Source organism: Oreochromis aureus, linkage group 3 (assembly GCF_013358895.1).
Source record: "Oreochromis aureus strain Israel breed Guangdong linkage group 3, ZZ_aureus, whole genome shotgun sequence".
Lineage (NCBI taxonomy): Eukaryota > Metazoa > Chordata > Actinopteri > Cichliformes > Cichlidae > Oreochromis > Oreochromis aureus.
The window spans coordinates 18,873,859-18,945,947 of NC_052944.1; the positions used below are offsets into that span (position 1 = coordinate 18,873,859).

The window sequence follows — 72,089 nt, forward strand, 5'->3', positions numbered from 1 at the left end:
ACAGACTGTAAAGGCAGCGAGATGTGCCCCAGGGACCAATGAACAGCTAAACAGATGACATGAATCTGAGCAAGAGTTCCAATGAACTTTCCTTGAACTAGAGAGGACCGGTGATCCATGGCCATGCATGTATCTCTCTTTTCACACTCTTCCCTCTTTCTTTTTTTTCCGCCCCCTTGACTATAACTACCCTATCTGCTACCCCACCCTATATCTCTTTCTATTCATTTTCTCGAGCACTCACCATTCTCGGAAGGAGCCAATGCAGTAGTACTTCTTAAGCTAAAGTCACTAACAAGGCGCTGTCACAGTGCAGTGCCACTTCACTGCTTCCCCATCATGTGGGATTTTGGTCTGAAAGACGGCAGTTCATTTTCCAATGTGTGGGCTTTCACTCCTAACATCCCCTCCTCGATCTCCCATTGTGACTGACCAGGAGCGTTTCAAGGCTATCGGTTTGATTTATCCACTCTTCTTGGACAGTAAGCAAATGTTTTGCAGTTTGCCAGTATTGCAAAATTCATGTGAAATTAAGTACTTTCGGTGATCCTGCAATCATATCAAAACAGCTAAATTAAAATCTGATCTTGATGATTTTAAGTGACGTTCTAGTAGCCTCTCACTCAATCGCTGACCTAAAACTGAGATGCAATGAATGCAGACATTAAAAACTCCTGGATGATGGTATATATGCGTTGTAGTGGTGGAGCAATGTGGCTTCAATACCTCACTTTTTCTTCTTACTTGACATAATCCTAATTCTATTTTTCCACAGGGGCTTTGGTAGATCAAGGTCATTGCGACATTCTGTTGTGAAGACATGTCATATGAAATTGCTGGCTTTCATTTATTCACAATCTTACTGTACACATCTGTGCACCACCAACAGGGGGCAGTGTAGCAGTTCATAATGATGCCTGCTCTTACTTTGTAGCCACACAGCCTGTCCTTTCAGTTATACAAAGGAGCAGGGGAGCATTGATCTACATACATTAGAGGTGCCTTTAAAATACTTTTCAAAAACGTATAATCTCTCCCGTCGGCTCTAAATTTCATTTTCTGCCTTTATGAGAGAAAAAAAGACCAAATTTTATTTTTCCGCCTTTCAAATATTAGATGTACCTGTTGTTGTGATTCAGCAAGTGCAGACTAATGTCTGGAATGAACCAAACACCCTTTAAAACAAGTCACTCATTTACTTTACATTTCTAAAACATTACTATTAAAATTTTTATCATGAAGAAATGGTTGTAAAAAGGTTTCTTAAATGTGTTTTTCATTCTCAAACAGTGGATCCGTTGTTCAGTGGACTTTGAAGTTCACAGATGTGTGTTTTCCCCGAGGCAGCTGGGAACTTCTGCTGGGAACTTGCATACAAGTTGATGCTTCAACCTCCAAAATTCATACTGAACGCCCAACAGATTATAGCAATTTCTTTAGATTACATTACTTTTAGAAGACAGCATGAATTTACTTGTTTATGTTATTCTTCGTCTTGAAATGACTGCAGTAAAAAGGCTAAACAACATCGTACTGTGAAACAATATTATCACTTACCTTACCTGCCATGCTTATTTTAACTTGCCCTATTTTTTGAGTTTTGCAAAAGACCTTCAATTCCCTCCATCTGTTCCACCCGTTTTCTTCCCAGCAGTATAAAATTTTGACCAGCGTGTTAAATAATCCATATTTTTTTTTCAACAACAGGTAGCAGGCAATGAATTAGCAGCAATATCGACATGCCTCTGGCACAGCTCTGTACGTTAAAGATAGGCAGTAATAAAAAGCGACAGATTAACAGTAGAGCAGCAAAGCAAACTAATTAGAGCAGAGATCCAAAACAAATATGTTGTGGCCGAAATAGTAAAGCTTTGTTATTATGAATAAATAATGATGACATTTTGTTACACTGTTAAGAAAAAACGGAAAATGTCCTGCTAATGTTTTGTCAGTTTGTTTTCTTATTTGTTATAGAAGCTTTTGGACTTTCCCTTAAATGGTAAATAGTAAAATTCAATGTGTGGTTAGAAAATATGGTTACATAGTTACATAGAAATTTCAAAATGGGACATTTTACTGTCTTTTTTCCAGTGCTGTACTTTAATTGTTAAAGAATTCGTACATCCCTGCTGACCTGTACAAACTAAACATTACTTTTGCATTTGGAAAGTTCACTGGCACCTTCTTCAATGCCTGTTGACTAATATTCCAGATACCATGATCATTTTGGTTACAATTTCAAAGTAATGTCGGTGCTTTCTGCCTTGTCTAGTGACTTGCACACATCTACAACTGAAGCAGACATCTTGGCTACAACCTTTACTCCTAAGAATGTAGGAGAACACTTCCCCTGATGATTTGTTGGCATGAGAAATCTACACCTGTCAGTGCTAATATTTAATGTAAGCAGTCCCTCAGGGTGAAAATGTCATACTTGTTTGCAAGTCCTCAAGTGTTTCACAGTTTGCTGAATCCAAGGAGCAAAGGCCTGGAGAAATGTTGAACTGGTACAATATTTTCTCATAATACTGCCTGTCAGCCACAAACAGTGTATTAATTATGCTGTAATGCTAAATGAATAGATAATGAAGTATCACCTTAGCGTCTAGCTACGCATTCAGTCTTCCATGCACCGCAAGCTTACTGCAATTATTAATCTGACGTAAATCGTAATTACGGACTGAGCACTGAGTGGAGTTTTCAGGGTACCACAGCAGGCAGATTATTCACTACCTGCCCATTAGCGTCTTAATTGTTCCTAATTGTTGTCAAGTAACTTTAATTATCTACAAATAAGCCATTGCACACAATAGGCTACAGCCATACGTTAATCTTTTTTTTTTCTTCTAGCAGATTAAAGGTTGTTTAAAAGTTGCACTCTCCAGAGATTCATAGTTTCAATGTTTTCATGCTAAAAACCTTCATTGGTGCACAATGACAGCTGCATTGTGGGCTCCTGTGTATCTTTTGAATGAGCTTAATTGTTTAAGATAGTTAGGATATTAAAATAAGTGAGTTTGCAATAATCCCACTAACAGCTGATTGTGGAATATCTAGGAGGGGAAAAAAACTGCAGTGGAAGAGTTTAGGAAGTGGACTGCCATAAAGTTGCAGAGCGCTGAGTTCCAAACCTCCTCTGGTATTAACATCAGCACAAACTCTGTGTGCCAGGAGCTTCGTGACATGGCTTTCCATGACCAAGCAGCTCCTAAAAAGAGGTGCAATGTGCAGGCGGCCCAGTCATTTTGTCCATATAGTCCTTATATCTTGATTGGCAATCTGTATAGTTAGAAATGCAAGCAGTGCTTTTTGTTTGGAATTAATTCTTCTTCTTGGTATAACCAAGTAAAATGTACCAAATGTACCAATTCCATTACTGGTTGAATTATTCTGCACCAACAGTTCTTTGTTGTCTGGTCAGGATAAGACAGATCTGTTTGTCACATAATAGAAACTGTCTTGTATTAATACACTGACATGTTAAAAGGTTGGACAGTGGGAACCAGTGACTATAAACTGGGCTCACATAAAAACTGTCAGAACAGGATCAACACTTTAAATTGTTTGTATTTATGGTTTCTTGCAGGGATGTTTATATTCTGTATATTTATATTCACATTACCTACAAAAAAAATTACATTTTCTTTTCTGTTAAAAATTTCCATAAACTTAAAACGTACCTCAGCAATCATCCTTAAAAACAAAAAGAAATACACTTGACCATTGTGGAGGATATTTATGATATTTCTTGTCATTCTCTTGAAACTATTTGATCAGAAAACACTCTGGAAATGACACATTGCCAAAATAGTCATTTACAGCTAAAGCCAATTAAAGCACTGCATTGACTTAGGCTTAACCTGGGGGGTCATTCTCACTGCAACACAATTAGCGGTGTGTATAGGTGGAATCCAGTTAAGCTCCTTGTCGCAACACTAGTGTGCCCTAGAAGATGATGTATCAGCACTATCTTCTATCTAGACTTCATAGTCCAGCAGGCCGAGTTAGCAAGATAAACAAGCATTATAGAATTTAACATTAGACGCTTTAGCAAAAACATATGTATGTTTTTTGTTAGAGGAATTCTTCTAAACCTGTTCTTTCAGCAAAATCAAGCCACTCTGATATTAAGCTGCTGGAAGGTATTTAACTGTAGTTCTTGAAAACGTGGCGTATCTATTGAAGATACTGAGAAAGTATAATTTGACTTATTCACAGTGATGTCATCTGACATCTGGTTTCTGAAGTCTAGTTTTAAGGCCTAGATTTAAGCATTTCAGCAGCTGCCATGTTAGTTTTTGAGCTAGAAGTGGCAATATTTGGATGACAAGGTGGAGTGCCAAGTTATCAGCTAATGCTCACTCCAGACGCAGACGACATCACTGCATTGCATAGACACGGGTGCATTCTGTATGCAAAATTAAAAAAACAGGAGCAGAGACTTGTTGCTTGCACAATTAAATGCACAAAAAACTGTGGCTAATTCTACTAAACTGTACTAAACTGCTTCAAAAGGTAAAAACATGGCTTCCAATCACTGAAGCCTCGCAGACGCTATTGGCTACATCTACGAGTATCAGCATCCACTCGTCAGTTAAAGCAGCCACACCCATAACTCTAATAACATTTAGCCGTAATACGATTATACTGGTGATTTATAAAAAATGATTTCTCCTTGTTCAGTTGTCATGAAGGGGCGAAAAATTGAGCTCTAGAGACCAAAACTATTTTTCTGCCAGGGTTTTTTAGTATGACTGTCTTTTGCAGTTTTTAGCACTTCCAAATTGGCTTTAGCTTTCAGCTCCAGAGGCAGCCACTTAAATGTGACAAAGTATTAAATGCTATTTGAAAGAGAAGTGTGTTTTTTTCATGGAGGAGTGTTCACTTTTGCCAGTGAAAGAATCATAAAGGTGTTTTATTTTTTCAAAGGATTCCCCTCCTCACTGATGCCCATCTTCACTTGTGTTGCTGTTGAAAAGTTAAGCTTTTAGACCTGCTGGATATCATTTCTTAACCTGAAAGTTACATCCCTAACTATTATCTCTAATTGCGATTAGATTGGGAGCAATTGTGAAATACTTTTTCTTTTCTTTTTAATCAACTCACAGGATGCCTAATGAAACAACTGAGGATCAGTGGGATGATATTGTTGTGAGACTACCGTAGTGGGTGTGGGGAAACTGGCTAACACACTCCCTTTCCTGCCATGAGAAGCTCCATTTAAGGGATTAAGGTCACACTTTTCCTTATCTGTAGTCCAGAGTTCTCGCTTTAGCCAGCTGGTCCTCACAGATGAGATCTGGACCTCACTATTTTCAACAGGTAGACTGGCTGTTGATATCCCCGAGCTTCATATCCCTCTTATCCTGAGCCTCAAAATAGGATAACAAACCGGACATAAAGAAGGACCTTGTCTAACCCAAAAATCCCACTTTATCACTGAGACACAGCTAAATTTGCTTTAGGGCGCATTGCAGTCTGCACATAGAAAACATTCTGTCTTTAGGCTATTGAGGTGAATAATGAAAAAGTCCCCAGAAGAACTTTTAATGGGGAAAATGTGGACCAAATCCCAGGGAGGGCAACAGAGGAGAGATTGCAAATTTTGTGTGCGGAATAGAGCGACATAGTAAATTCGCAGTATGAACAAGTAGAGCAACAAAATAAATGAAGAATGTGAGGATCTAATAAACAAGTTACTGCATAAAAACAGGAAAAACCTGATTGGATACATCATGGTCACTTCTATCAGGATTCAACAAACATAAGTGTATTTCTGTTTTTTACATCTGTGTAATGGATGGACGGACATCTGTGTATGTGCTAGATGTCTGAAGCAACTTTTAGTGCAATTAAAGCATTTAATTGATTTTTCAAGCCATTAATGCAAATCAGTGCATTAGGAACAACATCAAAAACAACAAAAACAGGCAAAACAAAAGTCCTGAGAGGAAAAAACAGGTTTAGTGTCTTTCCACACCTTCCCCTTTAACAATGAGGCAGTAATAATAGGGTTGCTTTCGTGAAAGAGGCTAATGGCTCGTATGAGAGTAAATGTTACATAGATTAATAGAGTTCACAAAATTCAGGATTTCTGAGGCCTTTATTGATGTATGAGAGCAGCAAATTTGTTGTTATTCAGAAAAGTAAATGAGATGTGCTGTTGTGGTTACACATCGTTTTCTAATACTAAAATTTCTCAGGGATTCAGCGTTGAGCTAAACTTTTTTACCCTGATAGAAAGGAGACTTCAGCTCGTCCGGCTCACTCAAGATCAAAGTGGCCCACAATGTAAAATGAGTTTGACATTCCTGGTTTAATGTCTGCTACAATTTGGAAAGATGCAATAGGGTTGCAGTCTGCATTTGCATCCACAGTGTTCCAGTTTCAACCAGTTCTCGTGCTTGGCCATCAAATGCTGCACCAAGTACTGTGACAAGCAGCCGCTCTTAACCCCTAAGCATAAGCAGTAGCCACAGCTGAGCCATTTCAACAATGCTGGAGTTAATCTGTCACTTTAATGACGTTGGTTATTGACTTTGTCATTTCATGAAACTGCCATTTGGCCTATAGATGCTTCAATCATGCTTACAGGATTGGTTTGGATATAAAACAATAGATGCAAAATACAGACTGGGAGAAAGGAAATATATATAACTATAGCTGCAGCTATTCTTGAATACAATGTATTAATTAACAACTTTAAACAATAAACTTTAAACTGCTGTGAATCTTCCCATTTTCCTGGGATTGCGTGAACACATAGTTACTGTAGACGCTGCATTTTCCTGGCAACATCTCCCATGAAGCATGCTTCTGTCTGGAATTTCGAGTGCAGATTTAACGATGAATAATGTCCATTCTCAGCATCTGTTCGTTCAGACTTTTCATGCGTGGACATTTCTCTTGTGGTTCACTAGTAATCACTTCCTGACTTGTTACCCTTTATGTTTAAAACCAGTCTAATTTCACAAGGTCTTCAGATAATTACGAATTTGCCTTTGTTTACATCAAAACTGTAGCTGCAGGACATTTTTCATCTTTTCATTTGCAACCTTGTTGACATTGGTGAAAGCCAAATTAACCTTCTGACGGGACATTCATGCAGAATAATATGTCCAATAGCTCCAGCATGAATATGTTTCCCTTCCTATTCATGTTTAAAACATGCTTATTTCTTCAGCATTGTGCATGTGATTGAATTCAAATTGCTCTATAGTTCATAAATGGAAAGTACCAAGGCTATTGCAGAGCTCTCATCGCTTTGCCAAAATATTTCTTAAAGAAGGCTGCACTTCAGGTACAAATTAATGTGTTTAATGCTCAGCGATATTGTATTTAGATAGGCTTTTTTTTTGCTGTTATTCTGGAGATGGGGTTTTGCACGTAATTTAACTAATGCTCATTATCTAGCGTGTCATTGCTTTGAAAAGTACATGGGCACCCACTTAAGAGTTCTACTAAGTGACATAATGGAGATTATCCAACCTCCTCTTTGTAGTTTCTGTGTTTAAAGCTTTGTGGACAAGTTCATAAATCACCCAGTTAGCTAATGTGGATATCCTTTTTGGAGAAAATGACTATGGATTTGGAGGTGATGTGATTGCTGAATGAAAATAAGCACATTTGTCATTGTTATCATTCAGACTGGTGCTGCCCCCTGAGAATGCTATTCAGAAAATGATGAGACCACGGGGACCTAAATAGGCTGGGCGAGCTGAGGTAAATGGGAAATGCACTTAAATTCAGCCATTACATCTGTTAGCTCTTCTTTTTAGGCAACTTCAGTGCGGCTGGATAAATGGTTATATAATGGAACATGCGAAGAAAAGGTCAGTAAATAATTTTAAGCGCCGAGTATCCATAGGTGACGGCAGGAGAGATATCAACAAACCACCCCGAGATTACACATTTCAAAGAGCGTTTGCTTCAGTCAGAACTGTATCACCGTGCACATTGCCGACTGCATCCAAGAAGCTTTCAAGTTTCCTACTTGAAAGAGGCTGGTTGGAACCAAAGTATTTGACAGTTGTATAATTTGGAAACTAGAAGGCGTAGGCTGCTTTAAACACCTCCAGTGTCAGCATTTTTTAAACATGTGCTCCTCTTGCTTGTGGCAGAAAAGGCAAAGTTTACCAGGCGCTCTTATGTGTGATCATAAATTGAAGCAGTTGCATTTAATATAAGGATGATGCAGAAATAGCTACAAATCTGGATGTTTAATGGCTCAAATCAGTAGCACAACTAACAGGTCAGCACTTCTATGGCAGTCCATCAATTAGTTACAGTAGGAGAACGTGGTTTTGTAGTCACACTGGTGAAAACAGTGGTTAGAGTCTGCTGCAAGACTTTGACTGTCCTTTCAAAGATATGGACCAGGTCTGGGACCAGTCGTCAGCTGCTGTCTTCAGACACAACAAGGTGGTAAAACGCCAATAAGAGTCAGTGTGCTATTAGTCTATCAGCTTGCAATTAAATAGGATCAAGCTGGCAATTAGATGAAATATGATGATAATACAGCAACTGATTTTGGTAATTTGCCAAAAAATTGTAAATCTATTGCTGTCTGAAACCTAGAAATTTACATTAGCTACTTACTTTTAAATTCTACCCAGAACCTCATTGACATGTGACAGAAATTCGGAAATTCCTCCATGAATTGTGATGTAGTTGCTCCGAGGTGGTGATTTAACTACTAAATAATACAGGTGCTCCATAACCTTGCTTTTTACAGGAATTTAACCACAACACAAGCTGGCAAACAGCTGAATCAAGTCCCCCATTGCAAAGAGTCATGTAATAGACAAGTTTCACTCATCAGCACTGACTGACTCAGACTGACTGCAGTATTTTGGCACTTTGTCCTGATTTATGAAATTTCATACACCAAAATAGAAATGATGCCCTTTAATGTCAACGAAGCCATCAAGAACCAAGAAAGCTTTGTCTGTGTAAATAGAATAAAGATCATTAGAAGCTACTAATACCAAGGTTACACCATCACAAACTTCAGCAGTGACATGCAGACCCTGGGCTCAAGCATCAAGCATTTGAGAAATGGAACAAGCTTAAACCTGTCCTTGCAGATCAGCGTACACACCTTTCTACCAGAGTACAGTTCTTCACTGCAAGTGTGAGATCCCGACTGTTGGACAGTGGACAGACTTGGCATCTGACTGTGAAAGAAACCGCAAAAATCATGGTTGTATATTGCAATTGGTCTCTTACAGCAAAATAATTCAATGCAATTACTGGCCAACCACCGATTGAGATATTAAGGTACTATCAGAGGTCTTCAGATAGCTTTAAAAAATAAACTAAACACATCTCAGTTGCAGACAGTCTGTCACCAGCTGGCAGGAAGCAAGGTGTGTCCAGCTGCTTCAAATATCTTACTTTTTGTTGACCTGTCCATCCACCCTGACCTCCACTCTGTGCATACGCTGGTATTCTTACCTTAGTCACCTGCTTAGAAAATCATTTTAAATGAATCAATATTCCATGACAAAGTGATCTAATTTTCCGTTGCGCACAGCGGTAATGAAACTGTGCAAGTCATCTGACGAGCAAGGTAAATATGTCTTTATTGGAAAGAATTCAATTCATTAGGTACACTTCAGTATGAACACAGGTGATAGTTTTAACTTGCAGTTTTCATCTAAATAAAAATGCTTACTTGTCTCGCTGCGTGTCATCGCCAAGTTTTAAATCAGATCTAACTGAGCACATTACTATGACAATGGCAGTGGAAGGGCACTTTCTATCATCCGGAATGAAAACAAACTGCAAGTTCACCCTTTAAAGCCATTCCCACGGGACATGATAGGAAGGAGGGAAAAAAAGTTTCTGACAAAATCAAATTTGATACAAATTGCATTTGCTCCCAAGGAGGAGACATCGAAACCTTTTCGCAAGAATAAGCTGACAGTGATTTCATTTGTCTAAGTAGATAAATCATACATATTGAACTTGTCTCTCACGGCGTGTCACTGTTCAGACCTGATTTAATTTACCACTTTCTGGTGGAGCAAGAAGCCATGCTTAGACATAGAAACTCTGAAGGTTACACAGTCTCAGCATTTTAATTAGTTGCATGGTTCCCCTCCCCCTTTTCTCAGCTTTTAACCAGATGAGTTAAAACCCAAAGAAATCTCTCTCCTTCCCCGCTTTCCTGGAGTTTTCTGTACAGTTATCAAAAGACCTTCAATTCCATATCCCAGAAAATGGAAATTGTGTTTCCAGTGCTTTTAAAACCCATTGTATTCTTGTCTTTGACCTTTTGAAAGTTTGGACATCTGCGGTGTCTTTGTACATTCGCTGCTTCCTATAAAGGCACTGCTAAAAATCAAATGAGAGAATTCAAAAAGAGCCCTTGAAAATGCTCTGTGAATTGGGTGGGGTTGGAGGGTTCAAGTGTACCTGATGGGAGATCAATTGTACTGGAGTGCAGCAGTAACATTTATGATGCTCTCTGCAACAGGGTGGGGGCGGCGGGTGCCATGTCTGACAAGAGGACAGAAGCAGTCACAGGAAAAAAGCAGTGATGAAAGACAAACCATTTGTGCCCACGACTGAATACTGAAAGCTATATTTTACGGCTGCTATTCTACCAAATTGCTTTTGTGCGTTGGGGTGGTTTTTTAAATAATGCAATCGGTTAAAAGCTCTCTGTAAATGCTACGCTTGTATAGCGTGGGAAGCTGGAATGGAATTGAGTGCATTTTTAGGAAAGAGGGTTATAATTTATGCACCATTGAAATATGGCCACTTTATGTTTTTCTTTTCCACTTTGATTCAATAGGGTTCAACATGTACACAATCTGTTTGAAGATGAGTTCACAGACCCTTTGGTCCAATGTCTTTAATAACAGTCATTCGGATGAGTCTGGACTGCTTTGATAGTGGGGTTTTTAAGAGTATTATGATATGATGATGGCTACATGTGGCCTTTGATTCATTTTGCCTTTTCAAATGATTGATTAAAATTCAGACCACTGCTGGAGCACCATTACTGACACAACAGCATTTTGTACAGCAGTAATACTGATGATAAGAGTGGCACGCACCTCCCTCACCTCTGCCTGCTGCTGTTTTGTAATTAAAAGCTTTAGCAGTCACTTGTTAGCATGGTTACACAATCACCGGGGAGGCGGCGCTCATTGACCCTCCCCACCAGTGCTCTCGCTGCTCCTCATTGGAAAAACACACAATGCACCCTCAGGACAATGGCTGACAAAATGATGGATCAGTTCTTCCATATTGGCTTGTTGATCCATAGTCACCCCTCCCTTTGCCCCAACCAGCAGTGTGGATATTGGCATTTGCCACTCAAGTGACTGCATCCTTCGGTCCCATAACTGCTGATTAGTCAAATTAGTCCTGGTCTGTGGAATAATTAATGTTTAACATTAGGGTCTTCACTGTGCATCATCAGATGGCAAAGAGGTGAGCTTTGTGATGGTGATTGGACAGCAGGGGCCTGGCACCTTGCAAACAGGGAGGCTGATCAGTGTTATCCTAGGTTAACCTTGGCATGCTTCTGGCTACATGGCAATGCTAAGGGAAGGATTAGTGTCTGACACTGGACCCTACCTTTAATTGCCCATTAATTAATTTCTTTATTGCTTATTGCATTAAGGGGATCATTTTTTATCTGCAGGAAGGCTGGGGATATTAGTTGAGGAGAGCCTTCTCTTCTATAAATTCAGTGCTGTAATAGCGATACAAAATCAAGCTTAGAAGCACAAGAAAGTGAACACAGTTTAAAAACAGTTCCAGTCAATAAAGTCTCAACAAAAAGCCTGCTTAAACAAAAAAGTTTTTAAAAGTCCGCAGAGTCAGCTAAACATAGTTGTAGGGCAAGTCTGTTCCAAAGTCTTGATGCCACAGACTGAAAGGCTCTGTCCCCCCTCGGTCTTTAATCTTGTACGAAGAACAAGAGGCTAGAAAAAACTGTGCAGATCCTGGCCATTTAGTGCCCCGTATGTAGGTACAAGAATTTTTAAATGAGTCTTAAAATCTGCTGAGTATAATCTAATGACAGAAACGCTTGACTAATTTTCTACAGTTCAGGCAAGGATACCATACGTTACCGAATTAAAACATAAAATGCTGGTTGTAAAATAAAATACACAAAGATTTTAAACACCGGATTTGGCAGTTGAACAAAAAGATTTTAAAATGCAACTCAGAAGGAACTAGTAACTTCTAGAGAGCTAATTACTAACCTGGGTATAACAGTAGAGTAGGATGGACAACCTTAATAGACGTATATAGCTGAATGTTATCAGCATATAAATAAGAAATGTAAGAAAAGGACTGAACGATGCAGTCTAAAGGATAAAGAAAGAAAGAAAATTATTATAGTAGCAGAACTGAACCTTATGGAACCCCACAAAGTACGTTAGGCAATGTTAGAGGAGAATTTACAAAGTACAATTTTAAGTTAAAAAATATCAAAGGCTGTACTGTAGTCAAGGAGAAGCAATACAGAACAATTCCCTGACCAAAACCCATTAAAACATTATTATAAACCTTCAAAAGAGCAATCTCCGTTGAGTGCTGCTTTTTAAAACCAGTCAAAAATCTGTAATTTGCATAATAAAGAGCAAACCCTCTGAAAAAGTGGAAAAAGTGTAACACAATCCTCAAACAAGTAAAAGCTGTACCTTAACACTGTCACTAACACATTTCAAAATGCACAACCTTTACCGTGAAAGTTTTCCCACATTTCAGTGTTACTACTGCTTGCAGAGTAGCTTGCAAGTGCTGGTAGATAAGTTAGCATCTACCGTGCAAACACTGGTAACCATGACAATCTGCTGGTGACCAACAGAGCGGGAGGATTTCTGTGCAGCACCGTATGTCTTTGCTGGCTTGTGACTGCCAGCAAGATAAGATAACATAGCCTTTAGTAGTCCCACAGCTCACTCCCCCATATTTCAATAAAATGCATCTGTAGCTCCCAGATAACTGTATAGTCCTACTAATATTGTATCTGCATGGCTGTTTTTGCACATTACTGCAGTCCCAAACCTTTCTGGTTATTACCCAGTGACAGTACTGGTGAGATTACAAATGTGTGATACAGTCGTATTGTTTAATCATCTTTAACCGGCAGGCTCCTTAGTACAATGTCTGTGTCCTTCATGTCTACTATTTGATCTACTTAACAGCACATTTATATGCGGAACCCATTTAATTGTGCGCTATTGGTTATTTTTCAATCAATCAATCAAGTAACTTTTCAGCCAAAATGCCAGAAATGCCACTTCTAATATCAAATATTTGCTTATAATCACAGCGTTTAACACTGGCAATTTTTTTTTTTTTACATTTTACCTTGTGTCCTATTTTATGAATCAGAGTGGGCTGATTCAGTACACCTGCAATATGATTTCATCCATTTCTGATAGTGAGTCACATCTCTGTTTCTAAGAATTATAGAGAAACACGAATAAGACAATCTTAACATGACGGTTCGAAAAAAGGTAAATAAAAACAAAATTGCCCTGCTTATATTGTAAATTCTGCATCGGAAAGCCTTTCTGAATGACTTGCAGGTATGTTTGAATTGGGGGTACTATTTTTCATTTTGAACTAATGAAATATTTAAGGGGCAGAGAGAAGTCTGTGCAACAAGCTTGACCTTCATAGCAGAAAGTCAGCCCTGTTATTACAGTATTTATATGGCTGTCCCAACTCTCGCCAGCATGGATATAAAAATATTTAATTACTCAATTAACTGAGGTGGAATATGACCCTGTGGGAAACAGGTGAGGGAGTAGGGCATACGTGCCCAGATTCAACAATAGAAGAAGAGCACAAATGAACACTGCAAAGGAGAGCGTGTTAATTTATGTGGTGGCATTTGAGGAAAAATGCAGTTAAAGTTTCAGTCATCTTCCTGAGACACTTCTACATGTGAATGAAACTGACAGAAGAACAATGCAAGGCTCAGTGGATGGACGCCAATGGATCCCTAAATGGATGAAAGTGCTGTATTGTTTTCAGTTTGTAAAAAAAATAAATAAATTTTTTTTAAAAAGCCCAGTGCATTGAGAACATATTCTGTCTTTAGCTCTGTCACTGCATTTCACCCGTGATGTTATGGATTTTTTGGGGAAGAGAGCATTTATATCCCAGATGGGGGCTCTAATGTGGCCAGATTCAGTTCATTATCGATTGTTCCTCTTTTAACTGCACCGAAAGCGTTCAAAGGAGTGATGAGAAAGGGATTACCGTCAAAAGGGCTGGAATGAAACTTTCATAGGAGCGGTTTGCTATTCCTTAACGCTCAAAGCTACTTTGAAAGTAAAATTTGGAATTTACATTTCACGTCGCTTCCCTAACTGGTTTGAGACTGCCGAGTCCAGCGGGGTAAGAGCTTGTGTGAGATCTCACAGATATCGAGGATATTTTTGGATAAAAGAATAATACGCAGGGTTTTATTTTACAGTCATTCCAATGAATCCTACATCAGCTAGAATTATTAGATGTAAAACTACGTAAGTAGGCGTAGATTTACTAACAGATCATTTAACTGTACTGCAAAACCATGAAAAAAAATCAATCTCTTTCACCCATCTGGACCTTGCAAATGAAAACTATTCCAAACACCTTTAATACCTTTGACTATCTCAGTTAAGTAACCAAACAATACATTTTAAAGTCAGCTCCAGGCTTTCCTTCTGTGTTGTCTTTGAAATATGAGGTCTGACACTGGCTTACTAAGTACAGTTTATATTGTGTTTCATAATCGTATTTGACAATATGTGTCTCATGGGCTGATGAGGAGTACAAAGGCAGAAAAAAACAGAAAAAAAAACTAATTGTAATTTGCAATTCTACAGGGGAACTCATTAGAGTCAAAGCTGACAAAAGTCACACTTTTCTCTAAGAAAAAAAAAAAATCTGTCTCTAGCAGACATTGATTAATCATCTCTTGAGGAGTTTGAAGGTCCATTCATAAAAACGCTGCTCCGTTCCACAGATTTTATGGGAGAGATTAATCATGTTTTGATTTGTTAAAAGACTGCTGACTTGAAGCCGTCATAGAAACCCATTTGATCTTTTCCCCCCATTTTTCTATTAAGCACACTTATGCTGACTACAGACAAATTTTACTGTCAAAAACTTATTTTTTTATGCCTAGAGTCAAGATATTGCTACACAGAAAAGAAGTCATCAGTAACATGAATTGAAATTATAGCTTACCAAGCTCACTCATGGTCCATCTGTCCACCCACCCATCCATCCATCCACACACCCATCCATCCAGCCATCCAGCCATCCATCTTCTTCTGATTATCGAATTCAAGGTCATGCCGGGGTTGAGGCCTACCAGTTGTGATATGGCAGGGGTCTCCAACTCCAGGCCTCCAGGGCCGGTGTCCTGCATGTTTTAGATCTCACCCTGGGTCAACACACCTGAATCACATGATTAGTTCATTAGCAGGCCAATAGAAAACTTAAAGACATGTTGAGGTGGTAATTTAACCATTTAAATCAGCCGTATTGGATCAGGGACACATCTAAAACCTGCAGGACACCGATCTTCAAGGCCTGGAGTTGAAGTCATAGGGCAAGAGGCAGGGTACAGTCTCCAGTCTATCTCAGGGCTCAGTTGTGTCTAAAAAATGAAAATTGAAATTAAAAAATGTTAGTTTAATCAATGTTTTTCCCCTAGAGAAAGAAAGCAATTCATATTAGATTTCCATTTTAGGTATAGGACTGACTGTAGGCGAGCCCAAGAGACTCTCAGGTATTTGGTTCAAAACTGATGTTCTGGGTTTATCGTTTGAAGATTATGAAATAGTTTATGTAATTGCATGGGAGTCACCGTATTGCTTTATGATGTTTCTTGCCTAGATGTAGAAAGACTTCAATGTCTTCAAAAACGCGCCTAGTTACATACAATTCACAAATATGTTTGATTTTAGCTATAAAACTTTCATGTTTACACAGCCTGGAACAAAATGGGTTTGGAGCTCTATGGATAGTGTGCACAACTGTACAGTGGGTGATGTTTTATCATTGATTCTTAATCAGTCCCCCTCTGGTAAGTCTTAAATGTGGCTGTATTGAGCAACAAGTATGCCCGTATGGAAAGGTTTAGCCTTTCACCTATGCCAATTCCAGTTAATGAACTCAACATTTATTTAAATCATGTTTGATGTGTTGCTGCTTTTAGTATTCTAGCTAATTACCATTAGCTACCTTAGTACTTGATAACTTTCCACCCTTGTGTCCAAAAATGGTGAATTCTGAGCAAACAGAACCCGAACATAGTGGCATTCAAAACTGTTGAGGCTTTAGGTGATATAAAATGGTTTAACCCGTACGCCTGGGTTATGTATTTGAGCATATAATTGTCATTTTTCTCATCAGCTCTCTGGAGCAACAGCAATTTTATCTGCCTTGACTAATTTATTAACTTACGGAAGATAGATTTGGTGTATGCATCAGCTTTAAGGATAAAAAAATAAAAAGTAGGAATCAGAAGTTCTGTGTAAATATATTGGCAGTAACTCAGTACTACATAGAAAGCTGTTAACAGTTATCAAAGTTAAGATCAGACTCAATTACATGCAACATAACTTTTCTATGAAGCCCTTGGGTTTAACAGGCAGTCTGAGTCAAGGTTACGAATGTCAGATTTTATAGCGTTCAATAAAAATAATGACTTTATAGTACTGAATGTAAATACACTGAAAAGGGGATTGAGAGCATATAACGCATCTAAGTAATATCTGGCTCATTCTCTGGACCGCAGTATTTGATAGATTTTCAGATGTATCAGTGTTGCCACCATTACCTCGAGGACTGGGAAAAGGTATAAATTTATATGACAGTTGTTGCACTATCACAATGTAAGCAGCACATTCCAGTTGTCTTATGTAGCAGTTAAAGCCTCTTAACATCCTGATTAGCTTTCATTAGCTATGAAATAGGCCATTTATTTTCACACAGACACAGAGAGCACATGAGCTTTTGCAGATTTTACCTGGAGAAACTTCATGTGGCAGTAAAACGCTGTATGAATTTTACCCTGACACGTCCCTACTATAAAGTCTGTGGAGAGCAGGTAACTGTCCCGATAGCAAGCTAGTATGCTAACTAGTCACAACCCATCTCCTGCTCTCCTTACTAAATGTGTGAAGGGGCAAATGTAAGCAACGTCCAGACCACATTTTCTCTGTCTTGCCCGGAATTCATGATAGCAAAGGATTCCCAAAGGATACTACAGTAGGAGTATCACTTGCTGAGAACATGCTATCCCCCCTCGGTATCATGTAGCCCAGGGCTTTGTAAGGGGATAACTGAAATGGTATTTCATATGAATGTATTAAGCCACAAAGACACAAATCCCATGACAGAGGTATGATCAGAAATACATTACCCCGCAGCCTTCCACATTTCCGCATACATTAGCATAAACAGTGTAAGCGCTAACTTAGATGTAGCGCTAACATCTCTGCGCGTTCAACATAGTTCTTCAACTCGATGGTCGCCTTGACGAACAAGAGTCACAGGCAGTTCACGAACTCTGACCTTTGATATGTTAAACATTTCATAACTGCCACTTCACAATAGTATGACAAATGTTGGCAAGCTAGGGGAAAATAGTGATTGTCACGCGCTAGAAGCTAACCGAAAGGAGATCTTGTGTGCATTCACTGTGCATCATACAGCATTTGGAAGGCAGTCTTACCCAAACCAATTTGTTCGGGAGGACTAATGCCAGACAGCTGCGCAATTACACCTCAGCACAAAGCTAAGCCAATCTACTAAAGACAGTAATGGCTTGCATTGATATGCCTGTATCTGTCTGAACAGTACCCACACACTGAATTGTCAACATAATGTCACACTCGCATCTCAGGTTGAGCAGTGAAGCAGTTTTATTTATTTTTTTTCCTCTCCAGCGCTTGTTACTTGATAATGAAAGCGAGATGATGGCAGTGAAATGCACCCGTATTAATCTCTCAGCATTTTCTACCATGACAGCACAATTTTCAGTGCCTCCTCGAACGATCAGCCGCCTCAGTGTATATGTCCCTCGGAGCAGATGCAGAGTACGCTCGCATCTCCCAGATCCAATTTGGATATAATGTTTAACGTCTGTCACTGTGAAAAAGGCAGAGAGGTGGAATTTTGGTGACACGAGACAAACTTTGGAAGGCATTTAATATTTCTGGATTTTTCTTTAGAGTTATGTGGCACGACTAAGCTCACTGTTGCTAGACTCGAGTGAATAACTGGTTTTAGGGGGAGGCTATGGATACCCACACATTAATCTTGAAATGACTGGCATGCTTTGGTTTGTGCGTTGTTGTGGAGCTATCAGATGGATTTCAGAAATTTCTCTTTCTGTTGATTATTTTCAGCTTTCCTATTTGCTTCTGTAAATTGAATGCAGCCAAGAAATCTCCACTCATACTGGAACATTAATCTCTTTTCTTTTTAGACTGCACACTTTGTTCGCATTGAATTCTTGGAGCCTCAATGTGCAAGGTGGCATTTCTTTTTCTGGACTGTAGTAAACAAAATAATAAAACTCACACGCTTGGGATTCTACCCGCATAGCATTATGTGTTATGCAGATGCAATTCCAGAGCTCTGTGCAAGTTAAATGATAGTTTCATGTTAATGTTCTTTCTGTGCCAATGCTATCGAGTGCTTTGCAGACTCATGTCTACCTGTTGCAGTTTTTCACAGTTAGGATTTTCTTGTTTTTTTTCCTCTGCCTCTGTTATCGTAGTATATTCGCAGTCAAGTCACAAAGAAACTCTTTGTAGTGAAATGAAACCGAGAGTTAAAAATGGCCACCTTTCTACGGCAGAAAATCGGCCCAAATACAACTTGCTGCCTAATTTTATGGGAACAGCTCCCAACCAACCCTTCCTGTTGCTTTTTCACAGAAAGCACAATTATTTACTCACAAAGTGAATAATTTTGTAAAAGTTATGAAGTCAAACTCTAGCAAAATGAGGAAACTGCAGATTTTTGGGGGGTTATTTTTGCGAATAGGTTTGAGTTTGGACTATCCTGTGAGGTTGGTAGGTTGACATTTGATTACTTTAATATTCTGACAGTAAGGCTGATTCTTCTGGATTTTTTCCTGTCTTCACTACATCATAATCCAAGTTAAAAGATTCAGTTTTCCGATTTGATTTCAGTGTTACATTAGTATGTAGAGATGCACCGACTGCAATTGCCAAGAGCCGCCGATATCGACTTCAGCCAGTTTCAGTTTTCTTTCTATGAACTGACAGCATGTATGGGAAAAATAACAACTTCTTAAACTTTTATTCAGTCCATCGTCTTCCGCTTCTCCTTCCAGCCCCCCCATATCCAGTTTCACAGGAGCCTCTCCCAGCTGTCTTACACCCTGGACAAGACTTAGAGCTTTTTATTGTTATTGTGTGGTTTCTTGAAATTAGGTAGCTGGACCAGAAAGGTGCAAAAGTAAAGAAAACAATAATATTCAACGAGAGAAAAAAAATAATATATGTATACATATATGTGTCTTCGTTCTGTGGGAGGAAGCCGGAGTACCCAGAGAGAACCCACAGTTTCTCAAACAATTAAACAACTGAAGATAACGTGTTCTGCTCCTGGGAAGAAGTGCAAATAGTTCAGTGATAATGAGTCACTGTGCACCTTTACCTGACATATGTTACGGTGCTAAACAAAAGCAGGTGGAACAGAAATATATGGTAAAACAAATTTCAAATACTTGCACCATTTTCAGCATGTAAGGGCATCGACTCCTGTCTTTGTTATTAGTCTCCGTAATTTTCATGATAACTGCTTTGGTCCGTTGCTCATACTGAGGCTGCTGGCTTGTGGTTGGCTCTGAGCTCTGGATAGCATTAGCCACTTTAAGCGTCTTTAAAATGGCCAAGTTACACTGGGTGTGACTGAAGTGTGTGATTGGGTTTGTCTTTACAAATGTTTTCATGGTGGTCCCCCTGCAGTTTATCGAAAATGGTCTGATTCTGGCCTCTTACTGGTCAATAATTCAGCTCTAGTCTTATTGTATTATTTGAATTCTGTACCAAAGGTGTAAGACAGCAAAACACACACATTTACATTAGTTATTCAACTCATGTTATACATTTTCTGTTGTCAACAGAGTCAATGAAAAGATGGGCCCATGCTTCATTCTCAGACTCATCCCTATTCTGAAAACAATGATTGTCAGAAACATCTATTTTTAGTGACCCCAGTCAATCCTATTTTGCAGTCTGTAAATACTGACTAGCACAACGGGGATAGAGGTCCTCCACTGCAACAACAGCTGCACTCAACTGTGAAAGTAAAGTCCACTTAAAGTTCACAACTGTAGTTTTTAAAAGAAGATTACGTAATCTTCTTTTAAACGACATTTTTTATATTTCTTCAGTTTAACTGAAAGACACGGGAGAGGAGCTGCTGCTACAGACAATTGAAGGAAGTTGTAGTCACGGTGTTCAAATGCCTTTATGCTCGCCAAAAAACTTTGTTACGCCGTGCATTGTGCAGTTGTAGCGTTCAGCGATAGTCCTTGATTTCTTCTCTTCTGGGGATAATGGTGTTTCCAATTGGCAAGTTAGAGGAAAATATAAAAAATGTCATATATTTCTGCAGCTTTTTATCTTCCTATAGTGCAACACAAAGCAGCATTATAACTAGTGAGATGAATTAAGAGGCTAGCCGGCTCACAAAGTAATTCCAGGCCCTTTGCTGAGGTAGACTGGCATTATTAGGAATGTTACAGCTTTTTATTACGCTAGCCTCTTTACTGTGGACTCATTTCTCTTACAGTTGCTGCTTTTGTGACAAGTGTTGAATGCAGAATTTCCCGTGCAAGCAAAACTAATTACAGCTACAATTGTAACTGAAGGCTCCACAGAAATAAACACCTGACAGCCACAGAATCAATTACATGATGCTACACAGCAAACATACACACACTCGCCACTTTGTTAGGTACACCTGCTTAACTGCTCATTAAGGCAAATGTCTAATCAGCTGATCACATGGTAGCAGCTTAATGCATTTAGGCATGCGGACAAGACTGCCTCAAATTCAAACTAAGCATCAGGATGAGGAGGAAAGGTGATTTAAGTGACTTTGAGCATGGTATGTTTGATGGTGGCAGGTGGTCTGGTTTGAGTATTACAGAAATCTCTGACCTACTGGGATTTTTCCACAGAGTGACCTGAAAAAAGTGAGCAGCAGTTCTCGGAGTGAAAATGGCTGTTTGGCTACAGCAGCTGAAGACTGTGAAACTGAGGATACAATTTGCACAAACTCACTAAAATCTACGTTCCCCGATCTGAAGACTCAATTTCGGCTGTGACATTCAGATGGTAGAGTCAGAATTTGGTGTAAACGGCATGAAAGCATGGATCGATCCTGCCCTGTATCAATGGTTCAGATTGCTGCTGGTGTAATAGTGTGGGGGATATTTCTTTGGCACACTTTGTGTCCCTTAGTACCAAATGAGCATCACTGAAACACCACAGCCTACCTCAGTGTTGCTGCTGACCTTTTATTCCTTTATGACCACAGTGTACCCGTCTTCTAATTTCTGCTTCCAGCAGTATAACACACCATGTCACAAAGCTCAAATGATCTCACACTGGTTTCTAGAACATCTCAATAGGTTCACTGTATTCAAATGACCTCCACAATCACCAGATCTCAACCTAAGTGAATACTTTTTCGATTAAGGTGTGCTATGAAGAGTTAAAGTAGTTCTGAAGGCAAAACGGAGCTAACCCTGCAATGCTCTGTCCTTTGCTTTGGACCAGTCCTTTATTTATCGTGTCCAGTTGGTCCAAAATGCAGCTGCTCATCTGCTGACTGGTATTAAATGGAAGAAACATATAACCCCAGTGTTGATCTCTTTACACTGGCTTCCTATTACTTACAGGATCCCATTAAAATTGTACTTTTTGTTTTTAAATCAGCACCTTCTTACTTATCTGAGCTTCTATCTAATCATGCTCCAGAAAGAACCATGAGGTCTAGTTCAAAACTAATGTTATCCATTCACAGGAACTAAAAAAAGTCTTGCAGCATCAGAACCTGGCAGGTCCCAGACTCTGCTGCTAAATATTAGATCTGCACATTTTAAATCTCTAATGAGGACGAATGTTTATGGACTGAGTTTTAGCACGCTGACTTAGTCTTTGGTGTTTTCAGTTTTTTTATTGTCTTAATGTATTATTCTTTCTCCTTTATATTTTTATTGCATCATTGTTGTGCATTTTCCTTATTTTAGTTGTTGTTTTTTAGTTTGTAAAGCACTTTGTGCAGCACAATCTGCTGTCTTAATCTCCAAAGAGTCAAGTGAAGTGGACCAAAGTATAACTTTTAAAAACTGACATAGTCCTAATCCGGCATTACCAGTGGTCTTCGTGGCATATGTTTAGTACAGGACATTCAAACAGGATGAGCAAAGTGTGCGCTTCACTCGCGCTCATTTACTGACATCACCAGCTGGAGACGTAACATTAATATTAATAGGCTGTCACAAAATAACCGACTCTGTTGGAAGCCGGCAAAAGATTCTTTACCAGATGCGGCTTTGGATGTTATCCAGCTCGACATTCTTTGCGTTTTCATTCTCCTAAATTTTCATCCGCATGCTTTCCAAACTTTCACTTGTACTTGCCAATACTTGCCAGAAGTCTAGTGTAGGGAAGAAGTAGAAGACAAGTATGGAGAACAAAAAATGTGATAAACTTGCAGTGGAATCCTCACAAAATGCAGATGTGACAGATTCACGTTATTAAGATCAGAGATTATGCACAATTATTAGATTCCCAGGTAATAGTAATCCCGTGCAAAAAGGAGTTTTCATCTTTAAACTTCGAGTTTTTTACTAGCACTTTTTGTGTTCAGTCCAACTTGACACTGTGTTACTATAAACTGGAAACCACTAAGGTCGAATCCAGTGCCGGCTTTTCTCTGTGAGCGCAACAGGGCTAAGGAGGCACTTTCCAGCTTTGTCAGTCTGGAGTGACAGTGAAGCCATGTGTAGTGTAATTGCGGGCCGCCGTGTCACCTTGAAAGACAACACGTAGGACGGAGCGCTGGAATTATAATGCCTTTCTGTTTGCTTCTGCTGATTCTTTTCTCAAAGTTTTCAAAGAATCAATAGGAATAAAGCACTTAGGACTAACAGCTTCTCAAATAACGTTGTTTCGCTGCGTTGTGCACGTACACACCGAGGCTGGGATTGGATTTCTGTCTTACTCACAGGTTTAAAACATAGAAAGAGACTGCAGATGCAAGGGAGAGGCAACAATAAAAAGTGGCTCTGACTTTAGGTAAAGACTCGACTATGATATTTCTCCTAAAGGTTGTCTGCCTTTCTCCGTTATCTTCTCTTCCTCTTACTCACTCTCTTATTCTCACTGTAGCTTTCTCTCGCTCTCCCACACCCTTTTTCCCAGGACCATTTTGTGACAGAAAACATTACCGCCATTACAGATAGCTAGATACTGTTCGCTGGGTGTCAAAAGAATCAGATTGATCACATGGCACGACAGAAGTGTTGCACTGTGGCAGAGGGGACAGTCAAATGGCAGAAAATAATAGGGTGCTCGCCAGCCCTGACAGATAACTTGGAAGAAGCCATACAATAGGCGAGCAACATGGCTGAGCCCCACAATAGAACAAGCAGGAAATGGCTTTGCATTTCAGCCGTCCTCTCATTTCAGCTGACATCCCAGATAGCATATGTCACACTGTAGAAAAATATCTACGCGAGGGTACGGTGAGTCACAGCAGCAGGCAGCCAGTGAACTCCTATTACAGCCCAACCTGCAAAATGTGCAGATACGTGAAAAAAAAAAAAAACTCAGTGGTTACCTTTGGTCTTTTCCAATGTGAGACAATTCCCTGATTTATGCTCAATTAGCTTTTAATTAGAAATCTATCTCATTTGAATGGAAACATCAATCCTCGTCCAAAATAAGCAATTTATCTGCAATTATAAAACCCATTAAAGCATAATTAGAGTTTCACACTAAAAATCACATCAGGGTAAAACGGAGCATTTTTCAGTGTATTTTTTTTTTTAAATGCAGGGTGGAGTAGTGCCATCTTCTCTAGTGAAGGAGGTTTCATGGTGAGGCGTCATTACAGCTCAGTCTTGTATTGATTAGACCAACAGGAAAAAAAATAGTAATGCTGGTTATTCCTCATGTAGATTATTTAGGATGGAGGTGTTGGCTGGGATAGTCCATCACCCTGGTTTGGACTGGTGTAATAAATTAGGTGGATTGGTATCAAACGTTGACATTTTGGTCGTCTGCGGCGTATTCTGGCGATATTTTAACTTTTCGATCAAGAGGTTGACATTTCTAGGTTTGCATATGTTGTCATCAGGTCAAAATTTCAGTTTTGTCCAGTACTTTGGTTCATGAACAAACATCGGCGTCAATGTGAAAATATAAAAGGCCAAAATGTTTTACTTGTTGCTTTTTGTTGTGTGATGAACTTTTGAGTTTGACAGCTTGATCGGTGCATTTCTGATAATGGCAGCTTGGCCTTGCTGTCATGTAAAAAACAGCAATCGTTTGAAACGATCATTTTTTGTATTACTTGCATTCTGTCGCATTGTTGCCCATGAAGTTTGGCCCTGTCTTCTTTATAGCATTGCTTCAGTGCATGAGGTTTGCGGACATTTATCTATGCACAGCTCCAAGGTCCAATCATCCCAACATTTCGATTGGGTCAAGGTCTGGTCATTGATTGGGCCATTTTTGGGTTTTTTTGGTTCACCCAGTTTGGGCCAAGCTTTAGTTGTTGGACATGTAACTTCCCATTTGACTTTACAATCCTTTGGTAGAGTTCATGGTCTACTCAATGGCTGAACGGTGCCCAGGTCCTGCAGTGTGACTGCAAACAAGCCCAAATCATCACCCCTCCACCGCCGTGCTAACTGTTGGTATGATAGGTGTTTGTGCTAATTTGCTACATTTGGTTTTCACCAAAAGTGACCAAACTTACGACCAAACACCTCTGCTTAGGTGTGGTCAGACATTGTTTCAGAAGTCTTTTTACAGAAAGAAACTTTCACAATTCAAACAAGCCTAACTTTAATATTTAACATGCTGAATTGTGATGATTTGTGGGGTGAAATTATTTAGACATTAACTCCTGAGAAGGTTGTCACATTGTGTTAACATGCACCTGAATGCTTCAGGCCAGCAAAGTGTCAAATCCTCTACTTTTATAGAGGTGCTCACACTTTCTGATGATTTGCTAATCAAGTGTGTTTGATTAGCAGCATTAAACTCTTGCTCGCCCCTCTTATGCCCTATAAAAGCAGTGAAAGCAACCCAATCCATCGAAGGAGACGTTTGCTGGCTGTAGCCTTATATCTGACACATTTAAATCACCAACTGCGAGCTCAAAACTGTATAAACAGTTGTCAAACCAGGCTTCAAAATGTATAAATAAATAAAAGCAAATCTTTTAGGCAAAGTTTTATGACTATTGATTTCCATTGAAAGTCAGAAGGTGAAATTAATGGACTGATTGTGAAATATCTGGTGAGCGCAGTCAATCCTGCACAGGGCGTTAGATTGATCAAACCATATTTTCCATCTTCTAAACGTCTCAGCAGTCACAACCCATCTGTGAAGCGTCTGTAGCTTTGCTGTTCTAGCTGCAGGAGCAGGAGCAGCAGCATGTCCTGCAGTAAAACCAACAGGCTTCTCCCTCGCTGTGTGTGTGCGCGCTGCCGTTTCACCCCTCCTGTCATAAAAACACTCTCCTAGCACCATTTAACCTTGAGCTGTTGCTACTCAGGCACATATCACCTTTGCAGCCCCCTTGGCCGCGGACATCAATCAAAATGTCCATTGCGGTTTAGGCTGAATCAGCAATTTCAGGAGATTGATTGAATTTTATCTTGATTTCATAAAACATTTAGACAAACCAATTAAAGAGGTGGCTGACCACAGCCACCAGCACTTAATCCATCATGCTGTCAGGGGGATAAAATCATATTGACACTAATGTAGTCAATAGTTGGTGTATTTGCAATTTGGTACAATAAAGCGGAAGTTAATTAGACTAACCCAAAGAAAGAGTCATAATTAATACGAAAATGGCTGCACGCTTGACAACAAGCCTGGATTATTTTAGAACATGGGGTGTAAATTTTTAACCATGTTGATTTTTCGTGCATAACTTGCTTGTCCCCTTTGGCTCCGTTCACTCAATTTCCAATGCATTCTACCTCACAATGCAGCAGGCCAGTGGTGTTATACTGCAGTGCGGTCCAAATATTATAATAAGATGGATGTCTACTGCAAATTTTCCTAGAGGACCAGCTTTCTTGCTCTTGTCCACCAACTGCAGGTGAAATACAGCATGTCCATTAACATGCAGTGGTTCTCCCCGGAGTTAACGGCCTACTCCCGCAGAACTCTTTTCTTCTTTGTTTTAAGGCAGCTCCTTAATTACTAGCTGTCCCATTCAGGTTGTAAATGGTCCTTTATTGCCATTCTGTAATCAGAATAAATCCTCAAGCCTATTCACTGGCCCAGTGCCCCTCCATTGATTTACAAATGACCCATGTATTATTAATCCAATGTTTTCCCCTGTTTTTTACCTCATTATAAGCCCTATCTGCAAGTAAAGGGCACCTCGCCACAGCGTTATCACACATAGCAGTTTCTCCAGAATTTTCTCCGAGGTTTGTTTTCCGATATGATACTGTGTTGTGTTGATAAAAAAAAGAATAGGCAAAGCAGGGCGGCGATATCAATGTTTCCCCCTGCATTTAATATAGAGGATATCACTTTTATCAGCGTTGTTCTTTTGTGTAGTCTCTTCTTAGCTTTGACCTCTGCAGAAAGACAAAAGAACAGTGTGACATGCCTTTTAGAAAGGAAATTATGTCTGTGGTGGCGGTGGGCAGTTTATTGGAGGACTTTTTTTTTTAACTTTTTTAAGACTTCAGATGATTTGATAAATGATACAGGGCTATAAATTTGTTTCAGACACAGTAAAAAAGAAGTCAGTGTAACCTTAAAAGTCCACAAAAGTCTTAACAGCCTTAAGCTTGTGTTATTTCTAATGGCCAACATGGGTACACCATGCTAGTTGTAAAAAGGTGCAATTGTACATCTGAGGTAATTATCCTATTTGCACTCCTACTTTAACTATCTGTTGATTTTATTGTGTAATTTTCTCCCTTATTTTCCTCTTTTCTGTTGCTTTGTGACTGTATATGAAAGGCTCTTCATACTCTGTTTTTATTAGTTCATGCTCTTACTTTGTAACTTTGTAATCCTGACATTCTCTTATTTGTTTGAATTACTTTGAAGGAAAAATGTCTCCGTTATTGGTTGGTGTTTTTCAGCTTGCACAGTAGTTTCTTCAGCAGCTAGCAGGTGTTTGCACACGAGTCGCCATCTTTCATGTAAACAGTAGTGCGGCGAACTTCTTTGCAACCGAGCAACTGCCAGCAACCACCCTAAAACCAATCAAGAAAACAATAGCAGTGGTTGCCAGGGGGTTGCTGAATGGTCTCTTGGACTGTTTGGGGTTTGATTTAGTATATGTTTTATAGTACAACTTTTTCATAATAGCTTTTGGAATTAAAATTAGCCTGCTCATGAAATAGGCCTAGATTAAATTTTTATTCGATACTGATCCGATAGCAATGCTTTGTACGAAAGCCTAATATGTTATTGTATTTCAAATTATAGCTTCATAATGATTACAGGACATCAGACTACTTGTTCTTATTGTTTAATTATGAAGAATTATCATATAGAAATAAAAATCCTGAAGTTGTGAGTTAATTGACGCTATTTGAACACGTATATCTTGTCATTTAACATGTATATACTTGCCTGGACATTTCAACAAAAACCTTCAACATTCACACTTTCCCTCATTCAGAATACTGCTGTGCCACACTACAAATTTTGATATCGATCCAATAGCAAGTAAATACAGGGCCATTATTGCCAATATCAGTATCAATAATTTTAAGTTATTCAGGCAACTAATTGGGAAGAGTAGTGTGCCATGACTTATGAGATAAATTCTCAATTTGCAAATTCTGAGAACATTTTAATCACCACTATATCACTGTGACTGTGAGAGAACACACCTTTCAGCTTTTCATGTGTTTTCAAACTGGGTTTATGGAGACCTGGAATGTACATTTTTCTGTTTCTAAAGCACACAAAAAGGTTCGGACATTTTTCATAGTGCATGTTTGAGGTTTAATTGTTTTCCAAAGAAATAATTAACACAGTTCAGCGGGCTACATAATGAACTTGAAGGATAAAAGCAAAGCATCAATCCAAGCGTACTAGTATCAATCCGATATCGATACTATCGATATTTGGATCGATCCGCCCACCTCTACTACCAGTAAGAATGTTATATGACACAAACTGACACAAAGCAGACCCAAACTTGGACAAAATGTAATATAGCGTAAAACATCAAGGGTGCAGCCCAAAGGGGCTTGTCATTTTAAACTAAGTAAACGTCTCACGGCAACACAGCCTGTGGTTGCAGCTACAGTATTACTGGCCCTTAAATGAAACTGAAGATGGTTATCAAAGAGATCAGTTCCACAAACCACTGGACCAAATATAGGAATTAAATAAGATGTCTTTATTGACCCTGTAGTTTCACATTACAGCCTGAAATGAGATCATAGGAAAGATGGAAGCTCTGATCAATGCCTCAGTGGAGCAGTGAAATTAATAAAAGTCATGGCTGTATTGACAAAGCCTTCGGCAGATAAACGCCGTGTGGGAGACGGTCAAAATTTGTGTTGCACAAAGATTCCTATCGGCCCGTGTAAACTCGTAACATTAAGCGACTCTGCCTGCACATTGTTTTCTTGCATTCGGACTGAGCAGATTGCAGATGAGTAAAACTCAGACTGCAAGTTGATATAATTGATTTAATTCAAGGTTGAAAACCTTATTAGCTATCTTAGGTGAAAAGTCTCCACCCGAGTCTTCTGAGTGTCTATTAAAAATTGTAAGGCTTGCTTCAGAAGGATAAAAGTGCCAATAAAGGTGGATAAAAAGGTATGGATTCAAAACTTTTTCACACTTTTTTAACGTTTCCATTGTTGGTCTGCAGCCGTTCCATTGCACAAGAAATGTACAGACACTGAACGCAGTCATCAATTCTAATCAACACATCGCCTCGAGTCCATTGTGCTCCCCGCTTCCTCCTTCAATTACAGGAGAGCAAATTGAAGCCTGAGAGGCAGCCGAAGCAGTTAATTCTGAAAGTGGGAGTGGCATGCATTGGCCACGTTAACTCATTGATTATCTTGCGTGATATCATATTAGACAGGCACATGCATTTAATATTACCTGTAGCTTCTTCTTCTTGTCTTTTCCTCTTTTTGGGGCACTCAGCATTTAAGTAGGCAAAATGTTCATGAATATTACAGACCACGTCTTCCCGCTGCTCAAACAATGAATAAAAGGGCTCACTGATTCTTTTTGTACGAAGAGCAAACAGAGCCGAGGCGCTTTACATATCCAGTGATGTGTCAGAGAAATAAATAAATTAGCCCGGTGCTTCTTCAAAAACAAACAGCTGTCAAAAAGTCATTCAGGGGCACTCCACACGCACCTTTTTCCCCCCAGAAATCAAATCTCCGCAAAGAGGATTCTTTTTATTGTATCCTGTTTTTTTATTGCTCTGTTCCTTTGTATGTTTCCATCTTAGAACCAAATCAAGTCTGTGATTTAATGTGGTGTCTGCTGTGCCGAGTCTCACTACAGAGTAATCCTACTTTAGCTCTAGGATGTGCCTGTGATCTCCGCTTTGAGAGAGCCAAGGAGACTTGGCAATAAAAATGTCATTATTATCACGAAGCACCTTGCACTAAATGCAAATAACATAAATTAAGGGGGAGGGAGCATTTTGTAAACAAATAAAACAGTCAAAGATGAAAGCGTAAGAATGTTTCCGCTCTTGTTTTCTGAACAGAGAAACGGGTTGATTTGCATGTCCCCTGCCTCTGAATTCACTGACTGCACGTCTGAAGCGGGAGCGGTGGTAGCTCACTGATGTCGGCTGAGGATTATGTGCACTTTGTAGATTCAACAACAGGCTAAAACTGCTGCTGCTGAATTCACAAGCAGTTTCATGAAAGCCAAGCCAACAGCCTTGTTAACTGAGGACATGCATTTTCTTTCTACATGATGTATTAAATGTTTATTTGACTTCATATTTACCATTCAATTTCTTGAATGTTTTTCCTACATATTAAATCCTGATCACTATAATATGTAGCATATTAACAGAGTAATCAGGTTTTATTAGCATTAAAAGAAGCGAGACCCTTTCAGCAAAATATTTTTTTATCACAATCAAAGGTATGAGAACAGAGCATGCTATGTGTTGTGTAAGACTGTGCATCCCAACGCCTGGTTATCTGGAATAAGGAAGGCAGTTTGGTAAGTGTGCTTTTTGCTACATTTTGTTGCCTTTGAAATGGTTGCTTTGAATATGGAGATCAGTCTGCAACCATCTGCAGTCACTCGCTGTCTTCAAAGCAAGTCAGTCTGCTATCAGGCTACGTCCACATGTACACGGGTATTTTTGAAAACCCAGATTTTTCTATGCGTTTGCACCTTTCGTCCACACGTCGACGGTGTTTTTGATCACTGAAAACAGAGATTTGTAAAAACTCCTGGCAGGGTGGAGATTTTCGAAAACTCCATTTTTGCGTTTACGTGGACGAGGAAAACGGAGATTTAGTCATGCAACGTCAAAGGTGTGCGCCTTTTTTGACGTGACGCTGTGCAACATGTTATTTTTACTTGAGATTAATTTCTGCAATGGCGGATATAGACAAAATACTGACTAGGTGCAGTTTTTACACACTTACATATACACACGCAGTTACTGTCCTTCCATTTAGAGAGACAGAAGCGTCAGATTGAACTTCGGACGTGGCTTCTACATTCAACACAACCCAAATCCCGATGTTGGTTTTGAATAAATTTACTTTTTTTTAAAAAATTTAAATTTATGTATGCTGTATGCATTTTTTCCATTCCTAAGTTGTGAGTCTACACCAACCAAAATACTGTCTTTAGTTATTAACATTTGAAATGTTGAAGGCACATGAAAAGTAACACAAAATTAGCTGCCTTTCCAGGAAAACAAAAACTTTTCGGAAGTACTTAAGGTTTTGTGAAGGCACAAAACCCTGTTTAGTCTTTCCCTCCCAGGCTTCTAGACTTCTGATTGGCCAACATTTCGTTTTTCGCATTTACATGTGGACAGAGATATTTTTTTAAAACTGCACGTGTGGACGGTGATTTAAAAAAAAAAAAAACGAAAACGAAAAATCTCCGTTTTCAAAAATACCCATGTACGTGTGGGCGTAGCCTCAGTCTATCAGTTTGTGACTGAAAAGTATGAAGCTGTTAAAAACATGCATCTGTTGGTGATAAAGGTGGTTAGCTGATGAATCTGCAAAAGTCAAAAACAATAAAGTATCTGTCGTGCTGACCTTTACTCCAGAAAAATGGATCCTTTTTCTTTTTGTGAGGGTCATTTTGTTGCTGAACGTTTCAAATCTGTTGCCATCAACTGTGCAAATACGGAACATTAGCTACTTACATTCAGATGCACCCAGAACATCATAAAGTTATTAGAGTCCCCCCCTCCAAAGAGACTCACTCAAGTGCTGACTGACATTGCAGTGTGTTGGCAATATGTCTGTTTATACATTAAAGTTCAGTCATTTGCAACAATTCTCCAGTTTGAGTCACTGTTTGCAGACCGGTTTCCATCCGCTTGTGGCCAAAATGGTCGACCAGAGGATGAGGGTGTTAAAAGCCTTAAGCCACTTTCTGTTTGTGCTGTACACAGAACTCCACTGTGACGCCACCATCATTTATTGGTTTAAATGGGAAACAATGGTCTCCTATGTGAGGGTGTAATATTTCATTCAGTCTCAAATTTTCTCAGTCTGGTGGAGTATATATGCTACTGGACTTCTTCTTTTGTTTTCCTATTAATTAATAAGGTGTCTACAGGACACAAATATTTTAATATATATTTATTTAAACTTGAAAACTCATTTAGGGCAAGCCCCCATTTACAGTGGTGGTAAGCAGTTTATATATACAGGGTGGGCCATTTATATGGATACACCGTAATAAAATGGGAATGGTTGGTGATATTAAAGTCCTGTTTGTGGCACATTAGTATATGTGAGGGGCAAACTCCTCAAGATGGGTGGTGACCATGGTGGCCATTTAGAAGTCGGCCATCTTGGATACAACTTTGTTTTTTTCAATAGGAAGAGGGCCATGTGACACATCAAACTTATTGGTAATGTCACAAGAAAAACAATGGTGTGCTTGGTTTCAACGTAACTTTATTCTTTCATGAGCTATTTGCAAGTTTCTGACCTCTTATAAAATGCGTTCAATATGCTGCCCATTGTGTTGGATTGTCAATGCAACCCTCTTCTCCCACTCTTCACACACTGATAGCAACACCGCAGGAGAAATGCCAGCACAGGCATCCAGTATCCGTAGTTTCAGGTGCTGCACATCTCGTATCTTCACACCATAGACAATTGCCTTCAGATGACCCCAAAGATAAAAGTCTAAGGGGGTCAGATCGGGAGACCTTGGGGGCCATTCAACTGGCCCACGATGACCAATCCACTTTCAAGGAAACTGTTCATCTAGGAATGCTCGGACCTGGCACCCATAATGTGGTGGTGCACCATCTTTCTGGAAAAACTCAGGGAACGTGCCAGCTTCAGTGCATAAAGAGGGAAACACATCATCATGTAGCAGTTTCAAATATCCAGTGGCCTTGAGGTTTCCATTGATGAAGAATGGACCCACTATCGTTGTACCCCATAGACCACACCAAACCATCACTTTTGTTGTTCCAACAGTCTTGGAGGGATCCATCCAATGTGGGTTAGTGTCAGACCAATAGTGGTGGTTTTGTTTGTTAACTTCACCATTCACATAAAAGTTTGCCTCATCACTGAACAAAATCTTCTGCATGAACTGAGGGTCCTGTTCCAATTTTTGTTTTGCCCATTCTGCAAATTCTGTGCACCGATCTGGGTCATCCTCGTTGAGATGCTGCAGTAGCTGGAGTTTGTAAGGGTGCCATTTGTGAGTAGCTAATATCCGCCGAAGGAATGTTCGACTAATGCCACTCTCCAGTGACATGCGGCGAGTGCTACGCTGTGGGCTCTTGCTGAATGAAGCTAGGACAGCCACTGATGTTTCTTCATTAGTGACAGTTTTCTTGTGTCCACATTTTGGCAAATCCAACACTGAACCAGTTTCACGAAACTTAGCAAGCAGTTTGCTAACTGTAGCATGGGAGATGAGTGGTCTCGTAGGGTGTCTTGCATTGAAATCTGCTGCAATGACCCGGTTACTGCGTTCACCAGATATCAACACGATTTCGATCCGCTCCTCACGTGTTAACCTCTTCGACATGTCAATGGCTGTGAACAAAGAGAAACTTGTAAGTAACTCATGAAAGAATAAAGTTACGTTGAAACCAAGCACACCATTGTTTTTCTTGTGACATTACCAATAAGTTTGATGTATCACATGGCCCTCTTCCTATTGAAAAAACAAAAGTTGTATCCAAGATGGCCGACTTCTAAATGGCCACCATGGTCACCACCATCTTGAGGTTTGCCCCTCACATATACTAATGTGCCACAAGCAGGACTTTAATATCACCAACTATTCCCATGTTATTACGGTGTATCCATATAAATGGCCCACCCTGTACAATGACAAGCAAAAAAAAAAATGAATAAAAACAAAACAATATGTGAATCCAGTTAATTCAGGATACAAGATTCTAATGTAAGAAGCAACCTCAAAAGTGCTGACAAACGTTAAATGGTTTACAATCATGAATTATAAAATGTTTTGAGTCAACCTCCTGAAACAAAAACTAATATATTCTTTTCATTTGGAGAATACATCTGAAACTGCTAATGCTTGGGAGGACTTTTTCTTTTACGACTCTGACTTTTGCTTCTGTATCATTTTTCTTTTAGTCATCACCACAGCATTTCCATAGTTTCAACTAGAGATGGACCGATCCGATATTACGTATCGGTATCGGTCCGATACTGACCTAAATTACTGGATCGGATATCGGCGAAAAATAAAAAATGTAATCCGATCCATTAAATATCAAAAAAGCACCTCACAAAACTTGCAACACGGCGTAACTCGGCTCATGTCGGAGCAGTATGCCTCATGTGATAGAGAGGCTGTGTGTATTTGTAGCCAGCATTTCATCTCCGAGGAAGTTATCCCAGAGAGAAGTAAAGTAAGTGTGTAAGTTCATCTCTGAATGTTTGTAAAGCGTTCCCATGTTAAGCTTAACAACCGATATATGGAGTGACTGCCTCTCCCTCACCTTCCTGCTGCTACTTCAATCATGAAACTGCTTAACGATCAGCTGATCGGCTTTTCTGTAGCGAGTCCGTCTCTCTTCTTTGTTTTTGGCCCACTTTGCACCAGAAAGAGGAAACCAGCGGCTGAACAACAGCAGCACGTTTAACCTTGATAAGCTGTTGTTAGAATTTATTTAATATTACTTTGTAGACCAGGATCCTTTTCTACGTAGCTGACGGCTGGTAACTGTGCAGGGGCGGATCTAGCAAAGTGCAGCCAGGGGGGCCGATAGGGAATGAACAGGGAAAAGGGGGCACAAAGACATACTTTACTTTCTTATTCTCATTTAAAATATGTAGCTTTTAATAAATAATTATCTGAATCTTACACCCAAAGTTTTAATCTGATGTAAAATGTATAGAAGTCCATTACTGTATATAGTAACTGTTAAGTCTATATACCCTAGTAAGCTATAGTACTTTTTCCTTTGGGAAGGTACCGTCTGTGAATTCTGCAATTCTGTTGAAGAAAGATGTTGAATCTATTTAATTATTCTTGAAAAATAATTTGTTTCTGTGCATTTTTTTTCACCCTGCATCAAATTAAAGTTGATTACATCGATTAAGCATCATGAGGTGGAGGGTGGGTGGTTCCCTATTTTTTTTTTTTTTTTTGCTGGGAGTTTGCAACCCTATTAGTTAGGTTGCTTAATATTTCTGCTAAGTACTCTTTAAAATACCAGAATAGGGAGGATGGAGTAGGTTTAAGTTAGGTTTTAAGTTAGGTAAGGTTTATTAGATTGATCAGTGTTGCTGAACTATGAAATATTTTGGGTGCAGTGTATTTTTTACACACAGGTATATTTTTACACACAGAATAGCTTTAGTGTTGTTGTTCATTTAAACTTGAGTATGAACTTATACAAAATGCAGCAAGATATTAAAAAAACAGTTTTATTGAATAAAAAACACAATATCGGATTCATATCGGTATCGGCAGATATCCAAATTTATGATATCGGTATCGGACATAAAAAAGTGGTATCGTGCCATCTCTAGTTTCAACTAAGGTATTTTATGTAGCTGTCATCTTAGTACAACTTTGACCTTGCACATTTTACACATACTTTACTTGGCCAAAGAAAGTCACACACTAATATCTTGTTGGACCAACTTTGATGATGGCATAAGTTTTTTATTTTTTTTATAAGCTTGTGAAATGTCGCAACATTTATCTCCATTCAGAGTTAATTGTTCATGCTTATACTGATGATACTTATACTGATCCCAGTAGTGCATAAAGTCTTCTCCATTACATTCTGGACTCTGTGGGGGCCAATTCATGTGTAAGATCTGTCTGACTGAACCATTGTTTCACAGTTTGAGCCCAGTGAATCCTGGCATTGTCACCTTGGAATATGCCTCAATGCAGAAAAAAACATTGATGGAAAAACCTGGTCACTCAGTATTTTCAGATAGCTACCTTCTGTTTTTTGGACATTTTACATTGTTAAACCTTGACCTCCAATCCAGTGTATGGCTCTTTCGTATTAGCTTCCTTAAGTTCACGTTTGCCAACTGCAAACAATCCATACTGAAGTTTAACATGCTAACTGAAGCCTACAGAGCCTGAGATGTAGCTCTCAGGTTTTTTTTTTTGCAGTTTCCAGAGTATTGCATGGTCTAACTTTGGGGTGAGACATATACTTCTGGCATGGTAGTGACATTGTGTGCACATACATTCTTTTTAAATTCAAAATACTTTACTTGACTCAGGTTAACAGGTATTTCTTCTTCTGTATTAGAAGGTTGAAGGGCGTCACATGGCTGACAGTGTTGTGGGGTCTTTGTAACAGCACGCTGTCTCACACTTAAGCGCTATATAAATTCAGTCGAGCATAATATTCATCAGACATCAAGTTGACTACAGGCTTTGAGCACTTTACGCCTCCACTTTATGAAGTCATCTATCTATGTAAATCTAGGTTTTGTGGAGCCTTGAAATCTCCTGCTAACTTGAGCATAGCCCTTGAAAAATAAGAACAATTCTGAAAGATTCGATTAAATGGGCAGGGAGGTCAGGCAGCAAGTGAAATCTTGTAAACTCAAGGCTGTCCTGTTTATAGCTACAGAGTAAGATTCATTCATTCCTTTATTTCTACTTTCATTCTTTCACGTAGTTACTCCCTTTTAGAAACACATGAACTGGACGGAAACCTCAAGACACACTGAGAAGGAGTCTGGAGAATAGGGTTGCTGTAAAAAATAGATTTTGACATAATTCAGTTTTTTAACTTTTTCCGTGGTCTTGTTGCCGCACAGAGGAGCGAATTAAAGGGATAAGTCATTGATTTAATATTATTTGGCAGTGCTTCTCTTCTGCTTGAGGTTAAAATAAAAGTGACAGAGTACAGGTAGCAGTATTTCAGCCCTGAGCAGAAGGCATCAAACCCTGGTGTCAACAATAATATACCTATTCTTCAGTGGCTGCAGGAACACTTGAGGCACTACAATGTTCCTTGATGCTCCCTGTCCAAGTTTTTTTAAGGGGGAAGCGCCCCTTCATTTAGGCAGTTGTTTCCATCACCTGTCAAAAACAAAATACCTGCTATGACATGTGATCGGGGTGTGATGAGATGTGCAACACTCGGGCAAGTTTTGCCGCCTACAGAGCAGGTTAGCAGCAGGATTCTGCCTAGTGTAATTTAGTGTTCACTCACCATTCATAGCCAGTAAGGAAGATTGTGGACACGCTGCGTTAACCGATTCTTTTACCGGTGTTAAGAGTGATTTCTAATTAAAGAGACAGCTACTGTTTTGTATTGGTTATAAATTAAATTGATAAATTCATCACTCAAAATGCCGTACGAACAGCTCTATTGTATGCTCACAAATGTTCGGACAATGACTCAATTTTTGCATTCTTGTCTCTGTACACTACGATGGTGGATTTTAAATTAAACAATCTAGACATGATTGAAGTGCAGGCTTAATCCAAGGGTTATAACAATAGTGTTTGGGAATTACAGCTATTTTTATGCATAGTGCCATCCTGAAAAAGTTTGGAAACCACAGAACTCAATTAAATGCTCTTTCCCCTTCCTTGAGGGGAAAGGGAGGGGAAAGAGCTAGACCTATATTGAAAGAGCTAGACCTATATTGAAAGAGCTAGACCTATATTGAAAGAGCTAGACCTATATTGAAAGAGCTAGACCTATATTGAAAGAGCTAGACCTATATTGCAGCCACCTTGGGTTGCTGCATGCCCGTGTGCCTTTTTTCCAGAATATCCCATCACTGTGTGTTGAAAAACTCTTTGGTTGCTTTTGCAGGATTATTTGGGTTTGTTTGGTGAATCGGTCAGTCTCTTTGGTTTTGCAGCATTTGGTTGAATCTGTGGCGAGACTTCAGAATTCATCCTGCTCCGTCTATCAGCAGTCACATCACCAATAAACACTGACCTGGTCCCAGAGACAGCCATACATGACCATAGCACCATGACCCCATGAGCTATTCCTTTTCTGGAGTTAATCTTGGTTTCATGTCTTCAAAGAATTTGATTTCTAGAACTATGCTCCCTCGTTTAGATGTTTTACGGTAAATTCGAATCTGGCCTTCCTGTTTTTGAATGCAACTTCTGAAAATAGTCCTACATGTTGATTGGTTGATTTAAACTCACTGTGATGGTGTACAGAGGCAAAATTGCAAGAAATAGTCCAAATACTTAAGGACTATACCACAATAGGGGATTACTAACCAAAAAGGATGTCATTTACTTTACTGTTACCTTCCAGGAGATTCTCTTAAAATGTAAACACAGTTTTGAACCTCTAAAAGCTCACTGGCTTTTTTTAGTCCATTATAGAGTCGATAAAGAGCTTCCATTCACAACAAGTCTTTATTTGAAATTTGTTTTTGTACAGAAACAGAAGCAATGTTCCATCTCCACGATGAGATGCAGCTCAGCATGCGATTCAAGGCAATTCTCAAGTTTCACTCAGTCACGCTGCTTTCCTAGCGTGCGTTGAGCAGACTGAGAGAAAGCAGCTCATGCAGTGGACTTGTGAAGTGTTCGGTCTGCATTGCTAGGGACAGGTGGGCTTGTCATGGAGAGAAAGGGAGGAAAACTGAATTATGGATTTTCACTATGGTCGCCTGCTTCGTGAGTTCGGTGACCTAATATCAAAATAAAGTTTGAATTTAACTTATAGACATTGTTAGGTTGGTGCAAGTTGGCTTGTAAGGTCTTAGATGTGCTGTGTTCCCTTTCACCCTCCATAACCACTCCTGAAAACAAGGTTGGGCTTTAATGAAAGCACTGTACCAAATGCCATCCATACATCCATTTTCTGCCACTTATCCAGGTCCGAGTCACAGGGCAGCAGTCGACGGAGAGACAGCCGAACACCCTCTTTGCGTCCACCTCCTCCAACTCATTGTGTTGAAGGGGCGCAGTGAGCCATTTTCAAGCCAGCGAGAGACATCTTGAGTGTATCCCAGGTAAACCTGATACAACATGCTTGAAACACCAGATCTAGCAGGTGTCCAGGAAGCCTTTCAGTCAGATGCCCAAACCACCTCAACTGGCTCCTGTTGACAGGCTCAGAGTACATGGCTGTACTCTGAGCCTGTCCAAAATGACGGAGTTCCTAGGGATTGGGATTTTTCATCTTAATGAAGTCCACCCTTCATTACATTGACAAGTCTTTGTGCCGACCATTTAAAATTCCAGTGAAAAGCTTTAAAATACAAATTCAACACTTGAAATGAACTTGAGCTACCATATTTGCTTAACAACAACCTAATAACAGGCCTCATCTGGCCATGAAGCAGCTTACCAGTCTTATTACCGCTGATCCACTAAAACTGGGGACAATTAAATAGTTGTAATTCCTAAGCAGTTAATGCAAAATATTTGTAAAAGCTCCTTGGATTAAAACTGAAAGTCCAAACTTCACCATGTTGGTGTATAGAGGCAAAACTAAAAAAAATTGTGTCTTTAGCCAACAAATTACCTTATTGCACTGTATTGGTAATATCTGTTTTACTAATAATTATTTATTCCTAATTATTATATTGTTAAATCTGTGTTATGATATTCATATTATGTATATAACTTGTAGGGTTTAAATATTTAGCTAATTACTCAATTTTTGTAGATTTGTTTTTTAAAATAAAGTATTTAAAAAATAATACTTTACTACTAATATTACCTTTAAAAGAAATCTACATCATTTGTAAATCTTGAAATGTATTTTCCCACATGTTGAACACTTTGCACTCGTATTATTTAAACACTGGAATGATTCCAGGTATGGCATTATGGCCGTTACTTGCCTGCATGACATATTTCTGAACTTCCACAATCACTCTGGGTTACAAATGAGCAGTGACAAAAATGTAATTTCCAGTGTTGTGAAATAGATGGGAGAAAAAAAATCAAGGGAGAAAATGTGAAGAAAAGTGCAGGGAAGGGAAATTCAAATAAAGTGAAAAAAGTTCTGGCACATCAATCCCGTCCGCCAACTGTCGGAGGTGACATTTCATTAGTACACTTTGTCAATAGAGAAATCGTCTGCAGTGGAAGTGGTTGGGTGCTAGTAACGAGGAAGAACAGAGACATACCAAGAATGAGAAAGCCTGCGAAAATGAGGAAAAGAGCACAGTCCTTTTTCATTAGATCCTTCCTGATTTCACCAACTGGAAATTACGGACATTGTGGCTATAGGCGTGATGAGAGGAGGTGGGTGTCCCTCTTCCATTTTAAGTCCCTATCAATCATCCAACCTTCGCTTTTTACCCCCTGCCTATGTGGCATCGCCAGCCCACGTATCTTTCTGCCTGTTCAGGGTCCAAGAAAGTTGTCGTTCATCCTTCTCTCCACCAGCCAAGTGGCGGATACATTTGAAGGAAAATCACGACCATAACGACTCCTGCCATTTCCCATAACGTCCTCATCCATCAATTAAGAGGTTTCCAGTAAGTGGGAGATGGATATGGCAGAATAAGGCCAGGCTTTTTGATGACTATAGCACAGGCAGAATCAAGGGCTCCGCTATTACCCCTCCATAGGCCTATAATCACACCGGTGGCTTCAGGCAGTTTGAGAGAAGAAGGGTGCCATTGATCACAAGGCTTACAGATTGCACACAGCAGTGGTAGCTTGTTATCACTAAATGATTTTGAGGTTTGAGTGCATAGTGGTGGACTTTTCTGTCAATTATCAAATCCGGGAATTGTTCAAGTGAGAACGTAGCTCCAGAAATGAATCTGCTTTTAACCTTGTAAAATTCTGCAAATGTTTCAGTTGGCTTTCCTTTGCGATATAACTGACAGTGGTCGTGAAACAGCGGTTGGGCTTGGGTAATGACACGGATTATGACAATGGCTTAGTTCCTAGTTCACTGATTTGCTATTTAGTGCATAATAAATGTGAGGCAGTTTGCACTTTAGTGAGCCAAAAGTAAGATAGAGGATCTGAGTAGAATCTAGCTGATCACAATACATATATTAGATGTAGTTTACATACTGTGTCTGTCTGCCGCGTGCCATGCCGTCTACTCTTATTGGCAGAAAACAGCTGCCGGGCTGCTTGTAAAATGAAAAATAAATGCCCCAATTCCCAGTAAACAGACTGATAACACAAAAATATTGATTAGTGATTCATGGAAAGTGAATTTAATCATGTATTTGTTGCACTGTAGTTACATAACTATTGGTAGTAGTTATGTAACTAGTAAGTTTACTTCTTTATAAAGCCAAAACTTTGTTTCATCCACAGTGTGGTGGTCTTGAGCCAACTCTCATTTGTTTATGTTTTGCTGAGACAATGAGAGAAATGGTTCCAGTGATTTACTGAAACATGCAAGCATAAATACAGAAATACAGTAAAGACTATAATCTGGAAAGTCAATATTTGGTGTGACCACCTTTATTCTCTGACACGATCTGAACACTCGAACGTTCGAAACTTTTCCACAGTACCATAGCTCTCTTTAAGTTTTCGGTTTTAAAGCTTTGCTGTCTATAAGTTCCTAAATCACGTATCACTTTAAATGAAATATCTGTTCAAACTAGCAAATTATGAGCTGCCTTTTATAGCAGTATGTAGAGTAAATCAACTTATAATTGAATTGCTCTTAAACATAATTAGCCTTCTATCACCGCTTGCTTCTTTGATAATGGGTTTTGACAAGCTGTAACATGACCCTTGAATTCTCTATTCATCAACCACACCCGAGCCACGGTGTGACTGACGAGCTAGGGTAAAAAAGGTGAAGAGGGAGGGAAACCATGTACTCTAACAGCTAAAAAAAACCAAAAAAACAGAGGATAAACTACTTGGAGCAAGCATATAGCTAGCTGCAGCTCTATTCATGAAAACATTATATGTTATATTATGATATTATACTCGTTTAAGATATCAGCTCACCCATATATGCAAACCTTCCAGTGCGAATGTGGTTCAACAGCACATATTGGAACTTCAAAAAGAGCACAACTATGGCCTAACGTCTAATCTCATCTATTCCTCAGTTATGTAGTTTAACAAGACTGACTGCAAGACTCAGAATGACTCCATCTCTGACACATTTATAACCATCCAGATATGCAAATAGCAGCGTCAACCTGACAGATTTGACTTCCAAGTGTTCCAACCATTCACAGCCCACTTAGCCCTTATTCCCTTAGCACCTCAACACATCCTTTGCTCTTACCGGTTCAACAGCGATCCGTTGGGTTTTCTGTTAACTGCTCCTAAACTGCCTACACTTAGAAGCAGGCGATGCACATCATAGGACGCTAAAGGGGAGAAGTCGTCATGTTTCAGTTTTTTCAAGTGCGGCGCGGAATACCTTGAGGCTCTCACCGTGTCAGACGCCATTTCCAGATCGAGACGTTCCTCCCCTCCTCGCTCCGCACCTTTCATGTCAGTCCAAGATGTTTTTCTTTCATTTGCCCGCCGTGCTCCGTGGGGTTTCTACCATGCCGAGATACACAACATAGCATTTAACGAAAAGTCAAAATAAAATAGCTTTAGCTTAATTGTTTTAGGTCTGGGGCCTGGGGAAGGGTGTGACTACAGAGACTGCAGATAATTAGATCTTTCGGGGTAAACAAACACAGCACTCTACTGTTTTGGAGCAATTGCTGCTGTCTGTTATGTTAATTTGCATGACTTGATGGTATAAATAATAATTAAGTGGCAATAATGTGGATCAGTGTGGGAGATTTTTATAGTCCCCGGGGGACCCTCACCTCTGACTATCTCAGTCCGCTGGTAAATGCCCTTTAGTCGCATGTTTGTTGCTTATTACTAACCAGTACCTTTATTGGGAGGAAAAGAGATAAAGCACGAAGCCACAAACAACAGATAGGCGTAGCATTTCATGTTGTCAACATTTCCCTCTTTAATTAATACAGCAACACAGCCTTGTGGTGTTCTCCAGCTATTAATTTAACCGTAGACAGGGAAAGAGAAAAAAAAGGGGGGGGTAGCTCTACTTATTAAAAATGAAAATTGTTAGCTTGTTGAAGTCTTAACAAATTATTTAATAGCAACACTGATGAAGAAACAGATGTCAGGTCTTTTCAGGGCACAGCACATCTATAGCAAAGGCATGAATTTGTTTCACCTCCAAAGAAAAGCCATCTGAAGGTGAGCCGTTCTTCTCGTGCTGGTAATAAAATTAATGCGCTTCTGTTTGACAGAATTGTGTTTTTGCTTGTGCTTTTTTGTGCTCGCAAGACAGCAAGTGAACTGACACTCTTAACATTTCATCCATGCTACAGTAACTGATCTAATGAGGGTCATGTACCATAGCATGAAGTGCATGTAAGTGCACGAAGGTTTGCCATTGGACCATTTGCTTCCTTTCTTATTGACAGATGCTGGATTGCGGAGTAATCTCTGAAAATCCTCAGATGTTGTCTACTTTCATCCACAGAAGGGAAATCAGAAGACTGGAGAGGGCTTGACAACTTGGGATTTTTAGCTGCCAATATTTTATTTATTTATTTTATGGGTCTGGGATAAGTGGAATTCTTAGACCCATCTCTGCTTTATTATCGCATGAGTTCATGTTTTTCCTGTTGCAATCCAGGTCTGGTTGAGTCATATTGGGTTATTTTTTTTAGCTTAGACAGTAAAAAAAATGAAATAAAATAACAGCCCGTGCTTTACAATACGTTTGCTCATAATTTATAGTTCAGTAGCATTGTACAAACCAATGTAATTGCTTGAGATCCAAGAACAGGAGGACATAAAAGATAAAAATAAAACCAGAGAGGGCAAGAAATGAGACAGGTTGAGAATAAGCCTCTATTTCAAATACACAGTCTAATCCACTTTCTCTGGTGGGGGAACACAAAACAAAAGGAACAATATTTCCAGTTGCTAACAAAGATCAGAAAGTATTTGCAATTTTATTGACCACAGACACTTGTGTATACCAGTCACAGTCGAACAATGGCTGTATATGTTGTGAGGAGGGAGAATGTCTTCTCACTCCCATTGAGTTGAATACTGCTGCTATATCACCAAAACACAACAACATTCATCTCACAGTGCTTTACATTGCAAGTTAAAGACCTCACGGTAGTAGAGAGAAAGTCTCGATCAGATGACCCCCTGTGAGTAAACACGGTGGGAAGGAAAAACTCCCTTTTAACAGGAAGAAACCTCCGGCAGAAACGGCTCAGGGAGGGGCGGCCATCTGCCGACCGGTTGGTGGTAAAGGGAGGGGGGAAGAACGAGCATAGAGAGACAGGACAAAACAGACTATATGAGAGAGAAGATAATTTAGTCGTATATAAAGGACACTGGGAGAGAACAAATACTCTCTGCTTCACAGTATATCACATGAAGTCCTGCTGCAGTCTGAGCCTTTAGCAGCATAAACATGGTTCAGGGTCACCTGATTTGGCCACATGCTAAACTAGAAGCTAATACAGGGGAAGTATGAGAAGAATACAAGTGATAGAATTTGTAATTGAAAAGTGTCCCTAGTTTTTATCATCCTTCTGAGACAGGATGTTCCTCATTGTAGAGATATTGCGCACAGTCATGAAAGCAGTATACATATTTGTTTAATGTGTGTTGAAGGCCAAGGTAGTGCCATCTAAAGTATCTTGATAGATTCCATGTTTCTGAGTTATTTACAGCAAAGCAGAATAACCTCAGTTTTATCTCAGTGTAGAAGTAGAAAATTCACCAAGGCCTTTAAGACATGCCACATCTAAGCCTAACAAAGCACTTTAGGTGCCCACATGTACATAAACTGTCTTTTGCTGCCTTAACTTAGCCAGCGAGTGTAAGAAAAAGTAAAGTGAATGAATCTTCAAGTGAAAACAAATTAACACAAAATGCTGAACGCGACGTTCCCAATAACCACAGGAAAACTTGTGAAGTATATCTCTGCCACCCACCCTTCATCCTCATTCTGACTTTTTTTCCCTTTTTGCTTTTATGGAAAATGTCTTTGCAGTGTTAAAGAACTGATGCCAGCTGACACACTGTGCTTATCTCTTCGATGCACATGAATGATGTGAAAGTCACACCCTGATAACTATCCACAGAGCAATGTTAGTGTGTCTTCTATGGTTTTATGAACGCCAGCAAGGGTAAAAAATTAAATTTAAGTCTGCTGACATTGTAGAATATTTTCTGACGCTGCAACGAAAAAGCTAAATGAAGACCTGAAAAAAATCAATTAAGCACAAGAGGCAGTGAATGCCATTAAAAATAATAATAATAATTAACTTCCAATTGCAGTTAGTTAAACTAAATTTGCAGTGAGTCATAATATGAAGGTAAAATAAGATTATTAATTAAGTACTGTACACATAATATTTAATAGCAATTACCGTAGCGTGTATGTAGTATGGTAGTGTAGTGGTAATTTTGGGCTTTAGTTCTTTGAAATGTTCTATGACCTCAAATATGTACATACACCCCATTTATTTAGATGTCCCTTAGCAAGTTTCACCTCAACCAGAAACTTTTTGGAGCCATCAACAACCTTCTTGTGTAATTCTGGCTCTTTATTTGACCAGAGTTCATTTAAATTTGTTGGTTTCCTGGTACTGACCCAGTTTTAAGCCATACTCCAAAAGACTGAGGTTAGGGATTTGGTAGGCCACTCCAGAAACGTAATGTTAGTCTGCTTTATCCATTCCAAGACCAGTTTTTGACGTGTCTTAGAGCTGTGTTCACGTTTCAACCATATAATTGTTGATCTGTGGTGAAGTTGAAGAATTTAGATATAGACCACCTCCGTTATTCATACATTTTGTGTAATGTACCAGTACCAGTGGCAGCAAACCACACCCTTGAGCATGATGCTACCACCAGCTGGCACAATGTTCATCTTTAGTCTCTTTAACATCTCTCTTGTTAATGTAGCTAAGCGGCTCGATCTTTGCCTTGTCCAAGTGGGCAGCTGCAGATTTGAAGTTGCTGATTTTGGAGCAGGGGCTTCTTCATTGGTTGGCACCCTTTCAGTCCATGGTGTGATACTACTGTAAACTTCTGCCCAAACTATGTGTCCACGCAGTTATACCACATACAGTTCAGGTGTCAAACAGGAGTTGTGCCTTCTGGAAAGTGTTATTTGCAGTGTCAAGGCACAGCATTTACTCTAAAGTCTCCGTTTCCAGTTTGGGGCACAGTTTCAATTTAGAGTAATTAGTGTTTGCAGACAAATTGGTGTCTTCTTTGCAAATTCCAGACTGTGCCAGTCTGCTGGTAACCAAACAATTCTAAGGTTTTTAGCACAGTACTCTTTGCAATGGATTTCACCTAGCAACAACGACCAACTACTCGCCAACCAGTGGTTGCCAGGAGAATATCTGATCAATCTTTGGGGATATGTTTCTAATCTGATTAAATGTTACTACAGCTAACAAAAACACTAGCCAAGGATTTGGAAGAAGAACAAAATTAACAAAAAACAGATATTATTCCAAAAGCCAGAGTTTAGTATTCCGATACCTAGACTCTTCGTCAGGGCCGTTGCTAGCCATTTGGGTGCCCTAAGCACAAATGCTTTATGGTGCCCCCCCCCCGCCACTTAAAAAAACAAAAAAACAAAACATTAATACTTTTGAATTTCTCAGTGGAATTTGTTTAATTAAATAACAACAAACATGACAGTTAAACCAATAAATAAGGTTAAAGGAGGTTAAAAATACTGTTACAAATAAATACTCAGGCCCCTTTGGAAAATTAAAATCAGAGCTGACATTAAAAGGACCTCTCCGCACAATTTCAACACGATCAGCATCTACAATGTGAGCTGGCCAAAGAGCAGGATCGGTTGAAGGGGGCACACATGTCTCCACAGTGTCACTTTCTGATAGTCTCTCAGTGACAGGACTCTCAGTGGTACTTGTGTATGGAACTGTACCTGAACTGGTGGTTGATGGTTCTTGTTCTTCTTGGCTAGGGATTGTTGCAGGGTCTACAATGGCTGGTGGTTGATGTCCAGGGATGGCACTACTACTGGATGGTTCATCCTGTCCTTGAGATCCTCCTTGAACATATTTAAGCATTGACCCTGCATACAAGAGAAAATATTCAGGGATTTTACAGAAATACAATTTTGAATCTACAGTAGGCCTCACGAAAAATTGCATTATAAGACTAATAAATTAAGTAAGTCACTGGTACATTTAAAAATTACTAACTATATTTTACATGTATAGATTGTCATAATGGCAAATGGCAATATAAACATGCTGTACATAATTTGATATAAATGCGCAAGTAGAAATCTATATTACTGGAAGATATAGGTTTCATATTACACTGTAATATGAAACCTATATCTTATTTATGCCGCATAAATAAGATATGCGTCTTTATAGATATCCTGAAATGCAGCAACATACAAAGTAATCTTGTCTAATCTGATAATAATACTTGACTGCATCACTGACCTATCCCAAAGTTAAGGTTAATCAGTAGCATGCATGACGTTAGCCAGCTAGCAACCTGAGGAGGGAAATGCTAGTCTCACGATTGCTAACGTTATCTGAAAACCGTCAATTGAGTGACCATGATGAGTTGCTTTTAGTAGTCCATTCTATATTCATATCCACAACGTAAACAAACTACCCAACATCAATCATTTGCAACATTTGTTAACACAGTATGAACACTGCTAACAGGAGCTATCACAGAGTTGACGGACATGAGCGTGCAAGCAAGGGCTACAATAATGAACTTTTTCTTATTGTTATTATTTAAACATTGCCTTACCGGCAAGCGACGCCTGAGTTTCATCACGCTTCCTCTTCTTCTTTCTTTTCTCCGCTCCCGACTCCTGTTGCCGTTTCGAGGCCATGTTCAAACAGGTGTTTACCAATACCGAATTGAGGCATTATAGAACAGACCACTGGGAGTGGGGGGCACCAGGAGGAGACTGGAGACAGGGCACAAAGCAGATTCACCCCTTTTCTCGGGAAAATTGTTTTATGTTGCTTTTGTATTGTTTAACCATATTAATGCATATGATATTTATAGTATTAATATGGTTTACTTTTTTTTTTTTTTACGACCCTGATTTTTTTGGTGCCCTACCGGCCAGTTGGTGCCCTACGCAGTGTGCGTTATGTGCGTTTGCGGAGCTACGGCGCTGCTCTTCGTTATGTCAATTACGCAGTAATGTGGTTTTCTAAACGGGTGCTTTCGACTGAAACTTCCATTTTGGCCAGCTACTTTAAAGAAATCCATCTATGTCCACTGTAGTATTTGAAAAAATGATGCACATCAGATTGTAACCATTCATTGCTCAGAGAAGTCTTTAAATTTCAAACTGCCAAGACTCAGATTAACTCTCCCTTTAAAGCTCAGTCTATTTGTGCCTCAGGGCCTCTGCAGAGAACTTTAGTGCCCTGAATGAATAGGTTGTGTCTTTGAAACAAATGTGTATCGGTACAATGGAGGGACTGTGAAAAATGTTTCCAGAGTTTGAACATTGTGTTAAGCCACCGTTTAAAGTCCTGTCGATACCTGCAGCGAAGTATTGATCTCCTGAGGGCGCAGAGCTTTACAGCTTATTGATAGATTATGTAAATTCCCTTTGCAGTGTTTGGATGAGCTGCCTTTGCCGTGATATAAGACAACGACAAGCATCTCATCCATTTATTGTGACACGAGCTGTTGCTGTGAATTTTTAAAGTGGCTTCTTTGTTTCCATAGGCGAGCTGCAAATATGGAGTGATTCTGGACAAATAGCTGATGGAGAAAGAAAAAAAAAAGTGTATATGGTCCTTATGATATTACACAGGCTGAAATGAACTAAAGCATCAGTTTTACAGTTACTTGGGACACATTCTCAGTTTTCCTCCTTAAGTAATGCAGGTGTTGATGCATCTCTGAGGAGGGAAAACCGGATTAGGGGGTAAAGTAAATTGCACTGTCACTTTGTGATGGGTACTGAGGCCGTATTTCCCTGTGACATGACTGCTACAGCGACTGACTTAAAAAGCGGGTGACAAGGTGTTGCTATGGAGACCTCAGCGAGGAACCTGCAGCAGCCAATCCATGGACAGTTTATGCAAACACTAGACTGAGCATATCTATAGCACTGTTTTGTAGAAAACATCAAAGGACACCAGGTTAAAGAGTCTCTCGGTAACGCTGGGCTTTTAACCAAAACAAAAGAGCAACATGACAAATCTATTTTTAAAAATCTATTTCTTTAACGAATGCTGCATTTTCTAACTGTAGAGCAAGCGCAATAAAACTAAACTACAGCAAACCATGAACAGATAGATGATATACAGACATAGTTTAGAGATAATCAGCAGATCAATTGTATCATATTACCCAGATCCTGAAACTACTAGTGAAAGTTCTGGGTGCTTAATATTCTAACTAACTATTTTATTAAGTGACCTTGCTCGTACCCGTCAGAGCAGCTTTAATACTTCATGGATAGATTCAACAAGGTCCTGGAAACATTCCTGAGAGATTTTGGTCCATATTGACATGACAGCATCACACAGTTGCTGCACATCCATGATTAGTTTCATCACATTCCAAAGGTGCCCTAATTAGGCTGAGATCTGGTTACCCCTGCTTCAAAGCAGGATGGATCCATGCTTTCATGAAGTTTATGCCAAATCTGACCCTATGACCAAACGAATCATCAGATGAGGCAATATTTTTGCAGCTTTTTGTACAGTTTTGGCGAAAGGTGCAAACTGTAACCTCAGTTCGTCCAGTCTTTTCCTGACAGGAGCAGCACCAGGTGTGGTCTACCGCTGCTTAGCCCCTCTGCTTCAAGTTTGGACTCGTGTCAGAAATGCTCTTCTGCAAATCTTGGTTGCCACGATGAGTAATCAGTTACAGCACGGAGCACTTTATTTTGCAATTAGCCGACTTTAGCAGATTGAGAAACAAAGTGCTAGAGCTACAATTTGAGGACTGAAAATATGACCATTAGTGTCATTTTCAGTGCATGAACGAAGTGACAGTGAAGTGCAAACTACACTAGAAACAGCTATCCACTGCTGCTAACACATCATTGACCCTTTCTGCAAAGTCGCCAGCTAATAGCAGGAACCTTCAACAGTGTTTAAGCGATGTACATACTGACCCCAAACACGCAGCCAGAGCACACATGAATAAACTAGTCACCGTATTATGGAAATAAAAAACACTAAAGATGGAAAACTTTCACAAAAAAGAGAAAACAAAAAAAGTACAGTTCAAGGGTGCATTAAAAAAACCTGCCAGCTAAATGTATGACTCATCTGAATGACTAATTATAGGCGATTAGATACAGAAGTCTGAGCAGTGTATTAACCCATGTTCATAACCTCTAAGTGTCAGCCTTTAAACATAATTGACACGTTTCATAGTCAGTTATACTTTTGAGAGATTCTTTCAGCATGTGCCCGTCTTCAGGTACTACAGCAATCATGACCCACATTAAAACATAGTTTCTGTTCTCTTTGTTGGTAAAAAATGACCTAAAAATTGAATAATTCTGGAAACTATGCAAATACCTAAAGCAAATGACCATTATGATTATGCATCATTGAAATTCAGATGGAAAAGATGAGGCTCCTATTTTGTAACATCCATCAATATGGTAATTTTAACATTTACTCCCCCTGTTCTCCATTTCTTGGTTCTGTACTTTCTACTCTGAGAGACTTGAAAGCACTGCAGCTGTTTGAAAGCACACAGGCACAAATCGCACACAGACGCCTGCTCACACATGCCATAAAAATCATTCTGTTTAGGTAAAGTCACCTTTTTTTTTTACTCTTTAGCTACTTATTCTGATATTAACATTCCAGAAAATAATCACTGAATTATCTTTGGCACAGAATCTCATTTAATTTGCTCCAGGCACTTTGGTCTCTTGATAATCCAATGCTCACCCAAAGTATGTAAATAGCTGAGGACATTTGCAATAATTAAATTATATATATTAAAAATAAAATGCTAATCCATTAACATAGCACCATTTAAAAGCACATCCAGAGAATGACCACAAAAACAAAAAAGGTTTCATGGCACTCTTTGGGTCCAGGGGGGATTTGGCGTGATGGTTACTGCTGAACAGATTATTAGAATTTTTCAAGATTAATGTGTCCACAGCTGAGGAGTAGAGCTAAATATCAGGTTATCCGAGTGTTATTTCAGGAGAGAAATGGTTGCGACAAAGTTATAAGAGTAGAAATGTTAGCGACTTCATGATACGCTTGATATGGATTTGCAGAAGCATTAATATTATACGTTCTTTTATATTGCTGCTGTATTAGTAGATTTTGTTAAGGCTTAGGAGAAAGACTTGCAGGCATGGTGCTCAGCTGAGACTTTAATCAAGCACAGCGTAGGGCTACAGGACAAAAACCTAAGCAATAGCTTAAAGTATTAAACAAAGGATTGAGTTTTCAGCCCCAATGTCTGCAGGTCCTGAACAGAAAACAGTTTTCAAGGCAGCTCAACTGGTTACCTGATTTAATTCCCAGAGTTGGCTTTTATCTTACAGGTGTGTTTTCATCAGAAGGTTGGCAGACCGGCTGGCAAAGCAGGGTGACTTCCTAGAGCAGAGGAGGACACAGAAGGTAGGTTTGAGTTCAGAGGCTGGCAAAGAAAAACAATCAAAAGCGAGCACGAGTTGAAATGGTCTGAGTAACACTACCATACTATGTAGGTTAACAATCTGGTAAGCAGTGAAGAGGAGAGCCGAGGAGGGTTAAATACTGCAGGTAAGTGAGTAATGAAACCTGCCAGAGCCTGAGAAAGCCACACCCCTAAGACCCACACGTATGCACACCTGACAGAGGGAGACAGGTAGAGCCAAAGAGGGTCAGCACCTGGAAGACCTGGAGCAAAAAACAATACGTTTTTCACTAAATTTAACCATAGCACTGCTTACTTGCTTGAATTATTATATGATATTAATAATGTTACGTTAGCTGACAGAACAGTATGTGCTAAAATCAGCTTAATCACTAGTTTGACATCCAGGACTCTAAAGAAACAAAAAATATTTGTGGTTATATTTTCTAGATGTCAATCAAACTGCAGAAAAGTTTACAGTAAGCACTGTATTAGTCACTTCCCAATATATACAGTAGTATAAATCAAACTGCGAAGCACTTTGTAACTCTTTGTTTTAATTTGACCACCTGTCATGTTTTTTAAAAGACAAACAGCATCTGGGCTCTTTAGATTTGAGCAAATCTTAAAAGTGTCAGATGAATGTAGCAGGATATTATCTGTGAAGCTAACACAACATGAGACACGGTGTTTTTGTTCATGGTAATGACACTGTGTATATGCAATGTAGAGTTCCTTGCTGTTTAAATAGAGCCCAAGGCAGAAGTATGTGCCAGTGTTTATTTGAGGAGGCAATCCATTGTTGTTGGTTGTGTTTTTATGGAAATGTTTGACAAAAAGAATGAATTTAATATTCCCAATTTTGTTGTTTAGGTTAGTGCTATTTTGTTTTCTCATTTTTCACTAAAAAGTTCATTTTTCTTTTTTTTTTTTTTGCAAAGCATAGTTTCAGGGTTCAGAGGCAAATAGTGCTTTTCTACTCTACCTTTGCACTCAAAGCGCTTTATACAACTTGTCTCATTTCTGCATAAGTGCTTTCTATCTAACATTCACACTATAGATGTATCAGAGAGTAACTTGGGGTTAGGATTTTGATAAGTAGGTGACCTGCTCGACCTCCTGCGCTACAGCCACCCCAAGCTGCTTATGGTTAACAAGTTTAAAAACACGATACCCATAATCCTTTTTAAACTGACATCGAATCCACTGGTTTCTCTAATATGTGTTGACTTCATCCTTGAATACCCACCCTCATCACTTCTCTCTAGAAGTTATGACAGTAATCTTACTAGGTCAGACCTACAGTAACAACATTTATGTATCACTTGTGTATGTGTCTATTAAGACACCATGCAGTTACATTACTTACAAGACAGCAGCGACACAAGTCCCTCCTACATCAACCAAAAACATAAAGGTTTTGGAGAGTGCCCTAAAATGCAACATGAGGACAAATTTAGCTGCACATTCACACCTCTGCAAAACCTCCATCCACTTTGCTCTGCAGTTTTTCATCTACTGAAATGTTAATGTGTGTTAAAGTGTTAAACTTAGAATACAACTTTATGGTAAAGTCTTTACCAACATGAAGACAGACTCTGCGACAGCTCAGATCAACAAGAGTTACCACCAATCGCTACAATCCAAGTTTAGTAACTTGCAGCTGTTTCTAGAAGTCTTTCTTAAATACCTGCACAATCCTCTGTCTGCTGGACATTTCCAACCAAGAGAACTTTAGTGGTTTAGAGATATCAAGAGCTGATTGTTATTTTGCACTGTGTACTTTATAGTCAATTCAATAAAATCAATTTCAATTTTACTAATATAACACCAAATCACAACAACAAGCACCTAAAGGCGCTTTATATTGTAAGGTAAAGACCGCACGATAACAGTAAAACGTAAAGGTGCACTGATATGTTCAAATACTAACCGCACAAAGATTTTCCTATCTGTAATTGTAAAAGTGACTAGAAATATTGAGGGTTGATGGTTAGAAAACAGCAACCTTGTGCAGTACTTCACTTAATATACTGCAGGACATTATATTGTACAAATACCAAGGCTCGTTTGTTATTATTGTGTTGTTATGGCCAAATAAAGCTGTGAAAAACAATAATCTAAAGGTCCCATTTCTCAGCAATAGAATAGTGATACTTTAACACACTGATATAATGTCTCCCTTTTCTGAAAAGGGCATTACCTGTGTAACAGTGTAAAGCGTTAAGTGCTCTTTTCATAGACATTACTGTTATTTTTTTTTTTATTGTGCTTAGTATTTTCTTCATGAACACGTTCATGGCACTTCCATCAGGACCATATGGCGTAATCTTGAGTAATAAAGAGACCTTAAGTTTATGCCTGAAGGAACAAAATCAGTATTTTCTTGCTGTGCATCAAAATAAAAATGATGATAAGGTTGTGCCCTGCTGGGAAAATTGTTGCAGCTCTCTCTGCATCAACAACACGTGGTTAGGTTTCTCCTCTTCAGCTTGACTAAAAATAAAGCTGAATTGCAGCCAGGGAAGGTCAGTATGGATTATGGAGCACTGCGCTCCCTGTGGAAAAGACTTGTTTGTTGTCCGTCCCAATGTCAGATCGAGAATCGGGAGGGAAAGTGCCTCTCTCAGCAGGTCCAGACTTCCTGTCAATGATAATCCGATGGAATGGCTGATCTGAGCTGGATGGACCGAGGCCAGCATGGAAGAGACGAGCCAGGGTTTTGTGCTTGAAGCTTGAATAATGCTCAGAAGCTTTCCAGGCTGATAAAGCATATAGATGAAATTGACTGTTTACATAGATTGCATGTTGGATATAGTCATGTTGAATGTATTTCAGGATAATGCTAGCAAGCAACCAAACATTAATTAGTCAGTGTGCACGCTTTGATTTAATTAGGCCTTAAATCTTTAAGTTAAGTGGTGTTAGGGTTTCTTTTACTCTGCCTAAGAGAATAAAGTAAAGTCTTGTGTCCTTTCAGAGAGTCCTGGAAAGCTACCACATTCACTTTTAGACAGGAGCACAACACCACTAACTCGTAGCTGTACCAACTCTTAGTCCCAGCACAAATTTACACAAACATCACAACTGAACAAACATGGAAACCTGTTTGCTTTGAAGAGTAACTGCACACAGGTAATCATTCACAGTAACAGCAAAGTCCAGTTAAATTTCAGTCAAATAAAACTCATAGCTTAGCATTAGCAAAGAGCTAAGGTTAGCATTAGCAATAGCAAACTTGTATTTGATTCTTTTCTGTAGCAAATGCTCTCATCTTAGTTTTCCCAGCTGTCCTTCTGCTAGTCAATTCTTTTACATCACTTCCACTTCCCCACACTGTAAAACTCAGTACTGACATCGTTGCTGCCGTCCAATCACCTTTCTGCTATAAAACTGAACACTTGCATAATTAAAGCAAACTGAAATTTGAATACTTTCAAAACTGGTTTGCCAGTCGATTTTGTGTGTCTCACCTGATTAACAAAGTTATTTTTTCATTGTCAATTCAATCCTTTCTTTCACACAAGATGTAAGCTTTAAAGGCTTTAAACCAAAGGGTTTGGTCTGCAACAATGAAAGCTTATGCAATGGTTAGGCTTGGTATATGTGATCAGTACCAGTGTCTCTTTGAAGTACTCCTTGACTACACATTGCCTCTGAACTCCAACTTGCCGTGGGCACAGCTCATACTGCTGCTGATGAGTAGAGGGCTTTAATCTTTAGCGCAAATGGCAAAGGAAGTGATGGAAAACGGTTGCAGTTGAGGTAGATGTTTCACCTGCTGCAGAGAGCTTTCAGTTTCCAATGGCATAGTTTTCGCCTTCAGAACCTCCAGCTGCAGGAAAGTAGGTTTCTCTTCCCAGAGTTTCATGAAACAAGGCGCTGAAATTACTGTTGATGCAGAGAACAGGGCTCAAATAATTTTGTAGAATCTGAAGAGCAAGAGTCATTGAATAAATTATGTGCTGAACACCCATCGTTCAACTACACGAACGCTCATTCAGCACACTCATTAAACCCAGTCCATTGCTTATCTTTATCACTTCTGTTAGGTTATTTGACTTCTCAACAAAGTGTTGATGTATGAATTTATCAACTCAAAAGAAGTACCGCCCTTCTGTGTTCCCCCTCTGATTCTGCCGCTAAACAGCTGTAACCTACTTCCTTGCAGGTGGTTTAGGGGGTGGTGTGATCGTGTCCTTGATTAATGCTAATGTGTGCTTCATTGATTAAATTTAAATCAATAACTAGGCCTGTTGAAAATGACGCAGAATTATGTGCCTTATAGTTTTTCTTACTGTATACCAATTAGAAGCATAGCTCCTTGGTGTAAGAGGTTTACAGCAAAATAAAGCAGTAGAAATGGTTGGTTACCTAATGTCCACTTCCAATTTTTCACTCTGTATATGTGCTGTATCTTCCCCACGCTGCATAAACAGCTTCAGGAATGTGATTCATGCTCATGTACTAGTCTTTTCCATCATGTCAGATGAGACTCGAGCTGTGTCTAAATTTGTTCATACTCCCAATTCGCAGTTCTCTTAGATTCTGATTTACTGCAAATGTTTTTGTCACAGAAGTTTAAATCAACATTTCTGTTCCTCTATCTGGTGTATATCACTATGTGGTTATATACAAGTGTTTAGTTTTGAGCAGCCTGTTGGGTAATTTTATTCTCCCTTTATGTTGCAATTTCTACTCTCATGTAGTAATAGTAAAACTAGAACATGTGTGATTATTTAAATCCGTGCCACATTCTGTGAAAAACTTCCAATATTCACTCTGCAAAGTGCCTGACAGCAAAACACACCACTGGGCCGAGGGAATTACCTCTGTTGTAAAAATAAGGTGCGGTCACAACAATGTGGCTGCGAGTGTGCACATGACTATTTGCTTGCACGGCTGTGCGCAAGTTTTGCATGCACGAAACTGACTGGCTTATTATTGGTAATACGTGAAACGGACCAGCAGTTCACCAATCCAGGTTGAGAACTGGGAATCGGTTGATTGACCAGCCAGAGACCACAATCAGTTCATCTCTAGATGATAGACTGTGTGATGCTATTATGCCAACATGGACACCTTACTGAATCTGTGCCACAAAGAATTAAGGCTGCTCTGAAGGCAAACAGGGGTCCAACCCAGTACTAGCAGAGTATTTCTAATTAAGTATCTGATGAATGTAAGTAGACTCTTCCAATGTGACATCACATTTAATCTCTCTGACATATAATTAGTTAAGCAATCAGTCATAATCAGTTGTTGGATATCAGCTGAACAGGTGAACAACATTAAGTCATAACATTCGCCTGATGCTTCATTCCTTTCAAAAAACATTACATTTGTCACAAGTAAGTTAACAGGAATCGGTACAAATGCTAATGAGTTAGCGCTTCCCAGTGCTTTGGCCCATCAGCTTACAGGTTTTGTAGTAAACTGGTGGAAACCCCAATATTGCATTTTGTCTGGGATGAAAATCTTGCACTTTGCTTTATGTGCTCCTTGTTTAACTTTAAAAATTAAGTGAGAAAAAAATACTAAATGGTTTAATATGAAAACACCTGCAACAGTGGCATTTTGTCCTGAGTGACATGCTCAAACAAAAGGCTCAGAAAGCCTCTGCTTGCGTTACTTAGTGCCATTGCATGTCATGCTCTCGGTGTGGGTTTGACACCCTCATAGCACTTTTCTGTTAATATCAGTGTCATCCATTATGGCAAAGAGGTTTGGTGTTGTGACAGCCAGCCTAACTCCACGAGACAGTCTTTACTATATTACCCATCACCTGTGATGAGTATTGAAATTACACTGACCCGAGATGACCGGTGCTTTATGTCGGTTGTAATTGTGCGTTCACATTTCCTCAGGTGGCAGCTTTAATTGCAGACCAAGAAAAAAAAGATGGTGAAAGGACAAAAGTTGAATCATTTCCAGAAAGCAGGCCATTAATTATGATGTGCTGTAATTGCAGATCTTTGGGGCCGGCCAATTATGTGATTGAAGTGAAAGCTGGCAGCCTCGGTCTCCTGTGTTTTGGAAATAAGTGACATGTTTTGGAACTGACATACTTTAGGTTTCAAATGTCTTTTTTTTGTGCGTTTCTTCCATTTTTCTTATTAAATTTCTTAGGAAAAATAAATTTGCACAGTCATGGGACACTTTGATTGATTGGTGAAGTTGAAAATGAAAATGAAATGACAGCATCTGTGAAAACATAACCAAAAGAAAAAGCTCTATTAGCTAATTTGGGTCAGCCCAGCCAGTTAATACAAGTTAACTTTTAAAATCATAGAAAAAATGGCCAAGTTAGTCTTCAAACATGATATTTCTCAATCAGATGTTTGCCTCAGTGACTTGTTGGAGAAATTTTTCTAGTGTAACAACAATTTTCAGTTAGCGAGTGAAAAACTGCTTTTATGTACAGTACGTACAATGGTCACTAATAACACGGCACACACAAGAGAGAAACTGCAAATATTAAAAACAAGAAACACAACAAATAAGCTAAACACGTTCCAAGTAGGGAAACAGAAAATTGCTACGAAAAGCATTGCTACACCAGAAGTGCTCTTGGACATTAATGGGATAACTGCTCGGACAAATCGAGCCCATCGCTGCCACTTCGGTGTCGCACGGCACTTCAGGTATGGTAAATTTGTTTTGCAGCATTTTCTATTTGCACTGTGTGTTTTATTTGTATGCATTTTTATATTTGTTGCATTTCTGATTAGGAAACTGATTAGGACGCTTTCACTCTTAAATGTGTTTATGTGTCATTTTTGCATTTGGAGTGTCCATCGCATAAACTTTGTAGTTAGAAATGTAAAAACTTACTTATCAGATGCTGTTTTCAAGTATATACAGTAGGAGAAGGAGCATGTGTAGCTCCTTGACGTTAGTACACAAAAAAATTTCATTTTATACAACAAAAGAATTTTATATTTAATTTACTCGAGGATGGATCCATGCTTTTCTTTCTGATCCAGCTATATTAAGGTTGCAGAGGAAATCAAGGCTCATCAGACCAGGCAACATGCTAATTATAAGCTCAGTTTCCTTTTTTTAATTGAGACGAATGGCATCCTGTGTGGTCTTCTGCTACTGTAGCTCATCTGCTTCAAGGTTTGACATCCTGAGCATTCAGAGATGCTCTTCTGCATACTTTGGCGGTAATCAGCAGGTATTTAAGTTACTGTTGCTTTCCTATCAGCTCAAAGCAGTCTGGCCACTGTCTTTAGACCTCTTAACATCAACCAGAAAATTTCACCCAGAGAAGTATCGTTCCATGGATATTTTCTCTTTTTCAGACCGTTCTCTGTAAACCCTAGAGGTGATTGTGTGAGAAATTCCCAGTAGATGAGCAGTTTCTGAAACGCTCAAACCAAGTCGCTTCATTCACCTTTCTTCCCTGTTCTGATACTCGGTTTGAACTTCAGCTGATCGTCATGAACACGTCTAAATGCCTAATTGCACTGAGTTTGTGCCATGCTATTGGCTGATTAGATATTTGCATTAACAAGCAGTTGAACAGTGGCAGTTGGGTATTTGCTTATTATTAACAAAAGATTGATTCACTCCTTTGACTCATTAATAGATAAAGTTTTATTAGTGCTTAGTAACTAAGGTTCTGCATGTTACTTAAATTTGCATTTCTTCTTTCTATTCTTGGTGCAACTTGATTTGTTTTGAAATTGCAAACAGTTCATCTCTAGGAAACACAGCAACCTTGAGTTTATTGTTTGCTTATTTCACCCTCTTCAGACCTTCAGTCCTTTCTGTCCTGTTTTACTCGTCTCTTCCCAATTACAATTCTTCTGAGTATCTCTGTCCTTTCGCTATGCATAAGCTTTCTTATCCTCCATGCGACCTCGCTTAGGAGACTGCTCACGCCATCCATCATGGGAATCAATTGCCCTTAGTCACCAAACAATTATAGTTAGCTATTTAAAATTTCGTGTGTGTTAAAGGGAGAAAAGGGGTTAGCTTAGTTAGCTCATTAATTCCCCATGTTTTGGATTTCCTGTGAAATGCTGTAGTTAACACATAGATCCATTATGGGGTCATTGCACAACCAAACAGTAAGGCTGACCCTACTGTCCTTTACTGTTCGTTGTGAACACACATCGGTGACAGGGTGATGAGAGGGAGGCATGAATGCCCTTTCTTCTACATCTTTCTGACCTTTTTAAAATTTGGAAATACTGCTCTGGGCTCTCAATTGCCAAAGATGGATTGCTGTGCTGAGAAATGAGTTGGTCCCTTCAAGATTATACAGTACTTGAAAGAAATACCTCGCAAGTGCGTTTGGCAAGAGACAGTGGGTGTGACAAAAGTTCTCAGAAAGCAAACCACAGGGTGAAAAACAAAACTTCTCTCTAAGCAAGTGTTGATATGAGATGTGCTGCCAACTCTTATTGGTGTGCGGCTGAGTGAACAAAGTCATCCTCCTGCCTATAAAAATTAATCAGTTTCTCCCTTTCACTTTAAGGTAAATGATTTTTTATGTCAGTTACTGCTTTTTAAGACATTTGTGATTTTACTACATTCAACTTTTGGAACTTTTGCATTGTGCTGATAGTTTTAAACATGTAGCCACAGTACACAGTACTACAGCACACGGTTTGAGAACCACTCATTAAGCCTCCTGATTAAGACCATTGATCAATGGCCACGAGTACCATTCACAGAGAGTTGGGGAATGGCAGCAATCACGGCATTGTAAGGTGGCAAAAGATGTACCTTTAGGCCCATCCTCAATTCAGAGAGGGTCTTTCCCTTTTCACGTAAATGGCCTCCTTGACTCCGCGCTCAAACCAGCGTTGCTTGAGAGTGCATCAAGATGTCATTTAGCTAAATTCATGTATAGTCCCTAAAAAGACAGTATGTTTGTTGTTGGTGTTTTGGCCATCTCATGTGACCAATAGTTCCTCAGTTCCTCTTGACCTTGTCCAACATAAAACAATAAACAATAAACCAGTGTCAGACCGACATACCACTGAGTAATCTACAGGTGCTCAGATTTGATAACAGCTATCTAAATCAGCTCTCTAGCTGATTAACAGCCTGTGTGACCAAATTTGCATTTTATGAAGTATTTTTAGTCGTCGCTCACATAAACATGGAAGCTGTCAAATTACCAGTACAGGCAGTTCCTTCTGAACCAAAATACATAAATAAATTAAATAAATCAGCCTCGCTGAAGAACACAAGGACGTTGCTTTTTTTGGTAATCAGTTCAAGTTAAAACCAACAAGCTTATGAATGCTGATGTCGTAAAATATTATACTCGTTCTTTTTTTTTAAACTTTAGGCTTACTCGTGTCACTGGCATCATTAGTGTTGTTCGCTCTGCTCTGTGGCAGCAAACACAATATCGCCAGCTAATGTCAATGCTGATGTTCCATGTTAGCGATGGAAACCATGCCTCTCTCGGTGGCTCACTTAAACACACTTGCCCTTTTAGCCCCACTTACCTAATAGCTGTCGGCACATTGATCGACCCCCGTGCTGTCTGTCACCTCCCGCGTGCCGTCCCTAGGCGCTGATCAGCTCGGACAGACAGCGTCTCTTGCTTGTAAGGTACCCCGATCCGTGACCTTTACAAGTTTGGACCACAATTTACCAAAGATTAGCTGAGTCCAACATGTAAATTAATCCAGAGAAAGGGCAGGGGAATCAATTTCTCTTTAGTTTACATATCACTGTATCTTCTGGGATGAGAATCATTGGGACAGAACCAAAAACAATTACAAAGATTTTAAAGAAAAACAAGCAAAGCCGAGATGGAAAGATGTGACCTTTTAAACTTCAAATTAAAGTTTAAAGGGTTTTAAAGAGCTCTTCATTTATGTGCGATAACTTTGCAAAGATTTCTCTTTATTTTAACATATGGTAGTTTTCATTCTTTACTAAATAAATGCCTTTGGATTAAGGTAATATGCAACAAACTTGTTCTCTATTGAATATATGGTCACCCTGCATGATATAAAATCTGTAATATGATGGCTCAAAATGTCAGGATCATTTACATCCATAATCACAGTGTTCTCTACTCATCTAGCCTTGCTCTGTAAATCCTCTGGTTTGGTCTGGATATCAAACATTGATACGCTCTGCCCCCAATGGCAAGGCAATACTTTTTAAACCAATTAGGTGGCCCTGCCTCCCAAGACATCACCATTGACAAGTAGCCAATGCAATTTCCATAACGGAGTGACTGGCACCCTCAAGGGCAGTCCCGCAGCATTGGGGACGGTGCTGCCATGCATCTTAGAGTTGTTCTAAGTTCACTCATTTGGAAAGTCACATTCGAAAGAAGCCAAACACTCGTCTTGAGTCAGCAAAGTTTTAAGCTTTAATTGCCGGCCTTTAATAATGTCATCAGTAAAACCCATGACTGGCTTGATGTGAAATACTCTACTGGTGGTGTTTCTCAAGGGCAATTAGCAGTTTACCTTCCTCTCCTAGCATCCAAGAACACTGTGACCCCATATTACAGCAAGGCAGTGAATCAGCTTTATTAGATTACTTCCAACCTTGACCCCGCAGCTCTTAGGAGGAGGAGACCATCTCAATGTGGGAACTCATCTCACTCTAAATTACTTCAGCCTGACTCCAAACTTCAGTTACAGTATGTTTTACATCCTGTGGGACTCTGTTTACATCGCCCTCTGGTTGGGCTAAGTTAGCATGTGGGATGTGAAAACCTCCAAAGAAATGAGACAGAACAATAATAATCCACTTACAGTTATGATGGAGAAGTAGAAGAAATATTAAAAAGCACTAGTTACTGCGCTAGATATGGATATAGTGACAATTTAAGCTTGCCTGTCAAAAAAACACAGCAACTCTCAATGAATTGTAAGACCAATAAGAACTGTCATGAGATAGTGAACAGACTTTTTATTTCACACTTTCCTCTCTCTTGCCCTCTAAAGCGATTCAAATGAAACTATCTAATAAGGAGAAGCAATTAACTTACAGTAGGTATTTAATTAAAAAAACAAACCTCTCATTCACTTGATTTTAATCTTCTGTTGCATTCTTGTGAATATCCCGCACTGTATACCTTCAAAGCATTGATTGTGTACATCTTGAGTTAAAAGGTCTTCAAAATGCAAGAAGTCAGTGGGTGCAGCAACAAAACAATAGCAGAAAGTTCTAGAGAAAAATATATGTGTAATTGTTCTTCTACTGTTTCTGGCAATAACAATTAAATTCCCGGGATTAAATTTGTCTGGAGTCGAGTGCAATTTGGAAGCAGAGCTCAACATCATTTCCTAAGTATCACAAATTTACCAGCTTTCAGACAATAACTCACATTGAATAAATGCAGAATGTGCAGGGCTTGTTTTTGATGTGACCAGGATCACTCTGTTTACTTCTCAGTTTTGAAACTGAGGCTATAAGCACTATGTGCATGTAGCACAAAAGCAGTGATGTCGATATGAACTTAAACCCGTCATTGTAACCAATCGAAAATGCATTTGTGCACAGTGAGCAGGTGAGCCTGCCAACACATATTCCAAGTTTGCACAGTGAAATAGCCGGGGCACGATGTGGATGAGGCCAGCACAGATTTATTTTCAACTGAAGTTATTCGTAATATCTCTACAGTTTTGTGAAACTGATTGATTTCATGACTTTATGCAGTCTTTTGAAAAACTAAGCACACTTCATGATCTAGTAGCTTATAGAACCAACTTAAGCGTAATAAGTTGAAGTAATCGTTTTCTGTATGACTTTTTCAATCTCGCATTTTTCTGGAGGAATTTTAGCCCACTCTTCTTTACCACACCGCTCTAGTGTATTGCAGTCCCATCACAGCATTTCAACATTTCACTCAGCCTCAGGTGTGGACTTTGACTAGACTATTGCAACACCTTGATCCTTTTCTTTTTCAGCCTGTTGTGGATTTGCTGCTGTGTTTGGGATCACCGTCGTATTGAATGACCCAATTTCCACCAAACCTTAGCTGTCAGACAGATGTCTTTACATTTGACTCTAAAGTACTTTGGTATACACAGGAGTACTACAACGTGCCCAGGTCCTGTGTGTGAAAAACACACCCAAATCATCACCCTCCCTCTACCGTGCTTGACAGCTGGTGTGATGCGTTTGTGCAGATGTGCTGTGCTTGGCTTTTACCACACATGGTGCTGTGCATTATGGCCAGACGTCTGCACATCTATTCAAAAGGGCATTGTTCCAGAAGTATTGTGGTTTGTTCAGATGCAAGAGAGAAGAGTTGTTCCCTTGGAAGACAAACAGGCCAAAACCTGATCAGCCAGGCAGAATCTGAGATGTATTTCTCTTCTTAACATTGCACAGTCTGACCTTGGGCTAGATCTGCTAAGATGTCTACTCCTCCAAAGACTGGCAAGTGTCTTAAATCTTTTCCATTTTTGAATAATCCTTCTAACTGTACAATGATGGATTTCATAATGTTTGCAAATGACCTTAAAAGCCTTCCCAGATTGCTCCTCCAAGATCATTGCTGATGGTTTCCTCCTTGGCATTGTGCAAACAGATAGCTGAATGCTCCAGACCAGCAAACTCAAACCGAAACTTCCGTTTTTATAGATGTGCTCACAACAGCTGATGATAAATGAGTCACTGCATTTGATTAGAAGCACCTGACTGCTAGTTACCCTTAACTCCATGGAAGTGGTAAGGGTGGACTTAGTTTTTCACACATTGCATTTTGGCTTAATTTTGTTAAGTAAATAATGACACTGTGTAATAGGTCATATGTTGTTGTTAATCTGAGGTTATACTTACCGGATTTTAAGACCTGCTAGATCAGACTAGATTTTTGTCATTATGTCCTGATACTTAAAACATTAGGACTGAAAGTGTGTCATGTGAAGTCTTGTCTTCACACGGCTTTATGTATCTATATATGCAAACAAGAAACTGATAAATAACTTAAGCAAAATAGAATAAAACAACAAAAAGGCCTAGCGTTGAAAACCCAACCTACCTTCTAAGCCCTGATGTAGATGTTTACCATTCTCCACAGTGAAGAGGTGTTAGCTTTTAAAACTTTACAAATTATAAGTAGTTATTATTTCTTAGACTTAATTTATGATAAAAACCTCTCCAAATGAAGTAAAAAAAAAAAAAAAAAAAATAGAATAACGACTTGTCAGTCACAAGTTGTTACCCAATGGCCAAGAAGTTTCACGATCAGACCCGCCCCTCTCCTTCAGATCCAACTTCTAAAATTTAAAACAAGACGTCGTGGTAGCTTTTTATGTGACTTTCTATTGCAATGATATACTGCTGTCCTCTACATATAGTAAGCTGCCTTTATAATTACTGTTATTGATAGCGGATTGATACCAAAATCACACTGCACTACTTTATGTGGTTTTTCGGCACAGAGAATGTCTGGCGATATAAGATATACAGCACAAAATTGTATTTGTTTACCCCCCACTAAATTTTGGTCACAGTTTGAGTGACAACACACAAAAAGTTGTTCTTTTTGTCCCAAACTGTCGTGAAATGTCAGGATTCAAAAACGGCTTTGCCTTCTCTGTGGTCACCCCTGCCCTTTAGAAGGCCTGCAACGCATTGCATTCACCGACTCAGACCTCCGCATGAATGGATGTCAGGAGATGTTATCTCCGACATTTCAACCTTTTTGAAGTTTCAAAAGCCTGCCTAAACATGTCTGAACATGCAGCTGAATTACTTAAGCCTGGCAGGGGCTGCGCTGATGTCTTTGATGGGTTGTGATATCCATGTAATCAATCCAGAATGGGTGCCTCATGCTCTGCACGCGCCTTGCATTGAAATTTGTATAGATATATAAAACAGGGTGACACAGACAGTCGGTCACCAGGAGAGATGAATGTGCAGCACATATTTTGGTGGTTTTTTTCATGCTTTGTCCCTTTCAAACATCAGTGTTGTGATAAAAGAGTGCCTTATCAGTCGCGGATGCTGTGATAGCGGAACGCTATGTTAAATCAGGCTATTGCTGAAGCACTAAAGAGACGTTAAGGATGTGTGTGCGGGAAAGAAAGTGCTGTATTTATTTAGACTGTTCAGCAACAAATGTGAAAAAGACTTAAAAAGTCAGAATTAGTCCAACTACAACTTTTTCCATGTACAGGATGATCGAAACCTTCTAGTTTGTACGCCATTAAAATACTTGGCAAACAATCATTAAATTTAACATGAGGCCACCAACTATAAGCATCTAATGTGACATTTTGTCAGCCACATAATTACTGAAAGGGGCTTCGTTTTCACGCTGGTCTGGGTATATGTCCCTCTGCAACTGAAACAAAGCTGGGAAAAAAACTCAACTGAAAATCATTTCAGAACAGCGGGAGATCAGTGTAACAGACTTCGAAGGCATCAGCAGCGGCAAGAGCTGCTGCATCCACAGTCTCCGGCTCTTCAATTGAGTCTCTCTAGTCACGTAAGGTGCGTGGGCGAGTGAAGTCTCTGGTTTCTATGTCTTTGCCGGCCTGTCGGTTTCATCAGCGGGTGCACTGCTCTGTTACTCGACATCCTCCTCCAGAGAAGACACCTGCTGTTTTCATCTTGAAATCTCATGTCGGTCTGTGATCAATCACTCCCTGTCAAGAGAAAGCAATATTGATCCATAGCTGGAGTGTTTGGCTGTTCTGAGTGTTGGTTTCACCGCAGCCTACAGTAGTCGAGCCGTTCGCGGTTTGCATGCGGCTTTCCTGTATCAATAACGCCGAATGTTATGTCAGAATATCAGAAATTGACACGCCTAAAGGAGCAAAAGCACCTTTCAGCGTTGCCATCCTTGAACACATCGCTAGCACTTTGCAGGCTGCTCTTGTGTAAAGATGGGAAAAATGTTTGATTTCAGGTAACAGCGAGCTTCAGAGGTGCCACAAGAAAGTAAAAGAAAGTAAGCGAGCGCGACCCTTAAAGTGGGTGACTTTCCTGGCTAATGGTGCTGTCAGTGGCTAATCACACTGTCAGCTACCATTACCATTAAAGTGTCCGTCTTGTCTCTATATTCTGCTTTACCTTGAACTTTAAAAACCCTGGAATTCTTAGATGCACGCAATTACACAAAGCCTACAGCCCCATATTTTTTGAAACTTTTTCTTGGAAAAAAAGAAGACAACAACACATTATTTGCAGGTATTTCCCCCATTTATATACTGTATAGAGGCTTCTTCTTTTATGCTTTGTGTCAGTTAATTTAGGCTTTACGCTGTATGGCTATTAGCCCCTGTGGATACATGTTTCCTGTGCATTTGACCCTTCTCAACTATGTATGAGCACTTTGCAGCTGCAGGGAAGCTCCTGGGGAGCAACTCCTGGGCTAAGGCCAGCATCTTAGTCAAGGGCAACAACCTAACATACATCCTTAGGGTGACAACAAACCCACACAGATACACGGAGAACAAACGGCTTCCATTTAAAAAGACCTAAGAGAGGTTTAAGAATCTAAGACCCAGGAGGAGATGAGCCCTCTGAGCTTCCTGCCATGTAATGCGTATAAATGAGGAATGCAAGAACAATGTAGCAGGACCTTTCTGATATCACTTACATCAAAGCTGAAAATCAGCATTTTCATCTGTAAATTGTCTATTTTTATAAAAAAAAAAAAAAAAACTATTTTTTTTTACTGTCCTTTAATCTTTTATTTGAGGGATGAATTGTAGCTAAAATTATTACCTGTAATAATCGACAACAGACAATCAAAATACATCCTCATCTTTAAAAAGATGGGCTGGGTGATCTTCCCTATGTTCTAACTGCTAAATCACTCTCCTTGTAAATTCACTAATATCCACTGGCTTGGGCAGAGTCATGTTGTTGTACAAGGACAGGGTTAATGTAGCGCTACCCTCCCCCCAAAACTGTCTACTGTGTGGCCAAGCACAGACAAAGAAAGAAATAGACAGCTAGGAATGTATTTACCCCTTTAAACATGAAAAAATAAAAGCTGCACCAGCTTACCTACGATAACTAGTGAACATGAGTCAGGAAATATCAGCTAAAGTAAAATGGCCCGGGTCACACAGGCCTAGAGACTTTGGCAACCTCGAGCTGCTAAGGAAAATGTTTATTCTAGGAGAGGTTGCTAGGTGAAGTTGATCTCAGTGAGATATAGGGTGGGTAAATGCGACTGCTTTGGTTGCTAGCAGATTGCTGCGGTTGCACAGAAAGCACCAATTACTCTGCAAACACTCACCAACTACTCGCTGAGGGGTTGTGAAAACGTGAAGTGTTGACTGCCTTTAAAGTAAAGATTTCACCCTTGAAACATATCGGGGTCTTTTACTTTGAAAGAGAGTGTTTCACATTTCCTGTTTTCATCGCACTCAGCAAATAGTTGGCAAGTGTTTGCAGACAAGTCAGTGTTCTCCAGGCAAACTAATGGCAGCTGCAGCAATTAGCTAGTGAGCAAAGCAATCACAAGGAGGTTTTTGGTGAGGCTCCCACTTTCCGACCAATTTCCTGCAACAAGCACCCGCCAGCCAGTCCTGGAATACATGACCAGTGGTCCCCAACCTTTTTTGTGCCACGGACCGGTTTATGCCTGACAATATTTTCACGGACCGGCCTTTAAGGTGTCACGGATAAATACAACAAAATAAAACCAGTACCGGTACCAAAAAAAAAGAAGATTTATTCATAACACATGGGAAAAGACCCAGGGAAACAGAGTTAACAATAAAAAGGATAAAAAAAATAACGCTGAAAACCGATAAAAACCCTGAAAACCATAAATTTCACACCCGAGCCTCAACTCTCGCGGCCCAGTACCAAATGACTCACGGACCAGACTCACCCCTAATCCTGTAGCATGGAAAACTCCATTTAATATGAATTCAATAATTATGGTAATAATGAGTTATAGCATTACTGAGCAAACAAGCTAAAAATCCTCTTGATTGGAAAGCGTTTGCTAACCAGTGTTGATCAGTCCATCACAGAACCGTGAGTGAAAGTTAGCACAGACTATGTTGTTTTGGGTTTTTGTTGGCCCCTCAGAAGGATCCTTACTAACTCTGGTTATTCTTTGACTTTCTGCTCTGAGGCTGACATTTTTTGACTTTCTGTAAAATGTCCTGGCAACTCTTCAGTTTCAATATTGCGATGAAAAATGATGCAGTCATCCATTCATGTCCCCCTCAGGATGATTTGTAATAACTTTGGAGACTCCTTTATTTTCTTTCTAGCGCCATCATCAGTCAAAAATGTAACAAGTCCAATACGCAGGTTTACGACCTGATACCAGCAAAATGTTAACATGAGCCTCAGCTTCACTTTGCATTCAGTGCAACTTCCAAATCTTGTGTCTTAACGGCCATCTTCATGCACTGTGATCGCTGACAATACAGAATGCTTTGCTTCTCCTTAAAATAAAATGAGTTTGCTCTTAAGAAGTATAAGCATCCTCAGCTAATCAGATCAACCACCAGAACCTTAGAGGTGTTGAGCCTGTGTGTGTGTATTGCCCTGCCACTCAGAAGCCACATGTAAGCAGCATTTAAATAGATTCCTCTCTCAAATCCATGCAAATCAAACATGGCGGCTGCTGTTTGTCAGCATGCCGATGTTTGTGTGCTCTTATGAATCTCTGTAATTTCAGCAGACATAAGTGGGGATGCTATCGTTTTTGTGTCACGGGCTGAGCATTGGAACGCTGGCTTATTGGTTATGGTTGAATTATTCATTTGAACCACAGGATTGCTGCTCCTCTATGTGGTCCACGTCAATGACTGTCTGAGTGCTGATGGGCCGAGTGCTGGGAACAGTACGGTGATGTGGGAGAGTGAAAATGATGCATGCTCTTACAGCAAACTTTTCTTTATCAGCAGAAATGCTTTTTTTTTCTTTGCCAGCCTGATGAAACTTGGACGTTAGCGCTGCATTTTTCATCGTCGACCATATTGCACAAAAAAACATTTTCGCCGTGCTCCGATGTGTGCTGATGAATTGATCTCTACTGCTATGGCAGTATAGCAGTATTTCATGATCATGCATGTTTTGGTAGAATTGATCATTTCAAAGCACTCAGGCTAAGGCAGTTTATACCGGACAGCAGGACGTATCCGAAGCTCTTCTTTACACAGCAGTTGTTGCAGAGACGGTGAAACTGTGGCTGTATTTGGGACAAATTTTCGATTGTGCTTATTTCTTGTCCTGCGTCAGCTCTTATTAGCTGATATGCTACAAAGGAATCTTGGGATAAAATGACAAAATTTTAATTTCTTTAGTCGCATTTTCCATAAGCAGCCTCATCACTTCATGATAAATTGTTGTGACTTTCTATTAAAAGATACTTTTTAATGTGTGTTAAATGTATGTATAAACTAATTTTCTAGCTTCGTTGTCCTGTTAGATTCTCCTTAAATAATCACTATACGCTCCTTAGTCTGTACTGCACATGTTACTCAGAGGTTGTTACACTGAAAAACATCCCCTATAAACAATGGCAGATAGGAACCAAGTGCTTATATTTAGGCAAATCGTTGGTGGTAACCTGCTTAACCCATTCCAGCCTGAAACATAAAACGATTGACAGTTTTCTTCTAATGAAGTATGTATTGAACCTTCTGACAATTTAAATAAATGAATAAATAAGTATTAATTTGCAAATGAGTTTCCTATTTATATTTTTTTCAATTTACTCCTTAAATCTTTTTTTTTTGGGGGGGGGTTATTTTTGTATAACTGATGGTAAGATCATTCATTTCATAATGAATTTAACTCTTCCTGTCCTAAAGTGGTAGTGCACAGCCTAATAAGCGGCAGAAATTAGCACGGTCAATCTGCTTAATTAAAGTAACCCAAACATGTAATGTGCACAAGCTCTGAGATTACAGTATGAGTGGCATATTAGAATCAGGGGCTAAAGTAATTAGTGACTGATTCCTGTTCATGCCTGTCTAAGTGATCACCTACAACAGGAAAATGAAACGGTAATGAAAAGAAAACAAGACGAGTCTTGATCTTGCAATGATTCTACTGATATCATTCATCTTAAAATCATGAGTAAGTCAATTTATACTTACTAAATGCAGTTGAGTTTTAGGAATAAAATAAATCAAGTTGATACTGTAACCCGCAAAGAGATTGGCAAAAATGCTTAATTTATACTTCTCCATTGAATCTATGCCTACAATACCTATCTTTATTTACAGCACATTATAAAACAACCACATGTGACACAAACTGCTGTAAATTGGAACTAAATCACAAAAATACATTAGACAGAAATAAATCCAATTAAAAGGGGTCAAATAACTGAAAGGAAAAACGAAAATGCAAACCAATAGAAAAGCTAAGTCTGGGGTCAAAAGCCTGAGAATCAAAACATGTTTTAAAAGTGGACAGTGAAGAGGCCTCTCTAATGTGCAAGGACAAGTTACTCCATAATTTAGAAGCAGCGACAGAGAAAGCCCCGTCCCCTCTGAGCTTCTGATCTCAGTACCTGCAGGAGCAGCTGGTCAGCTGACCTGAAAGACCGACGAGATGTGTAGGGGCAAGGCGGAGGCAGGCCGGGGAAAGACCGTGCCTCTGTTGCTCAGCAAATTTTGCATCCAAAACACTAGTTTGGACTTGACTTGATCCACTGTCTTCCAGTCAATTTGGAAAATGGCGGCAAAACAGGAGTAGCCTTAAATGCACTGGAGGAAATAAAAGTACCGCCACACCCACGAAGGTAAATGTCAGGTTACAGTGTAAGGTTTCAGGTTTTGCTCTTGAGATGTACCTGTGAAGTGGATTTAACACAGACACATGGATCCCACTTTACCAGCTGATTTAATTACCCTCATTGCACACTGTAGGTTCTGATCACGTTAAAATAAAACATCCATCGCTTTTTTAGACTCCTAAGTGCAGTGCACCTTCCAGTTAGTGCATCACTGGTACTCTCTATACCTCCCAAATACCTGCACTGTGGGCTATCGTCTAAAGCAGTAATTCAGCAGTTTTAAATTTTCATAAGATTGTAATGAATGGATTCTTCATCCGGACTCTGAAAAGCAGATTCTGAAATGATCCGATTAAGAAATGAATTACAGAGACAGCGAGTGCAGTGCCTGAAGATACAGAAACAATTCTGTTGATCTATTATTTAGCAACAATTTAAATTTACAAAAGGTGATTTATTCAGCAAAAACAGAAAAAGTAAAAATGCCCAAGTTCACTGGTTACAGCTCAGTTGTGATGATTCATTTGCTTCACATTAGGAAAAGTGAATATACTTTTTTCTCCTCCTGATAAGCAATGTAAAGATGTCAGCTCTGGCTCTGGAAAGCTGTGATGGACATTTTTTCTCTAATTTCTGACATTTTATGAAACAAATTATTCACTGATTGATTGTGGGAGGAATAACTGGCAATTTCTGGCAATATTTGTTAACGGCAACCCCAGTTTTTCATGCTTTGCAATGAAGCTTTAGTAAAAAAAATAAATAAATCATCACAGATTAATAAATCAAAAGTTGTCCCTTAAACTGGTACCAGATATTCTCCGCTGTAGCTGTTTTCTTCCCTGGATGTCGTATATTTAGCCATTATTCGTGCACAGCCAGTTCCAGTAATGGACGTTCCACACTGG

The 72,089-nt window shown here is 39.4% G+C and overlaps 1 long non-coding RNA gene across 1 annotated transcript; it reads right to left on the minus strand.

Moving 5' to 3' along the window:
- Positions 1-15,544: 15,544 nt before the first annotated feature.
- Positions 15,545-46,887, minus strand: LOC120438922. The gene is made up of 3 exons (XR_005612254.1): positions 46,831-46,887; positions 42,294-42,404; positions 15,545-15,631 (listed from the first exon to the last, which is right to left on the minus strand). It is a non-coding gene; the product is annotated as an uncharacterized LOC120438922 (long non-coding RNA).
- Positions 46,888-72,089: the final 25,202 nt, after the last annotated feature.